General features: G+C 37.8%; 8 protein-coding genes and 1 long non-coding RNA gene across 16 annotated transcripts; 2 read left to right on the top strand and 7 right to left on the bottom strand.

Moving 5' to 3' along the window:
- Positions 1-7,191: 7,191 nt before the first annotated feature.
- On the bottom strand, positions 7,192-8,698 carry LOC127903140 (zinc finger BED domain-containing protein RICESLEEPER 2-like). The gene is made up of 2 exons (XM_052443819.1): positions 7,369-8,698; positions 7,192-7,259 (listed from the first exon to the last, which is right to left on the bottom strand). Exons 1-2 carry the CDS (start codon positions 8,696-8,698, stop codon positions 7,192-7,194), a joined length of 1,398 nt encoding a protein of 465 aa, XP_052299779.1.
- Positions 8,699-17,084: 8,386 nt separating this feature from the next.
- On the top strand, positions 17,085-21,958 carry LOC102614745 (uncharacterized). 7 transcript variants are annotated; one of them, XM_052443219.1, is made up of 8 exons: positions 17,085-17,212; positions 17,393-17,460; positions 17,600-17,692; positions 18,336-18,717; positions 19,301-19,497; positions 19,978-20,122; positions 20,502-20,655; positions 21,884-21,958. In XM_052443219.1, the coding sequence occupies exons 3-8, from the start codon at positions 17,628-17,630 to the stop codon at positions 21,925-21,927; spliced, it is 987 nt and encodes a 328-aa protein (XP_052299179.1). In that variant the 5' UTR covers positions 17,085-17,212; positions 17,393-17,460; positions 17,600-17,627; the 3' UTR covers positions 21,928-21,958. The 7 variants fall into 7 exon arrangements, with proteins under 7 accessions (XP_052299179.1, XP_006482779.1, XP_052299177.1 ...); XM_006482716.4 differs by having other exon boundaries at positions 17,393-17,692; positions 21,884-21,950; XM_052443217.1 differs by having other exon boundaries at positions 17,120-17,212; positions 17,311-17,692; positions 21,884-21,950.
- A 128-nt stretch (positions 21,959-22,086) lies between these two features.
- Positions 22,087-24,615, bottom strand: LOC102614270 (uncharacterized). 2 transcript variants are annotated; one of them, XM_006482714.4, is made up of 7 exons: positions 24,442-24,615; positions 24,230-24,351; positions 24,035-24,087; positions 23,858-23,921; positions 23,663-23,705; positions 23,521-23,568; positions 22,087-22,597 (listed from the first exon to the last, which is right to left on the bottom strand). In XM_006482714.4, the coding sequence occupies exons 1-7, from the start codon at positions 24,529-24,531 to the stop codon at positions 22,334-22,336; spliced, it is 684 nt and encodes a 227-aa protein (XP_006482777.1). In that variant the 5' UTR covers positions 24,532-24,615; the 3' UTR covers positions 22,087-22,333. The 2 variants fall into 2 exon arrangements, with proteins under 2 accessions (XP_006482777.1, XP_006482778.1); XM_006482715.4 differs by having other exon boundaries at positions 22,087-22,625; positions 24,442-24,613.
- Positions 24,616-35,966: 11,351 nt separating this feature from the next.
- On the bottom strand, positions 35,967-39,788 carry LOC102613977 (uncharacterized). The gene is made up of 10 exons (XM_006482713.1): positions 39,389-39,788; positions 38,649-38,778; positions 38,033-38,171; positions 37,739-37,951; positions 37,481-37,619; positions 37,068-37,218; positions 36,853-36,962; positions 36,677-36,774; positions 36,438-36,507; positions 35,967-36,317 (listed from the first exon to the last, which is right to left on the bottom strand). The coding sequence occupies exons 1-10, from the start codon at positions 39,479-39,481 to the stop codon at positions 36,219-36,221; spliced, it is 1,242 nt and encodes a 413-aa protein (XP_006482776.1). The 5' UTR covers positions 39,482-39,788; the 3' UTR covers positions 35,967-36,218.
- A 130-nt stretch (positions 39,789-39,918) lies between these two features.
- On the top strand, positions 39,919-41,353 carry LOC127903044 (uncharacterized). Its single transcript, XR_008055798.1, has 2 exons — positions 39,919-40,155; positions 40,851-41,353. It is a non-coding gene; the product is annotated as an uncharacterized LOC127903044 (long non-coding RNA).
- Positions 41,354-41,516: 163 nt separating this feature from the next.
- LOC127903139 (uncharacterized) lies at positions 41,517-44,981 on the bottom strand. Its single transcript, XM_052443818.1, has 3 exons — positions 44,845-44,981; positions 42,147-44,143; positions 41,517-42,071 (listed from the first exon to the last, which is right to left on the bottom strand). The coding sequence occupies exons 2-3, from the start codon at positions 44,136-44,138 to the stop codon at positions 41,517-41,519; spliced, it is 2,547 nt and encodes an 848-aa protein (XP_052299778.1). The 5' UTR covers positions 44,139-44,143; positions 44,845-44,981.
- A 2,841-nt stretch (positions 44,982-47,822) lies between these two features.
- LOC102618541 (protein SPIRAL1-like 3) lies at positions 47,823-50,312 on the bottom strand. The gene is made up of 2 exons (XM_006482727.4): positions 48,267-50,312; positions 47,823-48,049 (listed from the first exon to the last, which is right to left on the bottom strand). The coding sequence occupies exons 1-2, from the start codon at positions 48,564-48,566 to the stop codon at positions 47,969-47,971; spliced, it is 381 nt and encodes a 126-aa protein (XP_006482790.1). The 5' UTR covers positions 48,567-50,312; the 3' UTR covers positions 47,823-47,968.
- A 142-nt stretch (positions 50,313-50,454) lies between these two features.
- On the bottom strand, positions 50,455-54,550 carry LOC102613680 (putative methylesterase 11, chloroplastic). The gene is made up of 5 exons (XM_006482712.4): positions 53,866-54,550; positions 52,896-53,132; positions 52,261-52,404; positions 51,732-51,863; positions 50,455-50,964 (listed from the first exon to the last, which is right to left on the bottom strand). Exons 1-5 carry the CDS (start codon positions 54,259-54,261, stop codon positions 50,686-50,688), a joined length of 1,188 nt encoding a protein of 395 aa, XP_006482775.1. The 5' UTR covers positions 54,262-54,550; the 3' UTR covers positions 50,455-50,685.
- A 6,713-nt stretch (positions 54,551-61,263) lies between these two features.
- On the bottom strand, positions 61,264-63,716 carry LOC127903138 (uncharacterized). Its single transcript, XM_052443817.1, has 2 exons — positions 63,270-63,716; positions 61,264-63,171 (listed from the first exon to the last, which is right to left on the bottom strand). The coding sequence occupies exons 1-2, from the start codon at positions 63,714-63,716 to the stop codon at positions 61,264-61,266; spliced, it is 2,355 nt and encodes a 784-aa protein (XP_052299777.1).
- Between the last annotated feature and the right edge of the window lie 6,224 nt (positions 63,717-69,940).

Raw genomic sequence — 69,940 nt, 5'->3', positions numbered from 1 at the left:
TATTCCTGCTACAGTGCTGTTCTTCTTGCTACAGTATTTTGTTCATCATTGCTACAGTGCCATTGATCTCTACAGTACCCGTTGCTACAGTACCCGTGATCGCTACAGTACCTGTTTGCTACAGTGATTTCAGGGTACTATTCACAGAACTTGGGATTTTGAGCATTTTTCTCCCGGGGTCTCCCGTCGCGCAGCTCGGCCCGAATGGCTTCTCTGGCCATGGCCGGTAGCCATCCGGCTACTTCATTGGAGTTTCCGCCGCTTCCATCGTTTGCTCAAATGGCGGCAAAATCGCCCACTGCTCGGCCCTGTAAATCGTTTGTGGATGCCGCTGCTGGGTCTCAAAGAGCTGCTCCAGCCATTGCCTTCAGGCAATCTTCCACCCATAGAGGTGAGCCGGCCATTTTTTTCACCGAGGAAGAAATTAACATCATGGCCGCACCATTCAAGCTCGCTTTAGTGGGTAAGTTTTCTTTCGGCCGCCCCCCTATTGATGTTATCCGTAAATTTTTTGTGGCTCTTGGCTTGAAAGGAAATGTTGAAATTTCATTATTGGATCCTCGACACATCCTTATCCAACTGCACCTGGAAGAGGACTATACGAGAATCTGGCTCCGCCAGTCCTGGTTTATTGATGGCCGAGCTATGAGGGTCTTCAAATGGTCCACAACTTTTCATTGTTCGGAAGAGTCGCCGATTGTTCCGATATGGGTCTCCTTGCCGTTTTTACCGGTCCACTACATGAGATGCAAAGAGGCTCTGTATTCCATTGCTGCTGCCATCGGGAAACCTCTTCGGATCGATCATGCCACCGCCTCGGTCAGTAGGCCTACTGTTGCCAGAGTCCTCATTGAGTATGACATTTCTAGGCCTTTATTGAAGAGGTTATGGATTGGGGAAAAAGACACTGGGTTTTGGCAGTATATCATCTTCGAAAAAGTGCCTCGGTATTGTGCTGCCTGCAAGCATGTGGGCCACTCTGATGACACCTGCTACATCAACAAACCCGAGTTGCGGAAATCAGACCGTTCCGGCCCAGTTCGGCAAAATGTTGTTCCGGATGGAGAGGGTAACAAGTCAAAGGAACCTTTGAAGACTCAGTACGTTCCGAAAGCCGATAACAGAAACCAGAATGCAGCAACAACAGAAGCGGCAACAGTTGTTACTCCGATTGTTCAAAATGTTCCTACCACCGGTGCAGAAACCAGTGAAGCACCAAATGAAGTTACTACTACTGAAGCAACACCAGTTATCATTGCTGATCTTCCTGCTGTTGCTGAGATCCCTCCCCCGAGCACAGTCACTCTGCCTTCAGTTGTGTGTGCCTCTCCTGAGCCCATGTGCAGTGACCTCGTTCCTGCTGTTACTAGTGCTGATTCTACGGCCATTACTCCTACACCTCTTGCAGCTCTTCTGCCGTTGAGTGGTGATCATGCCGCTCGTGTGGGAACGACAGCCGGTGACCTCATTTATCGTGCGACGCCTGCTTGGGATCCTTATCGCCATCAAGGGCGATTTTACCGCAGCTCATCTTGGCAGACGGTCAGTTCTTGTGATACATTTCCAGACATTACTTCTACAGAAGTTTTGACACTCCCATATGCTCCATATGATGCTGCGCCGATATGCACTCTCAATACCGAATCCACTGATGTCCCTGAGGTATCTCCTGCACCCAACACTTCAAAAGATAGAATTGGAACGAGCCATCGGATCGAGGATTACAGCAACTCCAGTGATGACGTTCCTGTTGATGTCCGTATAGGCATTTCAGACTCAGAGATTATGGAAGAGACAGTCATCGCGAAATTGGGTGGGCAAAGAATTGTCACTTCTACGGAGGGTTTTACTGAAGTCACTCCTCGGAAGGGCTTCAAGATGAACCGCAGACGCCGCCGATATTGATTTTATATTTTCATTGTACTTTTCTTTTTGTCTGTTTGTTGTTTTCATTTTTCTCTGGAGGTTTGGTTCATGTCCCCCTCCAGTATTTGTAATTTGTTTTTTGTTTTATCTACTGGTAGGGGTCCCGCCTAACCCCCCACCTCCGGGTGGTTTTCAATAAAAAAAAAAACCCTAAACCCTAAACCCTAAACCCTAAACCCTAAACCCTAAACCCTAAACCCTAAACCCTAAACCCTAAACCCTAAACCCTAAACCCTAAACCCTAAACCCTAAACCCTAAACCCTAAACCCTAAACCCTAAACCCTAAACCCTAAACCCTAAACCCTAAACCCTAAACCCTAAACCCTAAACCCTAAACCCTAAACCCTAAACCCTAAACCCTAAACCTAAACCCTAAACCCCAAACCCTAAACCCTAAACCCTAAAAACCCTAAACCCTAAACCCTAAAACCCTAAAACCCTAAACCCTAAACCCTAAACCCTAAACCCTAAACCCTAAAAACCCTAAACCCTAAACCCTAAACCCTAAACCCTAAAACCCTAAACCCTAAAACCCTAAACCCTAAACCCTAAACCCTAAACCCTAAACCCTAAACCCTAAACCCTAAACCCTAAACCCTAAACCCTAAACCCTAAACCCTAAACCCTAAACCCTAAACCCTAAACCCTAAACCCTAAACCCTAAAACCCTAAACCCTAAACCCTAAACCCTAAACCCTAAACCCTAAACCCTAAACCCTAAACCCTAAACCCTAAAAACCCTAAACCCTAAACCCTAAACCCTAAACCCTAAACCCTAAACCCAAAACCCTAAACCCTAAAAAACCCAAACCCTTAACCCCAAACCCCAAAAACCCTAAACCCTAAACCCTAAACCCTAAACCCTAAACCCTAAACCCTAAAAACCCTAAACCCTAAACCCTAAACCCTAAAAACCCTAAACCCTAAACCCTAAACCCTAAACCCTAAACCCTAAACCCTAAACCCTAAACCCTAAACCCTAAACCCTAAACCCCCTAAACCCTAAACCCTAAACCCTAAACCCTAAACCCTAAACCCTAAACCCTAAACCCTAAACCCTAAACCCTAAACCCTAAACCCTAAACCCTAAACCCTAACGCCCCCGCCGAACGCCCCCGCCGCCTCCCGATCCCGCCCCGCGGTCCCCGCCGGGGCATGAACCGCCCCCCGGGGAGCCGAAACCGGCAAAACCGCCCCGATCATGCCCACTTTTCGGGGTTAAAACCGCCGCGCGGCTACCGCCCCATCCCGATGCCCCCGGACACTTGGTCCCGTGGGACCAGACAGAAACGAAATCAGAGGCCCGGATCAAGAGATACTGCCGAAACCGTCAAAACCTACTAAGCGCACCCCGATCATGCCCATTTTTTGGCGTTCAAACCGCCGCGCGGCTGCCCCCCATCCCGATGGCCCCGGACCGCTGGTCACGTGGGACAAAACGGAATCGGAATGAAAGGCAACAATCATGTGTTACGGCCCCTTCTTTGCGGCCCCCGAGGCCGTGCGCTATAGCCCCCCGGGCCGCACCAGCCCGAACCCCCCCGAACGCCCTCGCCGCCTCCTGATCCCAATGCCCCTAGACCCCTGAACCCGTGGGACCAGACGGAAACGGAATTGGAGGCCCGGATCATGAGATACGGCTGAAACCGTCAAAACCTACTAAGCGCACCCCGATCATGCCCATTTTTCGGCCTTCACACCGCCGCGCGACTACCCCCCATCCCGATGCCCCCGTACTGTTGGTACCGTGGGACGAAACGAAACCGGAATCGGAGGTCCGGATCAGGAGATACGGCCGAAACCGTCAAAACCTACTAAGCGCACCCCGATCATGCCCATTTTTCGGTTTCCAAACCGCCACGCAGCTACCCCCCCATCTCGATGCCCCCGGACCGCTGGTCCCGTGGGACGAAACAGAACCGGAATCGGAGGCCCCGATCATGAGTTATGGCCCCTTCTTTGCGGCCCCCGAGGCCGTGCGCTATAGCCCCCCGGACCACCCCCCCGCCGACCCCGATCGGAGGCTCCGATTCCGGTTCCGTTTCATCCCACGGGACCACCGGTCCGGGGGTATCGGGACGGGGGGGTAGCCGCGCGGCGGTTTGAACGCCGAAAAATGGGCATGATCGGGGTGCGCTTAGTAGGTTTTGACGGTTTCGGCCGTATCTCATGATCCGGGCCTCCGATTCCGTTTCCGTCTGGTCCCACAGGACCAGGGGTCCGGGGGTATCGGGATGGGGGGGTAGCCGCGGGGCGGTTTGAACCCCAAAAAATGGGCGTGATCGGGGAGGTTTCGCCGGTTTCGCCGGTTTCGACCCCCCGGGGGGCGGTTCATGCCCCGATGGGGACCGTGGAGCGGGATCGGGAGGCGGCGGGGGCGTTCAGTGGGGTTCGGGTGGGTACGGCCGGCGGGGGGGTTGCCCGTGGGGCTATAGCCCACGGCCTTGGGGGCTGCAAAGAAGGGGCCGTAACTCATGATCGGGGCCTCCGATTCCGGTTCCGTTTCGTCCCACGGGACCAGAGGTCTGCCGGCATCGGGACGGGAAGGGGGGTAGCCGCGCGGCGGTTTGAACGCCGAAAAATGGGCATGATCGGGGTGCGCTTAGTAGTTTTTCACGGTTTCGGCCGTATCTCATGATCCGGGCCTCCGATTCCGTTTCCGTCTGGTCCCACGGGACCAGGGGTCCAGGGGCATTGGGATAAGGGGGTACCCGTGCGGCGGTTTTAACGCTGAAAAATGGGCATGATCGGGGCGGTTTTGCCGGTTTCGCCAGTTTCGGCCGCCTGGGAGGACCACGGGGCGGGATCGGGAGGCGGCGGGGGCGTTCGGTGGGGTTCGGGCGGGTGCGGCCGGCGGGGGGGTGGCCCGGGGGGCTATAGCGCAAGGCCTCAGGGGCCGCAAAGAAGGGGCCATAACTCATGATCGGGGCCTCCGATTCTGGTTCCGTTTCGTCCCACGGGACCAGCGGTCCAGGGGCATCGGGACGGGGGGGTAGCCGCGCGGTGGTTTGAACGCCGAAAAATGGGCATGATCGGGGTGCGCTTAGTAGGTTTTGACGGTTTCGGCCGTATCTCATGATCCGGGTCTCCAATTCTGTTTCTGTCTGGTCCCACGGAACCAGGGGTCCGAGGGCATCGGGATGGGGGGGTAGCTGCGCGGCGGTTTGAACGCCGAAAAATGGGCATGATCGGGGCGGTTTTGCCGGTTTCGCCTGTTTCGGCCCCCGGGGAGGACCGCAGGGCGGGATCGGGAGGCGGCGGGGGTGTTCGGTGGGGTTCGGGCGGGTGTAGCCGGCGGGGGGGTGGCCCGGGGGTAGAGGTGTGCAAAATCGGGTTCGAGTCGGGTTCGGATCAACCCGATCGGGTTTCGGGTTGGTCGGGTTGGATAAAAATCGATCCGAACTCCACCCGAACGTATAACCCGATCCGATTCGATCCGAATTAAATTTGGATCGGATCGGATCGGGTTAAAAAGGCGGGTGGAGTTCGGATCGGATCGAATGCGGGTTAATTCGGGTTCGTATTAAATTCGGGTTATTCGGATGAATTCGGGTTAATTCGGGTCGGGTGTAATCGGATCGGATTCAGGTTAATTCGGATTCAGGTTAAATTCGGGTTATTCAGATCAATTCGGGTCAATTCGTGTTATAATTAATTTGGCAATTGGGGAGGTGAAATTAGGAAATTAATTTATTATAATTTTATTGTATTTTTTCCTGAGGGGTTTTGGTGCTGGAAATATTGTAAAAGTCACATGAAATTATCTTTTCTATTTTGTGTTGTTGATTATGAGGCTCATAATGAATCTTGCACCAAGCATGCTTACAACAATTTTGTTCATATTAAAATAAATTAGGTTTGTGTTCATTTTGGCAATAACAACATGAACGTGCATGTCCTTTATAAAACGAGCATTTGTGGCTTGTGCACTTGCAGAATTTGTCAATTGTCAATACAAATTTAGCCCCAAAAAAAAAAAATTATTCATTTTTGTATTCATGTAAGGCACTATCAACACACACCAGGGATTGCAAGCTATCATATAAAATAAAAAATAAAAAGTCATTGATCATACAGGAATTGCAATGAACGACACTAAATAATTATTCAAATAATAGTTGGGGAAATGATCATACAGGAATTGCAATTCCTTCAGCTTGCCCAATGTGTCAGAAATAGAGCCAGTGAAGAAAGAAAATATGCAAGCTCTGAAATTTCATTGTTAGAATAACGTGATGATAAATAATCATTAAAGTAGATTTGATTGCATCAAACTCTTAATCAAGTTTTCATGACCACGTTATCATGTGCATCCTATAACCAAAACTTTACACAGTCAAATCAGGAAAAATAATATATGCATGGTATCCAAAATTCCAAATAATCTAAGCTGGATTCTAGTCTTCATTTTTTCTCAGAATTTTTCAATTGGTTTCTTTTCCACTCTTGTCACCTTGCTAACTAAGACATTTCTCTCCCACCTTCCTTGTCCTCCCTCATTCATCCATCCATTCATTTCAACCAACAAAAAAAGAAAACTACTATAGAATTAAATTCAAATGATTCAAAATTAAAAATGAACACAAAGCATAAAATTAAAATTAACACAAAGTTTAAATTTAATAGTCTTCATCCAAAGCGCAATGTCCAATTCTAAAATCTAAACATTAATCTTTAGAACACAAAATTAAACATAATTAAATAGTTTCCATTTTCCAAAACACAAATGACAAAGTTCCAAAATCCAAAACACAACAAAGTTTAAATGTAAATCTAGATCAACTTCCTCCACGGCTCTATTGTTCCTCGCAAGCACTTTGACAACTTTTAACTTCAATTTCTTCTACTGCAAGTTGAAGAATTGAAGCATATATCCCCTAGGGAAAAATTGAAAAAATAATATATGATAACCGTTTAACTACTTTCTTTAAGCCGCATTACAAATAAAGGGACATTAAACATAAACACATATGCCCAATTCATGTGTATACTTGATTAAATATAAGGAAAAAAAATTAAGTAAATTGTGGCTTATTTCATGGCATTCATCACCAAGTAAATTTCATAATAATCCTAATTCCTAAGTAATACCATTCCAGCAATTTCATTGTGTCTAAAATAAATGAAACAATTATAATATTACAATTTGAATTAAAACTTAAAAATTAAAACTATAACAACTATTGTCTATTATTATAGTGTAAATTACAACCTAAACATATAATATGAAATTATAAATAATAATATATATTAAGAATTACCTTTCAAATATCCATAACACCCATATCAGCGCTCACTGTTTCCACCGTTGAAGCTTGTGATCTTACAAACTCTTTAAAATGTCAAAAAAAAATGAAATTAGTAAATAACTTAAGTACATGTAGATGCTATTTATAATTATTAATACATCTTAACTTTATAAAGTATGAGAAAAATATTACCTTTTTGTAGCTCCATATGGAATATCTGCTCTTTAATATCTTCCTGAAGGTTGTAGACAGGATTAGCAAAAAGTTTAACTTGTAACCAATTTTCGGTACATATCAATGCCTCAACCATACAAGGGGTCAAAGAACTCCGATATTCGTCAATGACGCGACGCCCTGTGCTAAAGGCAGATTCAGATGCCACTGTGGAAACAGGAACGGCGAGGACATCCCTTGCAATTTTCTCTAATATCGGATACTTCGATCCATTAACCTTCCACCAAAGCAAAACATTGAGCTTAAGATTGCTCGGATCTTCAACTGGGTCACTCAAATATCGTTCCACCTCAAATACTACTCTCTTGCCCTCATTCTGAACAAACACTTTCTGAGCATACTCAAAGAAAGGGCGAGAAACTCGGAAAATGTCATCACTATCACCACTAGGACCCTCCGGCAAACCAACCTCAGTTGTAAAATAAGGAGAATAACTTGTACCACCATAGCTGCCGCTAGGAACACTCTCACTACACATCGATGGTGTGGAACTAGAGCACATTGCACTATATGCATCATAAAGCTCATTCAACAAATCTTTCACTGCTTTGGTCATTTCTTCAACTTTCCAACTATCATTGGCAAAAATTATCCCAAAAATATGTTTGGCAAAGTCCATTTTAGCTCGTGGATCAAGAATAGAGGCAACAATCAACATTTTATTTATCTTCCCTGAAGACTCCCAATATTTATCAAATTCTTCCCTCATTTGATAAGCCATAGCCACCACCCAAGAATCTCTACTTCCCTCTAATGCAGTCAATGAGCTCTCAATTAAGCCAATGGTATCATAACAAAGATTAGAAGTCACACTCAAAGAAGCAGAAAATAACAATGTGGCATCATAAAATACCTTCAAAAACTTCACAATTCGCCTTGCACTCTCCCAATCCTCAGGTCCAGGCAGGCCCACCCACTTAACGTTATTTTCTTTCTCGAGAAAATATACATCATACGGTTTATCCACCTCTGCCATTCTATCAAATGCTGCTTGAAACTTCAACGCAGTGATCAACATTAAATAGGTGGAATTCCACCTAGTAGGACAATCCAAGACAACCGTTCCATTTGGACATTTCACTTGTTGAGCACACTGTTTAAATGTCTGTAGCCTCGTTGTGGAGGATCTCACATACTTCACAGCATTCCGGATGGCGGCAACACTAGCATGCAATTCATTCAACCCCGAAACAACAATCAAGTTTAAAATATGTGCACAACAACGCACATGCATATACTGACCCGCCAATACAATTGCATCATCATTCCTCCAAGCAAGTAATTGCATAGTCACATAATTAACAGCAACATCATTTGTACTGGCATTATCAACAGTTATTGCAAACAGCCTCTCTATCCCTCAATCTTGTAAACAAGCTACAATCTTTTTACCGATCGTTTTCCCTCTATGATCTTCAATCACACTGAAACTAATAATCCTTCTGTTCAAACACCAGTCACTATCAATAAAATGAGCTGTGATCACCATGTAGCTCATGTTTTAAACAGAAGTCCATAAATCAGTGGTAAGAGACACTCGTTGTTTGTTGTTGCAAATCAAACGCTTCAACATTATCTTTTCTTCCAAAAATAAATCCATAACATCCCTACCAACAGTTCTCCGAGATGGCATAACAAACTGTGGAATGGCTACACTACAGAAATGCCTGAACCCTTTGTTATCCACAAAACTAAGTGGCAACTCACCCATAATGATCATTTTGGTGACTGCCCTTCTACAAGCGTCTTGACTTCACCCTTTAGCCAAAACCATATTACTTGCATTTCCTTCCCCACCCTCAGTTGTCAAGTTTTGTTGACTTCCCTCTTATTGTTCCCGGAATGTCTTGTATGCAAGGCAAGCTAGTATATGATTTCTCATATTTGTAATCCCATCACGCCTTGAATGACATTGATATTGTCTACCACAATAGTTGCACTTGCATTTGTTTGGATTGTCCTCGAGCAAAGTAAAATGATTCCACGTCGCAGATCTTTTCTTCATCGCTGGTCTTTTCCGCTTTGCCTTTTGAGTTCCTTCCATTTGAACACTTTGATTGTCATCATCACTTATTGAATTCGATCTTGAGTGTCCAGACATCTAAACATACAAATAAATAATTATTAATCATTAATTCATAAATTAAAACACAAAAAGACTATTAAAAAAATCTACTTAATAGTTAGTATTACAAATTGATTCAAATAATTGTTAATTTAATTTTATGAAACTTTTTGAAATTGATATTTCTAATTTTCCACCATAATGTTTATATATGATCAAGAATTCAAGATGCATATTCCATAAAAGAAAACCAAGAAATTAATGTAATTATTTAATTTCTAATTTCTAATTATCCATTGGCCAAAATAATATAATATTAATTACATATCCGTATCTTAAATTCTTCATTCTTATTATGCCCACATTATATGTACTTAACCATTTAATATTTACTTATTGGTTATCATGCAATTAATTAAATTGATTAATTATTTGTTGAAGTTGAAACTTGAAACTACTGCAATTAAATTGGTTAATTTTTTGTTGAAGTTGAAACTATTCTACAAATACACATATCATATGACATATATAATTATAATTTATATTGTAACATAATATTTAATTTTAATTTTTAATCTAACATTACTATTCATACAAAAAATCAATTATTAATAAGTAACAGAAAATTAATGCTGGATTATTTTCATTTTATTGATAACATTTAACAATATATAATTAACATACAAAGTTACAATTAACATTTCTCAAATAACATATAAAAAATAACAATTATAATTAATCATTAATGCATATATAATTATATATTATATACAGATATACCATCACTTAAACAAGTTCAAAAGCCGGATTTGCTTATTTGGTTCGGGCTTCAAGTTCCAAACTTCCAATTCCAAGTTCCAAACTTCCAATTCCAAGTTCCAACTCCCAACTTCCAAAACAGAGAGTGAAGACTGAAGAGACCTATTGCCTTTTGAGACTGGAGTCGTGAGTCCGTGACCCGTGAGGCGTGACCGTGAATGGGTGTGGTGGCCGGATGTCAACACTCAACAGCCGTGAGCCCGTGACCCGTGAATGCCAATGGTGGAGACTTGAGTGGATCGGAGGCAGCTTGCCGGGTGGATCTTCAATCGGACCCGATCGGGTCACGATCTTCACGAATCAGCTTCGGCTTCGGTTGGGGTCGTTCTCAGCAGTGGTTGCTGCATGTGGTGGGTTGGCTGCTTGGGTGAATGGGTGAATGGGTGTGGGTTGGCTGCTTGTGCTTGACGGCTTTAGTGCTGGTTTCAGTGATGTTGATTTTGTGTGTGACAGTGAGGGTTTGTGTCTTTGTGATACCGTGGCGGTGACTGGTGAGTGTCTGAGTGAGTGAGGCCGTGAGGGTTTGTGAGTTGTTACTTTTCTTGTGTTCTTTTCTTAATTTCTTTGTGAATTACTGAAGTGCTTTGTTGCGGTGAATACTGAATAGTTTGGAGTGAATTACTGAATTGTGAATTTGTGAATTACTGTAACAGTGTAAATCCGTGAGGCGTGAGTCTGTGACACTGTGAGTCTGTGAGATGTGATCAGTATTCTTTACTGATTCAGTGATTGTGAGTGTGTCATCAGTCATGTGCGTACTGTGTATTTGTATAATTGTATTCTGTGATTTGTAATTTTGTATTTGTCCAATTTGTTTTTGTCTCAACCCGATCGGGTTTTCGGATTGGATCGGGTTTCACCCGACCCGATCATGATCTGATCGGGTTGAGACAATTTCATCCGATCGGGTTTTGTTCCCCACCCGATCCGATCCGAACCTGAAATTTTTCGGATAGGATCGGGTCGGGTCGGATATTTTGTCCACCCCAACCCGGGGGGCTATAGCGCACGGCCTCGGGGGCCGCAAAGAAGGGGCCGTAACTCATGATCGGGGCTTTCGATTCCGGTTCCGTTTCGTCCCACGGGACCAGCGAACCGGGGGCATCGGGATGGGGGGGTAACCGCGCGGCGATTTGAACGCAGAAAAATGGGCATGATCCGAGTGCGATTATTAGGTTTTGACGGCTTCGGCTGTATCTCATGATCCGGGCCTCCGATTCCGTTTCCGTCTGGTCCCACAGGACCAGGGGTCCGGGGGCATCGGGATGGGGGGGTACCGTGCGGCGTTCTGAACGCCGAAAAATGGGCATGATCGGGGCGGTTTTGCCGGTTTCGCCGGTTTCGGCCCCCCGGGGGTGGTTCATGCCCTGGGTGCGGCCGGCGGGGGGTTGGCCTGGCGGGCTATAGCGCACGGCCTCGGAGTCCGCAAATAAGGGGCCGTAACTCATGATCGGGGCCTCCGATTCCGTTTCCGTTTGGTCCCACGGGACCAGGGGTCCGGGGGCATCAGGATGGGGGAGTAGCCGCGCGGCGGTTTGATCTCAAAAAAATGGGCATGATCGAGGCCGTCTTGCCGGTTTTTGCCCTCCGGGGGGGACCGCAGGGTGGGATCGGGAGGCGGCTGGCGCGCTCGGTGGGGTTCGGGCGGGTGAGGCTGGGGGGTCAGCCCCCCCCCCCGGGCTATAGTGCACGGCCTCGGGGGCCGCACAGAAGGCGCCGTAACTCATGATCGGGGCCTCCGATTCCGGTTTCGCTTCTTCCCACGGGACCAGCGGTCCGGGGGCATCTGGACGAGGGGGTGGCGGCGCGGCGGTTTGCATGCCGAAAAATGGGCATGATCGAGGTGCGCTCAGTAGGTTTTGCCGGTTTTGGCCGTAACTCATGATACGGGCCTCCAATTCCGTTTCTATTTGGTCCCACGGGACCAGGGGTCCGGGGGCATCGGGATGGGGGGGTAGCCGCGCCGCGATTTGTACGCCGAAAAATGGACATGTTCGGGGCCGTTTTGCCGGGTTTGCGGGTTTCGGCCCCCCGGGGAGCGGTTCATGCCCAGGGGGGAACCGCAGAGCGGGATCGGGGGGCGGCGGACGTGTTCGGTGGGGTTCGGGCGGGTGCGACCGCCGAGTCGGCCCCCTAGGGGGCTATAGTGCATGGCCTCGGGGGTCGCAAATAAGGGGCCGTAACTCATGATCAGGGCCACCGATTCCTTTTCATCCCACGGGACCAGCGATCCAGGGGCATCGGGATGGGGTGGTAGCCGCGCGACGGTTTGAACGCCGAAAAATAGGCATGATCAGGGCGGTTTTGCCGGTTTCGCCGGTTTTTGCCCCCCGGGGGGTGGTTCATGCCCCGGGGGGGACCGCGGGGTGGGATCGGGAGGCGGCGAGCGCGTTTGGTGGTGTTCAGGTTGGTGCGGCCGGCGGGTCGGCCCCCCGGGGGGCTGTAGCGCATGGCCTCGGGGGCAGCAAAGAAGGGGCCGTAACTCATGATCGGAGCCTCCGATTCCGCTTCCGTTTCGTCCCACGGGACCAGCGGTCCGGGGGCATCGGGATGGGTGGGTAGCTGTGCGGCGGTTTGAACGCCGAAAAATGGGTAAAATCGGGGGCCGCTTAGTAGGTTTTGCCGGTTTTGGTCGTAACTCATGATCCGAGCCTTCGATTCCATTTCCGTTTGGTCCAACGGGACCTGGGTCCGGGGGCATCGGGATGGCGGGGTAATCGCGTGGCGGTTTGAACGCCGAAAAATGGGCATGATCGGGGCCCTTTTCCCGGTTTTGCCGGTTTGGGCCCCCTAGGGGGCGGTTCGTGCCCCGGGGCGGTATCCACACACTTCGGTCAGGTTCGAGCTGGTGCTGTCCGGGGCGGGGGCTATGTACACCGCCTCGGGGACCGCAAAGTAAAATGGCCGGTTTTACCGGTTTTCGCTGTAACTCATGATCGGGGCCTCTAATTGCGGTTCTGTTTCGTCCCACAGTACCAGCTGGGTGGGGGCATTGGGATGGGGGGGTAGCCATGCGGTGGTTTATACGCTAAAAAATGGGCATGATCGGGGCTGTTTTGCCGGTTTTTCCAGTTTGGGCCCCCCATGGGGCGGTTCGTGCCCCAGGGGGACTGCGGGCCGGTATCGGCACACTTCTGTCGGATTTGGGAGGGTGCGGTCCAGGCCGGGGGCTATGGCACACGGCATCGGGGGCCGCAAAGTAAAATGGCCGATTTTGCCGGTTTTGGCTGTAACTCATGATCGAGGCGGTATCGGCACACTTCGGTCGGGTTCTGTCGGGTTCGGGCTGGTGCTGTCCGGGGCGGGGGCTATGTACACCGCCTCGGGGACCGCAAAGTAAAATGGCCAGTTTTACCGGTTTCCGCAGTAACTCATGATCGGGGCCTCCGATTGCGGTTCCGTTTCGTCCCACGGTACTAGCCGGGCGGGGGCATCGGGATGGGGGGTAGCCGCGCAGCGGTTTATACGCCAAAAAATGGGCATGATCGAGGCCGTTTTGCCAGTTTGGGCCCCCCATGGTGCGGTTCGTGCCCCGTGGGGAACTGCGGGGCGGTATCGGCACACTTCTGTCGAGTTCGGGCGGGTGCGGTCCGGGCCGGGGGCTTTGGCACACGGCATCGGGGGCCGCAAAGTAAAATGGCCAGTTTTGCCGGTTTCGACTGTAACTCATGATCGGGGCCTCCGATTGTGGTTCCGTTTCGTCCCACAGGACCAGCCAGGCGGGGGCATCGGGATGGGGGGTAGCCGCATAGCGGTTTGAACGCCGAAAAATGGGCATGATCTTGGGGGCCGTAAAGTAAAATGGTCGGTTTTGCCAGTCTCGGCCGTAACTCATGATCGGGGCCTCCGATTGCGGTTCCGTTTCGTCCCACGGGACCAGCCGGGCGGAGGCATTGGGATGGGGGAGTAGCCACTTGACGGTTTGAACGCCGAAAAATGGGCATGATCTCGGGGGCCGTAAAGTAAAATGGCCGGTTTTGCCGGTTTGGGCTGTAACTCATGATCGGGGCCTCCGATTGCGGTTCCGTTTCGTCCCACGGGACCAGCCGGGCGGGGGCATCGGGATGGGGGGGTAGCCGCGCGGCGGTTTGACCGCCGAATAATGGGCGCGTTCTCGGGGGCCGCAAAGTAAAATGGCCGGTTTTGCCGGTTTCGGCCGTAACTCATGATCGAGGCCTCCGATTGTGGTTCTGTTTCATCCCACGGGACCAGCCGGGTGGGGGCATCGGGATGGGAGGGTAGCCGCGCGGCGGTTTGAACGCCGAAAAATGGGCAAGATCGAGGCCGTTTTGTCGGTTTTGCCGGTTTCGGCCCCCCGGGGGGCGGTTCGTGCCCCGGGGGGACCGCGGGGCGGGGTCGGCATACGGCGGGCGGGTTCGGTCGGGTTCGGACGGGTGCGGTCCGGGGCGGGGGCTATGGCACACGGCCTCGGGAGCCGCAAAGTAAAATGGCCGGTTTTATCGGTTTCGGCAGTAACTCATGATCGGGGCCTCCAATTGCGGTTCCGTTTCATCCCACAGACCAGCCAGGCGGGGACATCAGGATGGGGTGGTAGCCGCGCGGCTGTTTGAACACCAAAAAATGGGCATGATCTCGGGGGCCGCAAAGTAAAATGGCCGGTTTTGCCAGTTTCGGCCGTAACTCATGATCGGGACCTCCGATTGCAGTTCCGTTTCGTCCCACGGGACCAGCCGGGCGGGGGCATCGAGATAGGGGGTAGCCGCGCGGCGGTTTGAACGCCGAAAAACAGGCATGATCGGGGCCGTTTTGCCGGTTTTGCCGGTTTCAGCCCCCCAGGGAGCAGTTCGTGCCCCGGTGGGAACCGCGGGGCGGGATCGGCACACGGCGGGTGGGTGAGGTCGGGTTCGGGCGGGTGCGGTCCGGGGCGGGGGCTATGGCACACGGCCTCTGGGGCCGCAAAGTAAAATGGCCGGTTTTATCCTTCACTCACTAGTTACTCAAGAATTTATTAAAAAACTCTTAGTTCTCTCACTCCTCAAACTCTCAGCTTCTCGAGAGAGGAGATGAATTAAAGAATTTTAGGATGCACACACCCAAGAAAATGGCTTGGTATTTATAAGAGAAATTCCCCATGCATGCATTTAATTATCGCACTCACAAGTGGTAGAAATCAACAACCATTTTCTTCCTTTTTTGAAAATGCATGCATGTGTGGCTCCAACTCTTCTAAATTGTCAATATTTGTGGCCACCGGATAGAACCAAAAATGCATGTAGGCTTTTGATTTTTTCAACAAAAAAACTACGAAAAAAATTGAATAAAGAAGGAACAAGCTAACCTATTGCACCAAGCTTGCAGAAGTCAGCCAAAAGAGAAGCAAAAAGGTGCAAGTAGTGATTTCAAAGAAGAATTTAGAATTAGGTAGAAACATGAACTCCATTTCCTGTTGTGATTGCCAAATTATGAATGGTGTTTTTTTCTTTGTTTTTTACCTAGTTAGTGCACAACAGAAACAGAAAGAAAGAGAGAGAGAAACAGAATACGTGGCGATGATTCAGTCTAAGAACTTAACTAGACTATTTTAACTTTCTTTTCTGAATAAAAATATTTCAATTTTCGTGAGAAAACAAAATAAAAGTACTTCTAGCTGGAAGTTGTTGCTTTCATTATATTTAGTATTACATTTGACATTACATACACTAAAATGTAACTAAAATAAACTCTAAAGAAGGTTGGGCAAAACAGCCGATCTGACCCGACCCAACTTGATCTGAAAAATATCGAGTTCGAATCGGATTAACCGATCGGGTTGGCTTTGACATTAAAAAAAAAAATTAATGAAACAAACAAAGTCACACCACACAGCACACGTTCACACACATTGAGATCAGGCCTCGGATATCGGAGACAACAAAATGCGAAACAGCAACTGCTCAAAGCAGCATGCAACAGATCGGAGATGCAACTGTGCAAAGCAGCAGCCAATAGTCACAGAAGCAACCACGTGAAGCCAAGCCATCACTGTTGCCGCAGCGCGCCAACGCAATCTACTGTACTTCGACCATTGTTGTTTGCTGGCGCTTGCTCCATTGGTTACCGCAACTGCTGCAGCTTGCTTCACCTCGACAGCCACCACTACGAAGCTTTTTATGGTATTTGACTAGATTGTTTTAAATAATTAATTTAAAAATTTTGAAATGAAAATATATGATGTGGTTTATTGTTTTGCTTGATTGCTTCAATTAAAAAAAAATAGATTTTGAAATTATTAGTGTAACTCGAAATCCAATCAGATTTATCTGAATCTGATTTTACCCACCTCTACTCTAAAGAATATTAAGCACATTCATGAACAGAACGATCATGGTTGGGCTGCTTGTTTTAAATAATAATAATAATAAAGAGGAGGAGCACTAAGAGAGGGAGAGAGGTTAGCTTGATTTTCAAGGAATTATACCATAACCAGCTGATATTATACATTAACTTACACCAGTACTAGACTTAGACTATGCTTGCTTGCTCATTCTTTTAAGCGAGAGCCACTGTTACTTTAGAAATGTTAACCGTTAGAAAAAGGTTGGGCTGCTCACTATATGTTATAGTGGGCCCTAAACCCAAATCAAGAAAAAACTTTAAACCGAAAGCCTGCGAGTGGAGCTTTTAGTACCCCTTTTAACACTTTTTGAATTTATTTCTTAAAACATCCCCAATTTTTTATTTATAAAATATTTTTAAAAAAAGTTGACTATCCTCCTACAAAATTTCAACCGATAAACAGTATTATTTATCCTTAATTATTTAGATAATTTCAATAAAAAAAAAATAAGGCTTTATAAAGAATTTCGTGACTCGTGGGAGGGTAGTAAAGCCTAATCAAAAGTCAAAACCTACATGAACATGGGCCTCAACCCAGTAAGCGATACGAGCCTGCTAGCAGCAGCCTGCACCAAAAACTGGGTATGAACATGAACAACTATGAACTTTGACTAATAATCTGCAATATTATAAAATTCATTCCTTTTTTTTTCTTTTTTTCACATTTGCTTGCACTTTAGTCCCATTCTTATTCTCATATTGGTACAAAAGGAGAGATGAAAGAAGTGTAAATGAATTGGCATCGATTCCTCTTCATCACAGGAAGTAGAAAGTTTTTGCTCCAAGTAACCTGAAAGGAGGGGAGGCTGACGAAGATTGCAGGGAGCAGGGCAGTGATCGTCCATTTTTGAACATTCAACGGTTGAAAAAGTCATTATAACAATTTTGGCTTTCGAAAAGTGATGCATTATCGATTTTGATTGTTGAGTTGCAGAGACAGATTGGATTTGTCTTGTTTTTGTTGTTTAGATTTTGAAGGAGTCAACCTCAACCATCAATGACAATGGACGCGTCCAATTCCCGGGTTCAGACGTTAGGTCAGACCGAGATTGACTGGGAAAAGTACGTATCGTATCCTCATCACTTTTTGCTTCATTCATCTTATTTTCTTAATTTAAATATCCGTCAATTTATTTAGAAATTTCTTAAGCTACAGGTGACTCTCGAGCCGATGATAGAATGTTTCCTCCGGAGAGTAGCCTTAGTATTAATCTCCCTTTAGTGAGGGGGGTGATATAAATTATTATTTTCATATGTTCCTTTGTGCAGTCTCCCAATATCTGATATTAAACATATCTATCTATGTGCTCTCTATATTTACATTTATTTTATAGCAAGCTAAGTTACACAAAGTGTGCTTGTGCTTGTATTGAATTATATATAGATTAGAAATGGTGGAAAAGTTTGAAACTCGTGTAGGGATACAAATTAACTTCAAAATGGAAGAATAAACTCCAACTCCTATGATTATACATGGTTATAATCATGAATCAATAGTAGTTTCAACATGTGACTCCAAAATGTGATTATTCAAGCAAGCCCTCAAAAGCATCAATATTTGTGATCTTGGTTGTAGTTTAACCCTAATTAAGAAATCAACTTGTGCATTTTTCTTTGCCCTTTCATACCTCCAACCATTATTTCCTAATTGTACACCTTTTTTAAAAAAAAAAAAACTACATGTTCTTATATGCTCATTCTGCAGGCTTGACAAAACAAAATTTTACATTGTTGGAGCTGGCCTCTTCACGGGGGTTACAGTGGCACTGTATCCAGTCTCTGTTGTAAAAACCAGGCTTCAGGTTGCTACAAAAGACACTGCTGAGAGAAATGCCTTTTCTGTTATCAGAGGTATTCTTAGAACTGATGGGATTCCTGGTCTGTACAGAGGTTTTGGTACAGTAATTACTGGTGCAATCCCTGCCAGGATACTATTTCTGACTGCTTTAGAGACGACAAAAGCAGCGGCTTTCAAGATAGTCGAACCATTTAAACTATCAGAACCTGCACAGGCAGCAATAGCAAATGGAATTGCTGGCATGACAGCATCAATGTGCGCTCAAGCTGTGTTTGTTCCAATTGACGTTGTATGTCATCTTTTCAACCGGTCATTTTTTGAAACATGTTGATATTAAAATTACATGTGGGGATTTGTACTTATGCATATATATGTATGTTCAGTTAATTGGGGAGTTTCTTACTTATGCTAAATTTGAAGGCTGTTACTTTAAGTTATAATTGACCCACATAATTGACTGGTTGTATTCTAATATTAGAGAAGTCTCCATTTAAACACTTACCCTTTTTTGGAAAAATAACTATGAACGGATACAATGTTGATCTATATATTAGTTTATGGCCTTTGTATTGCGTCCATTGTTTTCAGGAAATTTTGTTTGTTTTTGTGATCATAAATAAAAAGCTCATAATTCTATATCCATCCTTTTCTGATTTATTTTTCTATATCCATGCTTTTCTGATTTATTTATGTTTTCTTAAAAAGAAAAGGAAGGAAGAAGAGGGAATAATCAGAGAATGCAATCTGCTAAATATTCCATTATCAATGCTTTTCTGATGGACAAAAGAATAAAAAATATGTGAACAAAGAAGAAGAAGATATAGGTAGAGATATGCAGGATGCTAAATCTTTTTAGGATGAACTTTGAACAGGTTAGCCAAAAATTGATGGTGCAAGGGTATTCAGGCCATGCGAAGTATAGTGGTGGCCTGGATGTTGCTCGTAAGGTTATACAGTCTGATGGCCTTCGTGGATTATACAGAGGGTTTGGTCTATCTGTTATGACTTATTCCCCATCAAGTGCTGTCTGGTGGGCAAGTTATGGTTCAAGCCAGCGCGTCATTTGGAGGTGAAATGTTATTTTTTGTTCTCTGTGGAAGCTAAATGTCTATAAAATGATAAATTAGAATAGGAACATTCACTGATTAGTTAATGTTTCATCATCTTAGTCAACTACATCGTGATGTAACTTTAGATTGTAGATCAGACGCTTAATTTGCTGGCTAATCTGGGGAATTTCACTTTTATATAGATTTTAAGTCAATCACAATGATATCCTTAATGTTCCATGCCATTCGAAAGTGGTCACCAACTCCAAGTGTTTTCTTGCCCAAACTTAGATTTCAATTTCATTGATCTAAATCTTAGTTGTGTGGTGAATGAAGATATTGGCATTGGGAAGTTAGAAATTGCAAGTTCCATAAAATTAACTAATTGTTGGGCTTTCATGTGCAGTTTAAATAGATGAGCTATCAGCTTTTCATGAACTAACTACTGGCTATCAGGATGGATCCCAATGTTTCTTAATTATCCTGATTTTTTTCATTAGGTTCTTAGGCCATGGAACAGGCATTGATGACGCTGTACCTAGCCAGTCGAAAATAGTCCTAGTTCAAGCAACTGGAGGACTTATTGCCGGTGCAACAGCATCATGCATCACTACTCCATTGGACACTATCAAGACTCGCTTACAGGTCTTCTTCTTTCTTTTATAATTCCAATATCTTTTTTGGCTGTTATTGCATTGTGGTTGAGTTCATTTTCTAAGGGTATAAGTGAAAATAGCCAAATAGCAAATAGTTCTCTCTGAACATGTGTCTGTATGTAATAAAACGTAAAGGCCTTCACCTTTTTCTAGCATATTTTCCTTTATATTCTAATGTTTAGGCACTTTGGATGAGACTTAGCTACGTCATCTTTCTAAATGTAACTAGAAAAATATTTCAATGACTTTCTATATGTTTCCTTTCTATTCATGTGGGGTACGCTGGCTTGAAGCTTCACTTCATCATATAACTGCATATCTCTATGATTACATATGTTTTGTGTTAAAGAGCTATCTCGGCATTCTAGGTGATGGGGCATGATAGGAGACCCTCTGCAACTCAAGTTGTGAAAAAATTGATTTCAGAAGACGGATGGAAAGGTTTATATCGAGGATTGGGTCCGAGATTCTTCAGCATGTCGGCATGGGGAACGTCAATGATACTAGCCTATGAATATTTGAGTATGGGCTCTTTTCCTTTTGGACTTCCATTTATTATTAAAGGAACAATAACATGAACAAATATATAAATTGAACCTTGTTGTATGAATTTTGATGCATGAAACTACTAGGCGATCTCTGCAGTCTGTTGTTTGTCATTCTGATTGCTACTTTATTTTGTGGCCCATTTTTTGAAAGCCATAATCTCAGTGGTCATGGAACTGGACCCAGATGGTGGGGGTTCATGGTCTTGGATCCTGTGAGTCTGTATGATGACCACGTGGATGATCTGATGATTATTGATTCTCATTTTAGTGATCACAAACTCTCTCTTTATCATGCCATATAGTTTTATCAAATGAGTTCATTAGTTTAGACTGCAAGCATGAAGCATGTATTGCGGTTATGTGTTGGGTATTTGTCTGTCCCTGAATGTTGATGTATCTTTATCTTTTGTACTTTCTTGATTTCCCATGAAGAAAAAGTTTTCTTTTTCCTCTTTAGTGTTTAATCTGAATCTCCTTTATATGCATGTGTCTCTTGTTATTCTTAAAGCTGAGAAAATATTGTTGTTTTTTTTATTTTCAGAGCGACTGTGTGCCAAAGATGAATAATAGATGTGACCTAAACAATGGTCAGAACCATTCAAGTATTTGGGGTTCAGAGCTGCTGGGATTCAATATATATTTTTGGACATGGATGTGCTTGAACATCCTCAAAAGACTTTTCTTTTTCTTTTTTCTTTTTTCTTTTTTCTTTTTTCTTTTTTCTTTTTTCTAAATCTAGTATGCTAACGGAAGATTGATTGAATTTTTTGAAAGCTCTTTTAGATCTCGCCAAGATTCTTTTAAGCTAGATATTCTCCACCCCCACCCCTTTTATAGGAAATCATCTAGAATTTGCAGCATGTCCTCAATGAAGAATTCTTTGTTCCCAGTGAAGAATTGTTTGTTAGGCAACTCCAGGATATATGTATCAGCTATACAGTTTAGTCAGTTTGTTTATCAGACAGTTCACTTGCAATTTTTCCATTCCGGGATATATGTATCAGCTATGCTGTTCAACAATTCTGAGTTTGAAATATGGCAGAAATCTGTCTCCCTCTTATTTCTTGCTCTCACACATACACCTATGGCTTGTATTGAGTAATCTTGCGGATCCCTGGATATATTTGGCACTCAGGTTGACCAAAAATGTTGCTCGGAATTCAACAGAATCCATAGTTAAATTAACCTGTCATCATTTGCAGATCAATGTGGAAGATGTGGGTGGGTTCTATACATCGGTGAATAGAAGATGTGCACGTTATATCTCAAGTCCAGTCGTAAGTGAGAACAAAAGTGAAATACAAGATGGTATATAGAGCTTCTATTGGCCTGAGGAAACAGTAATCACATGTCATAACATTTTCAATTATTTAAGGATTTGAACAACATTCAAAATTCAGAACGATTAGACAAAAGAAACAGAGAGGATGGATGCTGCTCGTTCAGATATTTTGATAATACAAACTGTAGCTTCATTTGGCTTACAAAACTTTCATTGTAAATACTGACAGCAAATCGCACAAAATAACACTACATAAACAAGGGGAAACAAAATTTAATCTGACTTTCCAGTAAATATGATCTATCTTATAGATGCACAATGGCCAAAATAAAGGAAAATGATCAGCATATCCACTGTTATTGGTAGGAGATCATCGGCATACTAAAAGCAGCTTGAAAGAAGTTTGGCATCTACCAATTACAAACTTGTTCAGCATCTTCAACATAATCATCATCATCGTCATCAAGATCACTAACTCCAGTTTCACCGTCAACACCATCATCTTCATCATTGATTTTATCCATGTTATCACCATTGTTATTGTCTTTGTCACCTCTGCTTTTTGCAGCATATTCCTCAAGTGATGCGGAAGGAAATAATTCCCCAACTTTATTTTTGTTGGCTGGATTTTTTGCTGAATTTTCAGATTTACCTTTATCCATCTATTAGAATAAATAGCATTCAATGCTAAGCAAATTAAACTTTAGAAAAAAAAAAAAGCCACAACTCAATATGAGCACAAAAGGCAATTTATTCCTAGAATTAAAAAGGTTCAAGATCACAGACTGGTTAATATGATGATTCAAACACCTTCATGAAGCTATAGTAATCCAACTTCTGAAGTTTCAACCAATTTTTTCAGGACTTGCCTACGGAAACTTAATCTATTCAAACTGTGATTTTGGCCTACTAGGTAAGAGGTAGCAAGTTATATGTCTCAGTCAGACAGTCAAACAAGATGCCCTCTCCACTGCCACCACCCCTCTAATATCAAGGGAAGACGGGATAAGACACTGGTGTCTAATCAATAGTTCATAGTCAACCATGCAAATCAAAACTACAGAAAGCAGTTGAAATGGAAGATAATGCCCCAATCTTCATAGTCCATCTAACATAAAACTTCAGAAAGATATTCTCAAAACTGTCTTGTCTTACTATTGCATTGTTTCAGATGATTGTCAGAAAGACAATTATATAAATTCAAGTACTGAGAATAGAAGTTGAACACCCCAAAATATCCCTTCTTAACCTTGATTTTACTAGTAGTTCAAATCTCAAATGCAGTAAAACTCAACAATTTAACTTAGCATCAACAATATGGTTAATTTACTTTTTTGGACATGATTTTGATATTCCATCGCTGAGAAAGGGCCCATTTATATTTTTGATTGAAGTATGAATGTGGCTTGACTTGTGTCATTCAGACAAGTTGCCTCCTTAAAAAAGCAGTTGGTAAAGATCAATTGCAAACAAAATGAAAAAGCATTTGAAATTTTTCTTCACTTGGCAAAAAGAAACACATATATTTAGATCAAGAATAGCAGTGTAGGAGCTTACAGCACGTAGAAGAATTCTTCGATCTCTCTCTCGAGCATTTTTTAGTGCCTGTAATAAAATCCATATACCCGTCAGTTTAATTGTTAAAAGAAAAAACTCTAATTTTACAGGACAATCATATTGCTGACAAGTGAATACAAACTGCTTCAAGCATCTTTTGTTCAGCCTCTACCTCTGCAAGGTCTCTACAAAAAAATCAGAAGACAATGACACAGAGCTCCAAAAAAGTATTAACAATCTCAAAGAGAGGGGTGGGGGGAAGCAAATGGTTTTGCTAGTAATACCCAACTACTAAATTCAATCATATATTTAGACGATCAAAGAGAATTAGCCAAACCTTCCAATCACACGATCCACGCGGGAACAACACTTTGCACATACATTTTGTTCCTTCGCACAACCTAAGCCAACAACAACACTAGATAATGATAAAAAAAAAGAAGAAGACAGAAAATGGAAAAGCTCAATCATTGGCTTATTACTATATTATAGTCCCCAAAAATAGCACACCCACCAGGACAGAGGTTATGGTAAGCTTGACGTACGGCACGCTTGGTACAACGTTGACTGCACATTATCATTATAATCGATAATTACACATAGAAAATGATATCAAGGATTAAAAATGGTTTTACATGATAGAAATAAAGATGATGCATTAACATGTGAAAATAAAAAGAGAAAAGAAGGGTAGAAATCAAAATCAGACCACTTGGCAGGCTCAGAGAGAGGTTTATATTTGCCATAACGGCGTTTCCAATCAATCTGATCTTTACATCGAGGACATACTCCCGTTATCTCAGGGTAGGGTCTTAGTTTTCCACCAACTTCCTACTCATTAACAACACATAACAAACAAATTAGATTAAATTAAATTAATCAAGTAAGCAAGCTAACAGTTTCTAATTAATTAATGCTCACTCTTTCATTGATCTTCTGGCCAGCTTTCGGCTTCCAGGCGTAGCGGTTCTGGTGCTTCGGCGCGCCACGCCTGCTGCTGTTGCTGCTCATCTTCTACTTCTTTTTTTATTTGCTTTTGAATTTTGAGGTCAAGGTGGAGGTCGAGGATGACCTAATTATCTTTTAACCCAATAAACTTTGAGAGGAGCTTTTAACACCCCTCTCAAATTCTTTTTAGATTTGTTTATTAAAATATCTCAATTTAATTTATGAAATTCAAACTCATATATTAAAATTAATCATTTTTCTTAAAAAATTTATCTAAATAAGTATTTTTTAAGCTTTTATTTATAAAATATATTACAAATCTTAAAATCTTAAATTATTTTTTCTTATTATATAACTTTTATTTCCGTAACTCTAAAGTCTAAACTCTTATAAGTTTTTTAAATAAATAAAAATCTTTATTAACATTTAATATGTGTGTGTGTGTTTTTATGAAATGGAGTGAATGTAAAGAATTTTTAAATAGAATTTTTTAAGTGTTTAGTTGAATTCCCATTCAAAATTAAAAAAAATAATAATTTATCATTGGTTATTAAGGTAATTTCACTTGAAAATTGGTCTAATGAAGAATTTTAAGGGTTCCTAACCTTTCACTTTTGGGTCCATAATTTCCAAGAAAAATCATTTTATGATCCAATCCAACTTTCTCACTCTTGCCAATTACTTATTTTCAAGCTGCTAAAGATCTAATTCTAATGCTCAAATTAGTGTTTAGTTTAAGAGAAAAATAAAGAAATATTTGATAAAATAGGTCTTGGGTTGTTTCAGAAGAGTAGGATGACCTCCCAAAAGAGTCGAAATGTTTTTAAAGGATTGATTAGAGTGCTCCAGCAATAATTGATGTGTCCTTTAAAAGAATGATGAGCTAGTTCGATAGTAGAGTACTTGGGAGAAAAAAAGTAACTTTCATTTAAATTATCCTCTATGGTTTGAATTAGGATTCTTCGATTAAAGATTTGGATAAGGTGTCACATAGATCCTAATCATTTAATTAATTTATGCTTCTGCTCAGATTAATCTAAAGATAGCTGGTTTTGGGGTTAATTATTATGTGCTTTTTAGACATGAGCCCATGTAGGATTTATTGGTGTAAGGTTATGGAGTTAGATAACCTCTGCTTTGCCATACAATATTGTCGTTTGGTTTCTATCTTGTCATATACCACGCCAGCCCAATGACGTCTGGTGCAGCTAGTGAAGCAAATGACTTGTCAAGTGCATCACTTAAGCCATTTGCCTTAAACGATAACCCGTAGTTGCCGTTTTGAAGATTAAAGGTCATACACATGTGACACGTGTGGTCAAAGTTGTTTCAAACTTTTGTTAAGGTTGTTACGAATGGCGGAAACTTTCTGGGTTTATTACAAACCTAGTGACCGACGCTGATTGGTGAAAGAACTTTTTGGATCAATTTCTGGTTGTATACAAAGCCTTGCAGCTTGTTCTGTGGCTGGATAAGTGTTGGTTAAAAATCGAAATATTTGGATTGTAAATTGTAATTTTCATGCAACATGTAGAATTATTATAATTTAAAAATCATACCTTTATTTTTTTTTTATAGAAGTAATCTTGTTTGATAACAATCCATCACTAACATTCTTTCAAGTTATGATTTAAATTCTATTTGCATTTGTCATATGGGTATCTTTATCAGTACTCCAAGCAACCAGCAATAGAGAACTTTTTCTTTTAAAGTTAGAGAGAAAAAAAAAATTTGTTTTATATATTGTGTTTTCTTTTTTTCTTTTGAGAAAAAACAAGCCTTTTTTATATCTTTATAGTGGAAATCTAGACTCCTTATTTTATCTCTTTTTTAATTCTATTAAATCAAAAAGATATTATTTAAATTAAAAGATAAGATAAAGCCATTATTTTATCTCCTTTTATAATTCTATTAAATAAAAAATATTTTATTTAAATTAAAAGCATCACTTCTTCTTATTGTAGGAGCCGACCTTATAAGTTATACATAAAGTCCCTTACACACAAGCATATTAAATGGAGCATCCCCACCAAATAATATAATTAAGTTTAACCTAAATAGCAAGTCATCTTGATTATCAATCAAGTAATGGTGCTATCAATTAAGTGAGCTAATCTGAGAATCATTTATGTAGACACAATAGTGGCTACAATAATTAAATTTATAATTAAACTAGCTTGATTATTTAATTTCAAATCTACTCCACTAAAAGATTAAAAATGACATCCATAATTGTATGTTATCTAGGCTATTGTTCTCGAATAAGAATTCGACGCATGCCACATTGATTTCTTTACTGAACAATCTTTTATACCACATCGTTAATCTGCTATCCAATTAATTTAATTTCATATTGTTTCTTGATACTTATTAGTTTTCTCTAATGATCGTTTTCAACATACTAATTACGTTAACATATTCTACCCAAAGAATTTTATGATCAAGTACCTAAAACCTGTCAAGAGATATGTTGAACAAATTTTGTACTGTTAATATATAATATCACTACTCATAATTTCTTCTATTAAGATATTGGATAATCTCGACTATATGATCAAGTATCTCTCTCATTGGTAACTTAAATGGATTAACAATTATGATTATGAAACTATAATTAACTGAAGATTGAGATTGCAATAAAATCAATATCTATTAGATTTAATAAGTCTGAAAGTCATTTTGAGATTAATTAAATCTCATATGTGATTCAATTCAGTGCAGTCAAATTATATCAGTAAATTCATATACAATAAAGACAAATCATTCAATGAATTTATTACAATCTAAATATAAATAAAGCGTCCAACTCTATTTATGAACTGATGACTCAATTTATTTAATCATAAGATTACTTTTATTTGTCTTCTGTGAATCCATATAATGATCACATAAATACATATAATATGATTAAACGGACTTTATTTAAAATATTTATGAAATTAAGATATTTAAAAAATTATATTAAATATTTTATTAATCAAAAAATATATTTATTTAATCAAAAAATATATTTATAAATAAATAAATATAATTTAAAGAGCACATAATCCCAACAACAATTTCATTTATATTTTCTCTAAAGCATGTCCTCTTGTAAACTCATTGATAATAAAAGCTTTGGTCGATTTTCACGGTGGATGTAGGGATGATCATGGCCGAATCACTATAATATCTTCTCTTGTGTTAGTTTTGATTTTCATTGCTTCTCTGTGTATTAATTCTTGTATTTGTGTTAAATATTGATCTTAATCAAAAGATCAAGGTTAGTAGGACTTGATTTTGGGGATTATTAGTTTAAATTGTTGATTCTTGTATTTGTGTTAAATATTGATCTTAGTCAAAAGATTAGGGTTAGGACTTGATTTTGGGGATTATTAGTTTAAATAGGGGAGTCTTGAATTAAGTCATTTGCAGATTCAAGCTATGATGCTGATGATAGTAATAAAAATAATAGCATGCAATGACTTATAATCTCAATAAATTTTGGTAGTTGATTTCTGGTAACATACAGTATTTACCCCAAGTGTACATTGTAGCGTGCAAAAAACTAACGACGGCACGAGGCAGAAACCGATTCCGAAGGATGCTTGCCCTCATCTAAATTGCATTAATTTGATCATTTTGTAAGTTCTATTCATAGCCAGCTTCAGAAAAAATGGCAATTAATTACCTTCAGATCTGCAGAACTTTGGATTAATAAAGAAAGTGGAGAAGTTAATTAAAGATTTAATAACATAATTTTAATGATGTAATTAATTAATTATTACATCTTATTGCTACATCACAATTTTTCTTTTTTCTTTTTTGCAGTTGCCATAATACAAACAAATGTAGTAAGTGCATGAGCGATATCGCTGATTATCGTGCACGAAGCATCAAGAAATCAGCTGCCTCCACGCTTGCAAGTATTGTAGTAAGTGCAAGGGCGCCGATTGTTCCCGCTGATGGGTTTAATGCAATTGCCATATATTTTCGCATCACAGAATGGAGGTTTCTCCAGAGATCTATAAGATATGGGGTCTCCTCCAGAGGCCGCAAGAAGCCTATGACTCACTTCCGATTCCATCAGAACCTCTTCTGAGCCCGCAATTATGATGTTCATCATGGCGATGTTGTCTTTCAAAGACACGGAGGCTGCTGCTACCGACGTATTATTAATTATATATATGCAGCTGAATAATAATATTACTACTAGTACTGGTGCTGAAGAGAACCGACGAAGACATAATGGTCGGCTTATGATCATGATCAAATGGATTGATGATTTATTTCTTAGTCCTATCTATGTGACTATGTATAAGTTTCTGCAAGAGTACTTAAAAGATATAACTTGGCGATAGCCAGGAAAAAAAAAAAAAAAAGTATTAATGGATAATAAACGAAAGGCTTACAGCTATTCTTGCCCCTCAATTGACTTCGATCGTGGACTTGGTTTTCAATGAGTAAACCTCCTCAATACGATATAGGAAGCCAGCTAGGTCTCTTGCAATAATGCAAATGGATTGCAGTCCTACATGGTTTGTGCATTGAAACTAGGTAGCTACTTAGGTAGTGACATATGGTGGACGCATATGTTGTGGTGGGACATAATAAATGACCTCGCGAGTTGGCTCTGTTCAACCACTTTTCAATAAGTCTTGGGCAAAAAAACATACGAAAGCATTTGTTTTCAACACTAGAATTTTTTATGGTTCTTTATAGAACTAATTAAATTATAAGCCTTCCAATTTGATTAGAATTGGATCGGCAAGCCTGTTTTTAAGGTTTAATTCTAAGAGCCACCGGCAAAATAATTTTGTAACAATTTCCCATTTTGCTCTTATCTTCATTAATTGTGCTTTCATATTGAATTTACTAATCAATAATCTAAATGGCCAGAATTCAACTGACTGTAATCAGAATGGAAAATGAGAATAAAAATAAATCGTTTATTTTAGCTGTAAGAATTTGAATCGAATGAGTTATATTGTCATTGACATATTTACTTTATTTTGAAATCAGAATGAGTTATTACAAGTTACTAAATTTATTTAGGGAAATGTGTTACCTATTATAAATATAAAGATTTTTTTATTATTTCAATAAATTATTAAATTAATAAGAATCCTCCATTAATATTACCTTGATCGATTTTTTATCTTTAATTTCGTGTGTCCAACATTAATTTAAAATCTCACAACGATGTGAGTTCAAGATTTTCTTTTGGATTATAGTGTCATTTAATCTGCATAGTGTTTAGGACTATTAGACTTCTCTTCCCAAAAGTTTAATTAAATGATTTTATTTTTTCTTCTGCTATCTAGATACATCAACACTTGTGTATTGATGTATTCTTTAGATACATTTTTCCTTCTACACTTGTATAATCTCTAGAACTTAGTGGATTGTTAAGCAAGCTGCGCAAGTGCGCAAGTGGCATGGAATGCTCTAAACTAAGGAAGCCTCCCTATTTTAACACACCACACACCAAGCACAAGCAACTCAAGTATACTGGTAACACTCTCTTATATTCTCTCTTTCGAGTTATGAAATACTCTTTGGCTACATTTCTCTATCTTCTCTCTAGCTTTCTCCTAAGCATCTTTAGTTAGCTAGCTTAAGAAGTTTGATAGGTTTACTTAGCAACTTTTGTGCTATAAGTTATCTAAATATCGCACGGATTATTGCGCAAAGTAATCATCATGTGACAATACGAAGCACTAGGGATGGAAACTTTTGATGACTTGACTCAAATAAAGCCAGTTCTTTGTAAATGGAGAAATTACGTATATACAAGTTACAGTTGTTCAAATTTTAATCTATCATTGTTGGATCTGTAATCCAAAGTTGAGTTTATATGTGAATAATTATGTGTTGTAAATTGTTATATAGGTTAAGCCCAATTAAAACTAATCTATTAAGGTTTTCAATAATATGGGCTTTAATATATCTGATAGGGTATGAGCCTTTAATGTATAGAGACTTAAGGGTAATTTTTATTTTTATAATAGTCTCAAATAGGAATACCAAAAAACAATAAGAAAAATTGTCAATATAAGTGGTCATGGTCCCCAAGTCACACGGAATTTTCTATTCTTTCTGACATCCTATCATCATAAAAAGAGCATAGAAAAAATTAAAGAATTCTCTAAGAGAATGTGTTTATCTAAAAGATTAACTACACTATTGTAGAGAGCAATTAAGTATTATGGATTCAGGTACGCTTCTATATATTTTGTTATTGATTCTTGGTGATACAACATGAATGTTTCTAGATCATGAAAGATGGTTTTCACTAAAGGATTTCTTGTTCTAACAATAATGGAACTCAACTACATTAAAGCTTATTAGATAGAATAAGTTTAGAATTTTTATAATTACAATTGAAATGTATCTTATAAGAGTGCAGATCATAATTATGAAACTCTACTACAAGTGTACATGTCTTAGGTAAAATCATAAACTAAATTGCCTAGTGTGACGACACCGAGTGTGATAACTCAAGCAATGGGAGTGTTGCCTCCGGTTGTAAAGTTATAGTGTATCAAAGAACTTTCAACTCCTTGATCGTGAATTTATGCATCCAATAATACCAATCTTTATTAGGTCAGAAACAAGATAACAAGGAAAAACAAACTTCAATGCAATATATTTTATTGTAGTACATTGAAATTCTTTGTTTTAGTTTATTCCTCATATATTAGAATTATTCAAATTAGAGATACCTAACCTTATTAAAGTTGGAGAGAAACTAAAAGATAAAAAGGTATAAACACTAATGCAGTCTGTTCTATCTTAGAGTATATTAAAATTTGTGTTTTTTAATCTTTCAAGTTATTTCTAATTTTAATATGATAAAAAATCCTTGATTTGAAACTTTTATATATAGAGAGAGAGAGAGCAAAACATTTCCTCGTTGTAAAACTACAGATATATATAATTCATATCTTGTCATTTTCTTACGATTGATAATTAGCTTTTCTTATTCAATACGAGAGACAATGACAAATATGGGTTGAAAAACTTGAGATCATGCAACTTAATTAATTAATTACTTGTGGATTTGCTATATTAATTACAATGTGGAGTGACTAGAACTAGTCACCTTTTTTTTATATAAAATAAAAAAAGAAATTCCACGCTCTTCTCCAGAGATATTCATGGAACAGTCCATTCTCAAATCACATAAGAATGGATTTTATTATGAGACTTATTAAATTTCATATTTTTTAAATATTAAATTTGATAGGTCGGTCCCATTTTAAGATTAAATACAAATGAACCGTCCTGCAAAAAATTTTCTCACTGATCACGAGTTGATTTACTTTTGTCATTTGCGACTGCTGGGTCCTTTGATGCCCTGGACAAACCACCCGTTTCCCATCCACTTAACATAGAATTACTCCTTGTCAGTTGTCACTCATTAATAAATAAATAAAATAAAATAAAAGTCCTTATCACCTTTTTCCTTTTTAACTCCACAAAGCCCTCACAATGCTAGTGAGGACAGCGGTTCTAGCCCCTATAAAAGTATTGTGGGGGCTAAATGTTCTTTATATCCTTCTCCTTTGTGAAATATAAGTGGAGTATGAATATTTTTTTTTGTGAGGGGTTATTTATATTGGGCATGTACTTCATAGAATTCATTGTAATAATGTAAGTCACAATCATGTATATCTGATTGTAAATATCAGTGTAATATCTCTGCTACAATAAGCAGTTGTTGTAAATATCTGTGTAATGCAGTAATCTGATGATTAATCAGTCTCAAAAAAAAAAAACTCCACGCCTCATCACAAGTTGATTTTTTTTTTTTGTCCGCCTAAGTTACATTTAATTTTATTGAGCCCCCTATAATCTATATTATTTATAATTTATTCGTAAGTATTATACAATTTCCTGAATTATAAAATTTCGTTTAATTTCATACACTTAATTTTATTTTATTGAAACCCTAAAGTATGAATTCACCCCCTATAATTTTAAATTTTCAAAATGACCTCCATTTAATTAATAACTATTATTTTATTATAATCATAAATATAATTATATTCTTTAAATATATTATTATTTTTATTATTAATAACAAGAATAAAAAGTATTATAATTAATTAATCTATTAACAATAATTAAAAAAATTTGTTAAATTGTTAATACTAATAATAATTAACGATAATTATTATTATTAATTAATTTTTGAATAATAATAACAATAACAATAATTAAAATATAAAATAATAATTGTGATAAAAATTAATTAATAATTTTATAGCAATGTTACAATTTAACTCATTATGATTTTCATTCTAAGACAAAATAAACAAATAAATAGTAATACAACTCATTCTAGTTACGATCTCTACAGTTCAAGTAAATAAATTATTCTGATTTTAATTCCTTATTTTAATTTAGCTATTCTGATTGTAATTCATTATGTTTTCAACTAAATTTGATTTCTACCATTTATGTATTTGCTTTGTCTTAGAATTAAAATCCGAATGAGTTAAATTATAACCAATTGCTATAAAATCATTCATTAATTTTTATCATAATTATTATTTTATATTTTAATTATTTTTATTGTTATTATTAGTAAAAAAATTAATTATTAATAATAATTATCATTAATTATTATTATTATTATTATTAACAATTTAACGAAAATTTATTATTAATTATTGTTAATAGATTAATTAATTATAACACTTTTTATTCTTGTTATTAATAATAACAATAATAATCTATTTAAAAAATATAATTATATTTATGATTATAATAGAATAATAGTTATAATTATAATTCATTTGATAATAATTATATTTTTTAATTAAATGGAGGTTATTTTATAAATTTAAAATTATAGGAGGCGAATTCAAACTCTAAGATTTTAATAAAATAAAATTAAGTATAAGGGGTAAAATGAAATTTTATAATTTAAAAATTTTATAATACTTACGAATAAATTATAAATAACATAGAGTATGGGGGGCTCGATGAATTTTTACATGCCGGCCGTAAGTTACATTGAATGTAACTTAGGCGAACCCTTTGCTTTGTCATCTGTGATTGTAGGATCTGTGTCTTCTCCTGGTTTGACGCCTTGACAAACCACTAGTTCCTCATTTAATTACGACCTCTTTATATATATATATATATATATATATATTAACACACATAGAGAGAGGGCCTTTTTTAGTGAAAATATTTTCATTTTATTAAATAAAAATATCAGTAAAATATAAAAAATATAGATTTTAATAGATTTAAAATTATATTTTCTTGTTTATTAGTTATTGAAATCTATTTTTTATTTTTTTATTGATACATCACTTTAATAAAGTAAAGATACCCTCATTAAAGAATTATTATTATTATTATATGAGTATGTATGTCATTCTCTAACAAAGACATTCTCATTTTGTTAAAATAAGTATGTCACTAAAATAAAATAAAATAAAACACGTATTTTAAAACATCTAAATATTTTTTTTATCTATTAGTGTATTAAAATTTATATTTTTTTAATTTTTTACTGACATCCCCACTTTAACAAAATAAATATATCATCATTAGAAAATGATATATATATATATATATATATATATAGATAGATAGATATATGTGCGTGTGTAAAATTAATTAAAGGCCCAATTAATCCATGCAATGTATATAAACTGTCACAATTTAACTTTTTTTATTGAATCAATTCACTAGTTCCTTATTTCGGATTAGATTCCTCTCTTAATATGAGATCTTTTGAACTTTTAAAAATCTTCATATAATAATAATGTATGGAAAATAGTGTCATATAGTAATAATATATAAACAATTAAATTATTTATTAATTGTCTGTCAACATGTGAATTTTAGATCAAGAGAGGATGTGGTTGAAAAAAATTTATTTGGGACATATACAATAATATCATTGAGCAGGTCTCACGTGTTTTTGGATTATTCGTGCAAATATAATTTGGCATCATTCACCAACCATTCAATCGAGACCAATTAATTTTAACTAAATATATTATTCTTTTGCAATAGTAATAATAAATTAATTATTACTTGAAAATATTTCCTCCTTGTATTTCTTCAGTTTAGAAATAATAAATAAATTAATTAAGAACTCCCTCAAAACCAAAAGGAGGGATATGATATATTAACAAATTAAAAAAAAAATTTAGAAAAAAAGAATTAGGTGTGTGCAGGCGCAGCGCGGTAGTAGTGGTGATGGAAATGCACATAGAAACGTAATTGAAGAGGAAAAGAAAAATAAAATGAATAACAGAGTTCAAATGAAATAATAGCATGCAAGGGGAAGCAAGCAAGCAAGGGGTAGGAGCAGTACAGTAAGAATTTAACTACTACGAACAGAAATTATATGAAGCGCTGAAGCTGAATCAATCAATAGTAAAAGTAATAATCTTGATCTGTCCAGCAAGTATAAGTAGACAATGCACATAGATCAGTCAGCCACAGGGGTAAGTGCGGGCGCCGCAATGCTCAGGAATATGCTTGTTGGAGTTTTGACGGGGGAGGCAGCTCGGATCCGTATAAGGGATGGTTCGCCCGCATTCGTAAGCTGGTCTATCCCCGTTCCCAGTAGTCCCAGTGGCGGGATCTGCTGGGTTACCAAGTATTCTGCTGCTGCTTCTGTCCACTGGCATTATTGATAACAACTCCAAGTTGTAGTTGTTATTTTCCTCCATACAATAATTACCCTGCTGCTGCTCTTGGATCATGGACCCATTATTATTATTATTATTATTATTGTTATTAATGCAGCCGGAAGAAGAAGTACTGGTTGAACTAGAAGAAGCAGCAGCTCTAGTAGCACTATTTGTGCTGAAGAAGAAGAATAGTATCGACACTAGCAGGGATAATTGACATGGTTCAATCCTGAACCTGAGGCTGCTCCTGCTCACTCCCATTTTTTTCACTTTGTTTCTCATCGCTTTTCTCACTCAATAACAATAATAACACCTCTGGCTCTGAGCCCCCCCTCTCTCTTAAATATGCGCGTGTGTCGGTGTACTTCAAATGAAGATATTTATCTGATAGGATAGGCCACTTCACCTCCACTCATAGCTAAATATGTAAAAATATTAGTTCATGTTGTTGAATGAATGCACTATCACGTCTACCTACGACTACGACTACGACTAATATGACGACTAATGTGATCGTATGCATCACAAGATTTAGATGACTTGGTCGTGCTTTGCCGTGACTAGTATCATCTATAAGATACAACACGACACAAAAAAGCAATACATACATCAGACATACATGATACAAACATACAGCACAAGTCCCTTATTTATTTATTTCACTCAACACATCATCACGTGGTTACTTTCCGACCATTCAATTATCATATTAACTCACAACTAAATACATTAGTTTCTGTCATATATTGTTTGTTTGCTGCAATACGATATAAATTTATGTATGCTTCGGCATATATAGAATGATTAGAATCTCTACCCTGCTGTCTGTTGAGAATATGAAAGACCTAATGCTTATCACAAGAAATGCATCCACGGCAGTATAAATTTATGAAATAACAATTCTGCTGTCAAAATTTCAATTTTTCTTTTTTTTAAATCATGAGTATGATTCTTCTTCGGCAATCAGCCCCTCCCCCGCAACCCCCACCATATTACAAATGTCTGGCCTTCACCATCTCTTCTAGTCTAAAGATAACAGAGGACCGGACCTCCTTTCAGACAATGTGGTGACAAAATAAAATTTTTAAAAAACAACTCATCTAGCTAGCGAATTATTAACCCCTGCACTGCCTGTGAGTGTGAGCCATCTTCAGTTATCTTGTTAGTAGCTTGAATGGTGCTGATTACATTTGCAACATTAGCCTGGCAACAAGTTCAAAAACTTAAATTAAGAAAATGCGAAAACACAACATACTACTTTATATATATGCACAATAGTGGCAAAAATTGCAGCACTGATAATGGGATGGAAGGAATTCTTACCCTCCAAGTTGAGAGCTTTGTTCTAAGAGTTTGCCACTGATGTTGCCCAAATACGCGCTCAGTGCAACGTCTGCAAATCAAAACAACAATAGTCATTATCCTAATTCATGCAGCAAGTACTGCAATAACAAATTATCCAGAGAAAACAAAAGGACGGGAGGGGGGCTCTGCAGTATTTGATGAGTATATATATATATATGAGAGAGAGAGAAGTGGGGACAAACAACAGCGCAGTTTACCTCACAATTACAACTTGGTTCATCTGGTCCATTTTGCAGTCCATTAACTTGGCAGTTCTTGCCTTAACAACCCATTTTTCCACCTCATCATTATTGATCTGCTAAGAAACTTGTAGAACATTAACAACAAATAAACCATACCATAGATCCAGAAGAAGAAAGGTGAGAAAGTATACCTGAAGTGTATCCTTGATTAAGCCATACGGAATTTGGCCAGATTCATTAGAGCCAAGATCCACCAATGACATCAACCTCATCTTTGCTATGCAGTCTTCGTGAACTAGGCCTACACCATTGCAAGAAAAAGAATTAAAGATTATTGAAATCTGAAGACAGATTAGCCAATGAAACAGCCAATAAAAGGGAAAGGACCAGTTCAAGAAAACATTACCATAGCTTTTCAGTAAAGCAGAATTCCCTGCTTGAAATTCCAAGTATCCATCCAGCCTCTGAGTTAGGAAGATCTTCAGAAGCTGATATACCGACGCATATTTCGCGTCCTTTTCCAATTGACCTATAGCAGGCATATCTAATAGATCACACTGCAAGAACAAAAAACAAATTAATGTTAAGAGCAAGGAATTTTCTGAGCTAAACATAACAAACAAAAATTGACAACATTGCAGATGTAACTACATTTAAAAAAATATATACAATAATAGAAAATAGAGAAATTCAAAGAATAACAACCAAAAAATAGGGAATATCCATTATCCAGAACACAAAGAAATAGAAGAACGAATTGGATTCCAACTACATTAAAGTCGGTAGATATCATTTGAGTTCACTTAGATCTTTAGATACCTGAAACATGTCAGGTGACTTCACAAATTCAATAATCGTGCGCACAGCTTCCTCCTTGGCTTCATCCATGGTGTGAGCATCTTCACCAGAGAAAGTTGCCAAATACTTAGTCAGGAATTTGAAAGAATCCTTGGATGAGCTGAAATAACAAAAGAATTCATGCCAGAATTATAATTCAAAACTCAACAACATAACCAAATAAACACATAAAGACAAAAGCAAGTTCAATTTAAAAAGAGATTAACTCTCTGTTTATACCTTCTACTTTCTTTGAGAACATTAGCAATGCCAAGAAAAAGTGCTCTTTTATCCTTGATATCAATATTCCACTCCTTCAAGAAGCTATCTATCTTTTTGAAAGAAGGTATTATATGTTCAGTCACTTTTCCATTAACTGCCAAATTAAGGGCTTTCATGTATACAAAGAACCGGCTGTAGGGATTCTCTAGCAAATTATAGAGATTGAACAAGCTGTTGAAAAGAAATGGAAAAACATTAAAGAAAGCTTTCAAAGTTTTACAAGTTCAAATTGCAATTATCACACCACATTACATCTTCAAGCGCATTGCAGGCTTGTCATTTGACTGTTGAATGATTTTCCCAGATATAAGTTTTGTCATCTCATGCACTTCATCAAGGCTTTCAGGCTTTGTGACAAGATTGCAGATAACGGTGAAGATACACTCAAGATCTGGGAGAAAGCAACAGGAAATATGTATTTACATAAAATAAGACAAGGGCACAGACTTATAAAAAGAAATAAGAATAATAGGTTGCACAACTGAAAAGGAAATCATACGAAGTCCAAATTGGCCATTTCTACTTGTGACATTACTATATTATATCAAGATAGATTTTATCAGTGAAAGGTTTCTATGACTACAAATGATAGCTAATGAACCCAACCAGATATAAACAGGACGATACAATTTAAACTACCTTGCAAATCGTATGAAGAATTCAACAACGGGATTATAATAGCATAAAAAACCAAAAGCTACTGCACATCCATATAACACAAAGTTTGTTTACCAAATGTAATAGGCAGTAAACAACAGTTAAGTATTAGAGCAATGTAGTTTAGGAAGACACAACATCCTGTCAACACCAGCTCTATATAGACTCACAATTGCAAGGGACGTATTTAACACAGAAAACAAAACAGTACCTTTATCAGATACTTTTGAGAACATCAAGTCAGCCGAAGTGAGCATCAGAGAAGCCAAATCCATCCATCTCCCCATGACCATGCTTTCTTGTGCTTCCAAACAAAGCCTATTAACTTGTTCTTCTGCAGCCTGAGATACCACAAACACAGGATTCACTCAACAAAATCCAAATTAAACCACATAGAAAATTCCGCACAAATATCAGACTATCCTTATTCCTGTTTATAATGAAAGATTAGTTTCTTATATCAATTCACCAACATGCACATTATCTGAAAATAAACCCAAAATTTAACCACACGGCTGGTTCTACAGGCTCAAATTTCTCCAAAACTCTGTATCTGTCCACATTTTTGTTTCAAACCGATGAAAGTTTTATATTTATGACAAAATTGCTCTACTCGTTCACATACCATGTCACGACAGAACATTAGAAAGGGAAACTTAAACAATCATTGCATAAACCCAAAAAAAAAAAAAAATAGAAACTCAATCAAGTCAATCAAACCGACGCAGTGTCCAATACCCAGTTACAGATTCAATATAACATCCCCAACTTCAAGTTCCCAGATCTCTAATAAGCAGTAAAACATACACATACACAGCCACCAATTACCAACAGCCGCAAAAAAGGGGAAAAAACTATTTTTTAAGCTATTCTGCTAAAACGAAGAATTAGAAAACTAGAGGAAGACGTGTAAAAGATTGAGGACGTGGGAATGTAAGGATTAAAGCGTACCTCAGGACCGGCATCGGCCCAGGCGAGCTCGGATGTGAAGCGGACGACAGCAAGAGCGGGATCTTCTTCGGAGGTGGGAAAAACTGTTGTCATTGCGAGTTTTTTGTTGCTGCTCTCTGAACGTCGAATTTGGATCGACGGCGTTTCTGCTGCTGGCAGCCGAGCAGAGATATTAACAGCTTAAATAAGAATGACTGAAAAACCCTAATTGCCTTCTTTTTTTTTTTTTGCCCAGTTCAAGGAGGCGAATGAGTTTCGCGTTGGTGTCGTTTTATCCCACGTTATAGACCCCAGCTATTAGGCTATTACACCGTCTATAAATTTGTCCTTTTTATCTTTTTCTGTTATTCTTGCATCAATACATCTTAAGAAGTGCGGGATTTCCCTAAGTATACGAGAGCGCTTGAGACATTTGTTCGGAATATTATGATCGTTAAGAATAATTATTAAGCTAATAATATAAACTTGGGAAATTTACAAAACAAGCCAAAAAAAGAAGGCATTTTTCAACTTTAACCCCTCAAATTTTTTTCTTTAAACATTAGCCAAATCACCACATTTTGGACGAAATTACCCTCCTCATTCTCACGTTTCCCTCAAGCAAATTCCTTCCCCTCTCACCAAAATCTCATCACCGGAAGTTCTATAGATTGTCGGCGGCAGCGTACATCGGCAGCGGAGGAAGTTGTTGGCACTTGAAAGAAGCTAAATCACGTTGAAAATCTTCGGAGATCTCCAAAATCAAAGAAAAAAATTGAAAACCCTAGGTGAGTTGTTATTGCCGTTTTTCTTGTTGTTGTTGTTGTTGTTGTTGTTTGGGATGTTGTTGTTGTTTGGGTTGTTATTGTTGTTTGGGATGTTGTTGTTGTTGGTGGTGTTTTAATGGCGGTGGTGGGTGAGATGCATGTGGGAAAGGGAAGATAAGAGAAAGGGGGGAAGCCAACTCGCGCTGCGTCGCACGCGAGATGCGCGCGGCGTGCGCACCTCGCGCGCGCGAGATGGGCGTGCAGCGCGCATCTCGCGTGCGACAGGCGCATGTCGCGCGCGCGAGGTGCGAACGCCGCGCGCGACATGCGCATGTCGCACGCAAGATGGGCGCGACACGCGCACCTCGCGCGCGCGAGATGGGCATGTCGCACGCGAGATGCGCGCGGCACGCCCATCTCGCGCGCGCGAGGTGCGCACGCCGCGCGCATCTCGTGTGCGACAGGCGCTGCGTCGCGCGCGAGGTGCGAACGTTGCGCCCATCTCGCGCGCGAGGGCGCGGCCTCGCGCGAGCGAGTGGCGCTAGGCTCTCGCGAGGGACGCCAAGCGCGCCCGAGTTGCGTGCAGGCAACCAGCTCGCGCGCTTGGCTTCCCTCGCGCGAGCCTGTCGCACCAAGAGGCAGGGCGCAGTGCTGCCTTAATTTTTTTTTCTTTTGTTCATAATTTTTTAATGTGTGATACTTTTAACTTGTACCAGATAAATGGGCAAATCAAAATTAGCATTGCATAACCCACCCGGACCGATTAAAGAACCGGGAATGATGAAGATACCTTATGTTGATCACTTCCCTGGGCGTATCACGAGTATGTGCAAATTAGATGTCGTTGTTAATGCCATCCGGGAAAAATTAACAAGGCAACATATTTGCGTAAATTCAAACCTCTTCAGGTCGTCTTCCCTCAATGGCTTCAAGATGTTGGATTCTACAACCTTCGATCTGAGCTGTAGAGTGCCGACCCTTGGAAAGTAAGAATCGTTAAGGATGTGCCCCAACAATCACCTGGAAGTGGTGATTGCGGTGTATTTATGTTGATGTTTACAATGTATTTGATGTTCGGGCTAAAACTTGATTTTGATAGTAGCCACGGGCATTACTTCAGGAAGAAAATTGTTGTAGATATATTCACAGGCGATATTGTCTTGTAAGTCGTTGTATTGTATTAAGACTTGATGTATGGATGTAGATTGTTTTTCTAATAGATATAAACTTTTGATATATTCATATATTTAGCTATAAGTAATTATTGATCAACTTTAGTACTCATTATGCAAATGAACATAACATAATATACCTCATTACATATAATTGTAATATAAATTATAATAAGAGTTCATAATCCATAATTAGTTACAACGACACAGTCAGTTTGGATTTGACACAATGGGATTTTTACATCTCTTGCGATTATGACCTGGTTGGTTGCATCGACCACATCTCACAGTTCTTCGGTTAACATCCTCACCGATAGAAGGAATTCTTAACTCTGGACGACGACCAGGTGGTGGTGCTTCGATCGGTGGGTTAACTCTGATTTCCTGGATTTCTTCTGGAATGTCCCAATCTGTCATGTCCCCAACCGGTTCTACTGGTTCTGCATATGCCATGACCAATGAATCTTTAGAGTAATAATCAGAGCAAAGACTTATGTAATCCACACGGACGATCAGACAAGCAGCAATTGCATGCGCACAAACAAGCTGATCGAGTTGGAATACTCTACAGGAGCAAGTTCTTTCATGAATGTCAACTATCCCTTCCTTCATACCACCACCCAAAACATGAAATCGATGCTGAGACACTGGCCGAACGGTCATTCTTTCGGCCAAAATTCTCCTTTCGCCGACTATCTCATCTGCCCACGTCGTTAGACGAGTGCTCACCGATTCAGCGACAATTTTCCTATCATAAAACCATTGCTGTAATATTTTTCTAAAGTGATCAACAAGATGAGTAACAGGAAATTTTCGCGGTTCCCTCATTAAAGAATTCACGCTTTCTGCAATGTTGGTGGTAAGTATGTTGTATCTCCTACCTTCAAATTCGGACCTTGCCCAATTACACGTGCCCACATTATTCTCTAAGTAATCAGCCGCGGCCGAGTGGAGCATCCACAACCCTTCAAGTTGTCTTTTAAATTCTTCGTGTCCATATGCCTTTGCTGCATTAATAAAAACTGGCTCGAATTGATCCCAAATAGCTTTGGACATCCTGAATTTAGACTTAATGTTGCCTTTGACATGGTAAAAACAAACTCCATGACTAGCAGTGTGAAATGCTTTTAAAACGGCTCGCTTGATGGCAGTGCATCGATCAGAGATAAATACTAACTCTGGCCTATCGCCAATCACTCCGTGTAACTTCGTCATAAACCATTCCCAAGCATCATTGTTTTCTGAATCCATGACCCCAATAGCTAACGGATACAGTTGATTATTACCACCCAAACATGTTGCTACAAACATGCTTCCACGATATAGCCCCTTCAAATGAGTGCCATCTACAGCGATCACATGTCTTATGTACTGTGTGAAGCCCTTAATGGAAGATCCAAGCGCAACAAAGTAGTATAAGAAATTATCATCTCCATCCCGCTGGAGGTGTGTCACTGTGCCCTCATTCGCTTTGGTCAAAACGTGAGAGTATTTGGGAAGTAAGTTGTATGACTCTGCAGGGTTCCCTCGTACTATTTTAAGACCGACTTCTTTAGCCCGATATGCTTGCTGATATGTTAACTGGACCCCGTATTCTTGCTGCATGTCTGTTCTAATGTCATTCGGCGTGTATATCCGTTTATCCTGAATAAATTTATCCGCAATAAGATGGCCAACAACCCGACTCCTAACTTGGCGGAGGCCACTAGGCAAAACCTCATTAGAGCACGTATGAACATTGTCAACTCTTCTCACTACCCAAGGAACATTATGCTCATCCGAACCTCTTGTTGCGCGAAGACGCCAATTACATGATTCCGAAGAACAATGAGCCTCAAAGCGTGTCGTTGTGGACCGTGCAATCTTGAAATCAAACTTTTCCCGCAAGGCCACTTTGCGCAATTCCAGTATTAACTCATTCTTCTCAACGAACAACTTTCCCACACCAATGTCGGCAGAATTACAGCTTCTAACTAAGTCTGGAGCAACCAAGTTTGAAGGCAAAACTGGAGCAAGACTCACCAGGGGATCAACTGTTGTCCTCCTCCTCGAACGGGCCATCGGAGGAATAGGTCGATTCTCTCTATTATTAACAGGAATATCATATTGATGCTCATCCTCATTATTGATAGGAATATCGGAATGACCAGTGTCCCTATCATCAACTTCAGTATTGGAGTTCATGCCTTGCACATTATCAGCTTCTGTGTTGTTGGTGTTATAACCAGGATCATCATAACTGCGGAACTCATTATTTTGAAATGGAGAGTAATGTTGCCCTAACGATGTCCCTAATGGTAACACATTATCTTCAACATCCGCTATCGTAATGTCATTATCATCAATAGTGTCATTGTTTTCGTTGACTGGTGAGTAATGTTGTTGGAACGACATTTGTTGTGGTAACACCTCTTCCTCAATATCAGGGACAGACTCGTTTGCTCTAAACGAACTTTCACTTTCCACAAGTGGCTCAGGATTTTCGGCCGGAACTCGAGGATGTGTAGTGACAAATATAGGGATGCATCCATAATTGACCACATCAGAGGCCATGTGCAGCACAACATTAACCATTTCATCATTAAATATATCCATAGGTAGTGAACATGCACGATACATTGTGTTACTAGATCTCAAAGTTGTCTTCATCGACAAACTATATTCAATAGGATTTATCTGTAAAACTTCATACACCTTTGCCATAAATTGCTCAAACGTACAATCTTTCCGAACTAAAAATGCTGTATTCTTCGCATTCACATACTCCGTACGGCCATCTGCTAATGTCTCCCACCAACCGTCATAACATAATTGAAGTACAACGGAATCCATTAAACCTAAAAAAAAAAACAAAAGAGATAAGATTTCACGCTACAAAACTTAGTAAAAATGAATATGCAGTACATTTATGTGGATGATATGAAGTATACATTTTTTGATTTACTTCATCTCATCGTAAGCTTCGAAATGATATATTATACGCCTAAAACGGACACATGTAGCCCAAGTTATTACTTTCGGAAAATAACTTAAATTTAGTGAGACAGGCAGTGGGACAGGTGCCTGTCTCACATAAAACCAGCAAATTTATGTGAGACAGGCGCCTGTCCCACTTGCCTGTCTCACATAAAACCAGTGGTAACAAGTGAGACAGGCGCCTGTCCCACTTGCCTGTCTCACATAAAACCAGTGGTAACAAGTGAGACAGGCGCCTGTCTCACACGCCTATCTCACTTGCCTGTCGCACATATTTTGGTGAGACAGGCAAGTGAGACAGGTGCCTGTCTCACATAAAACCAGTAGATTTATGTGAGACAGGTGCCTATCTCACTTGTTCTGGGCTTCTGTTTTACTCGATTTTTCAGGGGTTTCAATGATTGATTTTCATTTCTCAACTCAAACTAACTACTTTAACAAGTCACATTGTTTTGTTAATGAAAAATAACAACATTTGCAATAAAAACTCACATCAATTTCGAACTCAAATGATAAAATCAATAGATTAAAAGTTTAGGTTATGGTAAGAGTATAAACTAACCTTAAGAAGCTCTCCAATTGATAATTATATCTTCAATTATGTAATACTTGTTTGATGAAATTTGCTAATTTATTGAGAGTAATGGAGTTTGTTGAGTGATGAAATTTGTTAAGTTGAAAAGGAAAAAGTGGTGGAAGTGCTGGAATTGATAAGGGAAAGTGGCATGCCTTTGTAAATTTGATGAAAATGATGAGGGTAATGTAGTCCAAAAATAGGGTGTTTGGCTAGTTATGATAGAAAAAAGTTTGAGGGGTTAAAGTTGAAAAATGCCTAATTTTTTTGGCTATTTTTGTAAATTTCCCTATAAACTTAGGGCAAACCTTAACTTTTAAGTTATAATTTTTGAGTATAAGTTAACAGGGCTAAGAATATTTTTAAGAGAAATTGTCTCTCAGTTCGAAAAATCCTTAATTTTTAAGCTATAACTTTTGAGTGTAAGTTACTAGGGCCAAGAATATTAAGAGAAATTGTTTCTCTTTAATCATCTCAAATATATCAAGCAAGTGGTCGCTATCAGTTTCTAATAATATCACATAACTACTTTAAATGTTAGTTTTATATCAACTAGCCGCTTTTCTGTTAGCTACATTAACTATCATCAAATAAGTTAAGATAAAAGATTATTTTACCAGTAAACTTTGAAAAATATTATTTTACCTTCTTCAATGAATTTAGGTATAAAATAGTTCCTTATATTAGATTCTTTAATCATAGTTCATGTGGTTAACAAAAAAGGGGTTGGTTGATATAAAATAAAAACTTTAAGGTGGTTTTGAAATTTTATTAAAAAGTCATAGTAATTACTTATACTTTTAATATTCTTGAGGCAATTGCAAAATAATTTTCCTATTTTTAATAAATAAAAAGTTATAAGTTTTTTGGAGATATATATAAACAATAATAATCTTAAATATTAATGTAGCATTTTTTTTTCAAAAATTTGAATCGGTCTAACATTTTCCGAAGCTTGAATGGATCCAAATAAAAATATCTGAATAACATATTTATTTTTTTTAAAAAATATCCAAGCATAAGTGACATCTTATTTATTTTTATAAATAAAAAAGCATCTTAAACATGATTATTTAACATTTATGTTCTTATAAATCAAAACAAAAAGTGATTAGGTTTTATAGAGTATTTTTAGAATATAATATTTATTTCTCATTTAGAGTTTTTCCCAATTCAAATAAAAGTCACAAAAGTTTACTTTTTCCATTCATATATAAATGTTTGATAATCACACATAAGTTACAAAAAATAAATACGGAATTTTAAAAAAAGATTTGAAATTAACAAAATTTCACACTTGAAACATTTAACGAAGAAGCCCTAAGTTGTCATGGTGAATAATGTTTTACTGTTTTTGTGGATTTAAAAAGGAAAGGTAATGTTTTTGCATTTATTGTTTACTTGCATATTTAATAAGGGGAGTGGAAATCTCACTCGTGTGTTTCACTCATTTTTTGAATGAGGAGCGGGATTCCCACTCTCATAAGAGGAGTGAGAGTGGGAATCATCACCCTCTTCTTCCTTTTTTATCTTTCTTTTATTAAATAATAATTATTATATTATTAAAATAAAATAATAATATATTTATTTAAAAATAATAATATTAAACTTATTTAAATATAATATTATTATATTTTGTTGAAAATAATAATTTACATTAATTATGAGTTTAAATTACTTAAAAATAGTACTATTAAATTCATAGAGAATTAATAATATTACTTATTTAATATTAATAATTAGTAATAATAAATAGTTTATTATAAGAAAATATTAATTTTATACTATACTATTTATAATAATGTTTCATCTATATTGCTCTTATCAATAATTTTTAATTTACATAATTAAAATTAAAATTAATAAAAAAATTGATTTACATAACTAAGAATATTAATCATTATTATTAACTTATATAATTAAAATTAATAATAAATAAATAGTTTATTTTATAATTATATTTTTTTACTCTGTAATTAAAAACTATGATTCTTTAAATAAGGATAAAACCGTAATTTAAATCAATTTACTCTCAATTCAAGACAAAGTAAATACACAAATAAGATTATGATTTCTATTACATACTCTCATTTTAGTGTAAGTAAACAATTTACTCTCAATCTCAATCCATACTCCTAATCTTAGCATTCTAACTACTCAAAGATTTCTACCAAATTCAAAAAGTAAATGCTATAATGGTGGTTTTAGTTATTGCTACAAAAGATCTAATTACTTAGGGTCCGTTTGAGATTGCTTTTGAGAAGCTTAAAAGTGATTTTAAAAATCTAAAAACTAATTTTAGTGTTTGATAAAAGAAAATCAAAATCACTTTTGTCAAAATCAGTCATTCCTACAGCTGATTTTGAAAAGTAAGGAATGAGTATATTTTAGATTATGATTTTGAGAATTAATTTTATCCTTTAATACAATTCCATAAATATCCTTAAAATTATTACCTAAACCCAAAATTATCCTTATTCAAATTGGAAACAAAATCAATGTTTTAACAAAATTTTATTATAATTCATGAATATAAATTTATTAATATCAATTTGTTGGTCGAATTATTATTAAATTTGTTTCACTATATTATAAATTTAATTATCAATTGTTTTAAGATTTAAAAAAATATATTATAAATTTTTTTTTTAGTAAAAAATTTTATAATACACAATTAAAAATATTATATGTACATGATTTCATATATATAAGTAAATTTTATCCTACATTATGTATATTTTAGTCATTTGTTTTCTCTCAGCAGTTTAACAATAAAATTTATCAAATGTCTATAACTGCTTTCAAAACTCACAGTAATTCTGAAAATAAAATTTACCAAACACTTAATTGATTTTTTTCACAGCTGATTATTTTTACAGCACAGCTAACAACAATTATTTTAAAAGTTACAGTATTCCCAAACTGGCTCTTAGAAGAAATTAGCAATGATCCTAACATACGTATGTAGTAGTAGCATTATTAATTATTCTTTGAATAAGTTTACAATAAGAGAACGTATTGTTGCATTTACTAATTAATGAAATGAAATCCATGGCGAATGGTTCTTATAATATATTCAAATATATTATTAATTTATTATATATACGGATCATCAGTTGCCACTTCCACCAAAGAGGTAACCCAGGGAAGATCCACCGCCTGGGGCAGCATGAACTTTGGTTGATGGCCGATTCTGCATCGACATACGTACAGAGAATGAATAAAGTATGATAAATAAATATTGCAAAGGACACATGATCATTTGGCGTATATATATCTGCAGGGAGAGAGTAATTAATATGACGGGTGGGTATGTTATACATCATGTGTATTGAATATGAATTTTTGCATTATGGCAGAGATTTTGAAAGATAATTAGATATGAAGGATAATGTTTACTGCGTACGCACCGTGATAAAGTTGCCACAGTTCTGGCCATCTGCCCGATAGTAGTTGTTTGTACGATTTCCTGGAATGCCTGCTGGAATCTGCAGCTTATCAACTGTGGCTGTGGATGCGGGCTTCTGATGGTGATAATCAGAAGGAGAAGGAGAAGAAGAAACAATATTAGGGGCAGAAGCTTGCAATTTTTGGCTCTGTTGAGCACTGATGGATGTGCTAGTACTAGTCTCTGTGTCTCCACTCCCACCCCCAAATAGGTATCCCAAAGAACTCTGTCCACCACCGGCGCTCACTCCACGTCGACCCATTCTCGATCTTATTTTGATTTCTGGCTACCTATATATATACAATCCCTCTAATTAAATATGCTCTGCGCTCCACTGCACTACCGCATGCACATAATATAATATATATTATGCATATATAATGAAACAATTGAATGCCTTCACATTATACTGACATTGGAAAATTCAGGCAGCTAATTAGTTAATTAGATTTTAATTGGTTCTAGCTCAGACACGCATGAACCTGCAGGATTAATGCCAATTCTGAAGGCCGGCCGAGTCACACAAAGATTTTGCTTCCATGGATGAACAAATTGAAATGGCCGATGATCTAATTATATATTTAGCCAAATAAAATAAGATGACAACAATTAATGCATGCATGCGCCTACCTTATTGATTTGTTATATATATATATATATATATTCACACGCGCACACACACACATTTGTTCAAAAAAATAACAACTGATCTTTTTTTTCTTTTCTTTTAAATTTAAAAACTGCATCACTGTACCTAATTAATTACAATGCAAAAGAATCAAAACAAGAATCGCAACCTCTACTCCGTGACAATGTTTTCTATATACATATTTATTTACCCTCGTAATTAATTATATACAAGAAATCTACATCTATAAAGTTTCAAATGTATCCATCTAGCTTCTTCCTCAACAAGAACAAATTCACAAACGGTTACGTACAGGATTAATGCAGAAGGTAATTCATTAAAATTAATCTATTATTGTAAACCCTTCTGTATGCATGCATAAAACAAAACAAGAAAATATTCTCTCAGGCAAATTAGCGAAAATAAGCATTCGACATGAAATTAATCTGAGCCAAATTAATGAAAAATGCATGTTGTAAAATTTCCTTGAATGGGGTTGCTTACCTTTTCTTTGATGAGCCTAGTTAAATTTGGAGCAAAGTTCTAAAAAGAAAATGACAAATTGTACATGTTGTGCTTATTGTGACAAAGCAAATAAGGGCATAATAATGTCAATGTATATTGGAGGAATACGAGGAGGAGAAAGGGCAATTAATAAAAATTAATTTAAAAAAAAGAAAGAAAGAAAGGAAGCGGAATTAGTTTGCTTGAGATTGAAATTTGACGCGGTCAATGTCTGAGCTTGGTTGGGAGTTAGCGGTCGGCAGTTGATGTCACGTGTTGTTTTGTTGGGGAAGTTTGTGATCATCCTTCATCCATCTGTTGCACCAGCCGCCCAGGCCCGGGTCAAAAATATTCTACATACTACACAGATGATAATTATAGGAACAAATATATAATACTCTACTATATGTGTAGAGTATTTATGTCTTTTTTTTTTTTTTGTGAAACATCAATTTTACACACAAAGCAACAACACTACTGTAAGCATAAAGCTTACAGTCTTTATGCTTGTGTTAGGATTTATGTAAACGTCCCGACTGTAAGAACCTCCACACCTACATTCTTTAATTTGCTTCTACACACAAAAGGAGCTCAAAAGCCAAGCATAACATTAAATTCATTTTGAACCGGGGGTTTAGTTTTGAGCTTAGCTAGATTAAGTCTTAGTTTTTGTATAGCCGAAAACCTAATCTTGAACTAACTAGAGAGTAATATTTATAAATCCTACTAATACAAAAGCATTACAGAATTCCCTTGTTTTTCTGCTGTAAAAAGTAAAATGCCGGTCACAAGAAATAAATAAATTGTAAAATAATAACAAGCTAGTTTACATCCTGCAAGTGAATTAATGTCTCAATCAATGATATTTCCTTTGACATGCTACTTCTTATGCATTCTAGAATTTCTCGTGAATTACTGCATTCAATTAACAATTATTTGTGATTGTCTCGTGTGATGCAATAAATATGTTGTAGTGAAACAATAGACAGCAACAGCATACTGCATACACATTCCTAGCTCTAGGAAGTAATACCTCACATGCTTTAAATTTCACTATCACTAGCATGAAACATCTCCTGCCGGGAAAGAAAGTAACCAGACAAAAAGGTATATAAACACATTTCATATACTGATAAAAAGGAAAAAATAATCTACATTTTTTCTCCAGAATGATGTACATGGTCATGTCAATCCTGTGGTCAATGGAGCTTTAGGGATCACGTTCTAAAACCATCTAGCCGGCACTCTTTCAACTTGAAGGGAGCTTTGAGATCTCTACTAATAACTTGTGCAGCGCTTGAGGCTTTGAGAAAAAAGGAGAGTGATCAGCACCTTTCAGACGGAATACCTTTTCCGGGGGACTCGAGTTTATCATGCTCTGCTGAAGTGCAATAGGAATTGCATTATCTTCTGGTGTTTCTATATAGAATCGCCTCACAGATCCATATTTCATGTCAGATAGAGATAGCTTCTCCAAAACTGGAGCAAAGGGGATGTGTCTCATTGAAACAGAAGCTAATGCGATATCCTGGACCATATATGCAAAGTATGGTAGAGGAAATAGCAACAGTAAGAAATAAAGAAAACCCAAAGAAACACAAACAGCTACAAATACACACATTGCGAGTAAAGAGAAAGGGAGCACATAGATCAAACAAAAGGAGTTCTTCAAAAACTTATATAAGAATGCCTTCTAAGGCTGACAACAGAAGAATGTTCATGATTCATTAAAATTCTACAAATGACCAGCCAATGGCATCACAAACTATGTCAATTGTGATACCTTTTGCATTGATGTCAACCAAACAGCATTATCCACAAGCTAAAAGCCCTACTTCTCATGAGCCAAATCCATTAGAAATCAACATACAAAATTCCCCAGCCATGCAACTGTCTGAATAACTACACAAACCGAGTCTTGTATACAGCTAGATTTACGTGTTTCCATGAGTCATTTAAAGTGAGTTTTAATAATACTTTCTGATTGTCCAGATGACTCAGAGTAGTTAGAGATCCAAATATCCACATGCTTACCCTTGATTGATAGTGTGTTAAAAAGAAAAAAAAAAAAAAACAAAACAAAACCGAAGTCTTGGTTTCCAACTCTTATCAGTCGTCTCAAACCAAAAAAGGAAAAACATCTGCCAAATCACATTTTTCAACATAGCAAAACTCTTGATGATTGCTTTGGAGTAAAAGCCATCTTTTTGCTAGTGAGAGAGTAAGATAATCATATACATGCACTTCAGAGCGAGATTTTAGCAATTTCTTCTAATGTTACAAGTTCAAACATACCTTTGCAGGACTTTGGTTGAACAACAACTCTTTCAACAATGACTTGTCAAGATCAATAGCAGTTGGGGGCTTATTATTTCCATTTGCATACAAAAATATCTGAGCCTGTCGCATCAAATCAGTTGAGCCTGTCTGCAAGGATTTTAGCATTAGTCTCAAGAACTATAGAAATCATAAAATACAACTTTTTGAAAACGTAAAGGTTTGATTGTGGTGAAAAGTTAAAAATGATTTAGGGATTTCCTTTTCTTATAATTTTTTTACTGTTGAAGTTTAAAACAATGCAAACACACACACCCACACATACTTCCAGAGGGGGACAATAGATACTCTAGCATGTTCAGAGGACATGAGTTGAGAAAAATGCTAGTACAAATTAAAGATGAAATGAACATGTACATATCTAGAAAAGGATTCCTAAATCTTGGCATCATGTTATTGCATTTCACGAATAAGAAACATTGAAACATGTAAAACTATAGCAATACAAGCATCCATGTAGTTGTACATGACGGAGTGGAGGACAAACCTGCTGAGAGAACATATCAAGAAGATTTTGTCCGTTAGTCAACATTGCTGCTGCAATAAAAACAGCCTTAGAGATTTTAAAAGGAAATAACTCCATAGCGTATGATATACACGCTCCACCAAAATCATGTCCAACCAAAATCACCTGCATAATTTCCAGAAACAGAAACAAAGGAAGAAAAGAATTAACGTTTTATAGAAAAATATGTTTGCTAGCTCATTTACAATTTAGATTTTTTTTTAAAAATAAGAAATTTACAATTTAGATTTAAATGGCAATAGTTTAGCATAGAAATCCAGTGGAATATGGTTGAAAAAGCAAGTGATTTCAAGCTAAGGTAACAATCACCAATCTTCATTTTCCACACTAAAAAAATTACAAGTGTGCCTTTATATCCTTTTTTATACCCTTTTGATATAAAAATATAAGAACACATATTAGAATTTCCAATAAATCAGTCAAATTCAATCTATATACCAGTATTTTAGAACTGCAAGGATGACAATGAGATTAAAAGGCTTAATTAGATCTCCAGTCTTCTTGAAGAATATATCCCCATTATTCATAATCAAAACAAGCTGAAAAAGAAGCAAATATACAAGAAAGAGAAGAATAGAGAGATATAAACAAGGAACCTTCTCTGCATCAGGGAGTTTTTCAAGAAAATCAGTAAGTGGCTTCACATATTGCGACAGGCTGGTAATGCCATTCGTATCAAATGAGTGAATCCCTGCACCAGTCAAGTCAATGGCAGTAACTTTGAAGCCACCTTCTTCTAAAAGTGCTATAGTTTTATACCAACACCAAGCACCAAAGCCTCCTCCATGGACAAGGACAAAATGGTTGGTTTCTAGATCAGGGAGCTTCTCATCCTGTCAAGGACAAAAACAGTTAGGAAGCAAACAGAATTCAGCTACGTACAAAAGCAACTCTAAATGATGAAGTGGGCAATTTATGATTCTTGAGCCAATATGTATGGTCTCCACAAACCATCAATTCACAAGGTTTTATTCAATTTCCATCACAGATCAGGAGGTTAAGGAATAAATGCTTTTATTTCCTCCCCCACAGGCCCGCCCCTTAATAAGACAGTCAAGGACCAACACATTGTTACCAAAATTGTTCCTCTGGCATCAGTAGCCACCAGCGAAATAATTGAGCTACATGATCTCATCAGCTACAACATATAAAAAGCAGTATGGGACCAAATTTTCAAATACTAAAATTGGCCAATTTACTTACTATTAATTCCATACAAGAAAGCATTCAGCAACAGAAACAAAAGATTCCAAGACCAATTTTCTCTGTTAGCAACAAACACTTTAACCACAGAGAAGTCAATAAAGAACAAAACATCAGAAATTACTAGCCTTTTAGCACTCTCTAAGCAATAAAATATAAGGCAGGTATTAAAGAAGTAAAAAGTAAAAAAAAAAAAAAAATTAATAATGAATACTCTCGAAATCCCAAACATGAAACTTAACTTCCTCATGCCATGGTCAACCTAATCAAATACATATGCATATGCAACAAAACACAAGGCCAAAAATCAATCACACATTTATGAAAATCAATTAACCAGAAAGGAAGAAATGAAAGACAAACCCGGTTGAGGTTAAGAAGCTGGTGAGGCTGCAAAAGGGGGTCAGTGAGGGAGCGGGCACGGGAACTGGAGCTGCGGGGGAGCTGGGTCTTTTTGGAGCTGGAACCGTTAGGATATCTCAAAGAAGCAGAGCGATCAAAGGGCAATCCCAATCCATTCTGCTGTTGCTGGTGCTGACGAAACAAGATAGCAGCAGCCAAAGCCTGCTCTTGGATCAAAGCATCATCAAAATTCTCTTTCTCCTTGCGTGAACCCGATCGGATTCTACTCCACCTGTTGCTGGTGTTAGCCACAGTAGCAGGGCCACCCGGGTTTGTCAACCTCTTTGCAGGTCTCTGGCTCTGTTTTCCCTTCACAGGAGGTGTTTTGGGTACCAAACATGTGCAAAAATTTCCCATTTTCGCTGGTGCATGTCAAGAGATAAATAAAGATATACACATGTATATGCAAATTGATTACAATTATAATTAATACTACTACGCCACTCCGTTTAAATGTATTTGCAGAGAGAAAGAAAGAGGAAAGTCAGGTGAAATTTAGGGGATGTGAATGTGATGGCCTGGAACTGCTTCAAGTGGAAATGTAAATGCGAGAGGAGGCAGTCAGACAGACTCGCATAGCTTCCCTTTTATGATAAATTATTAATGGAAAAAGCCCCTGGCAACTGGCTGCCTGCCAACCACCTTAAAGGCAAATCTGGGGGCATTTTGGTATTTTGCAGTGAGTTTTATGGTGAGTTTCCGTGGAGAGATTGTCTGTCTGATTTCTGTATAATTTAAATATTATTTACATTATTTGGCGTATTCAGATGTCCCTGGGCGCCGACGCTCAGCAGAAATTTTTTTTATTTTGTTCATTTATGTTAGTGGAAACTGGAAAAGAATAAATTTATTTCGAATCAAATATATAAGAAATTAATAATAATAATCATAAAGGCAGTCATAGTATGAACTTATATATATATATATGTATGTGTGTGTGTGTGTGTCTATATATATATATATACATACTCAAGAGAAAGAAACCGAGACCACCCGGCTATGGCTTATAGAATTACAATTTAAGTCGAATTTTACTTCACCAATCGATTTATGATTTTGGTCAAACGAAGACAGGGATATGGAACGAACATTGAAAGAATTTGGCAGGTTCCTGTTTCATTAGGGAACAATGAACCTAAGAATATTACTATATAAGAACCACTAATCTAATTACGCAAATGCCTTCACCCGAAGAAGGACAGCTACTAATTAAGCATCACGTGTACAAAATTATCAAATGGCCCCTAGGCACACTCCAATACTCTACAAAAGGCTCAAGGTTCACTTCAACGGTAACAATAATTCATGATTTCATCCATCACTCTAATGGTAACAATTTATCCTCCATTACTTATGGCTTTAAGGTTCTTCTTGGACCTTGAGGCAACCTTTTCTCTTTCATAATCTAACCTAAGCTTTGAAGTATAGTCCCCGGCCACCACCAGCTCTACCTCTAACACTAACATCTAACTCTGTTTTGTAGGAGTTGTTCGGTTCAATCTTGGTGCTATTCAACTCCAATTTCTCCTCAGTTTACTTCCGTCTTCATCTATACTCGTCATAGTTAACCTCCTCCATTTGCGTGAAAACACCTCAAACATGGTTAGGCAACCTCCAGCATCCATTCTCCTTTTCTCTATTTTTATTGTTTTGGTTGGTCAATGTAAAAACCAATACAAACAGTATACTTTATGAACGTGACTAATTCATTGTACACTAACAGTCGATTCCGTTACTCATTATTGAATTTCCAAGGAGAGTTCAGAGTTATGGCGTGACTTGACCTACCGTCAACATCAAGGACGTGTTGAGTTCTCAAGATTGAGACTCATCTTGGCATGCATTTTCGATCGGCAGCGGCTACTGTTTACTCGATGGGTGTGAGGATTTCCCAAAATCATCAACTGTATATTAGTGGTAATTAGGCAAACGAAAGCAACTATTGATTTATTTATTAATTATATACGACGAAATCGGCATTGGCATCTTCGTTATACGTATAATATGGGCTTTCATGATTGAAAATTTATATCATATATTAATTAACAAATTATGCCTGTATACGATTCAGCGTATGCAATAGCTAGTTAAACATGATTTTTAAGAAATGAAAGGTTGATAATTCTCGCACCTTTCATTTAAAATGTAGGTCTATTATTTTCTTCTCTTTTAACGTTCAAAATAAATGAGGCTCCTTTTTGAACATCAAAATACTTTCTAATTTGGCAACTAACTAAGAATTAATTATGCGGAGAGAAAAGATTGAGATAATTCAACTTAACAATTTAGTCTACATTTCTTTCAAAACCATAGAAAAACAATAAACGTATCTACTTCCTTAGTCCTTATACAGGTATGATAGGTAGAGAGCAGGAAATATCATGATACAACATTTTATTAAGCTTCAAACTCAAATCATTGACCCAAAAAAATTTAAAAAATATATATATATATAGATAAAGTAAAATAACGGTTTTCATTTGAATAAAATCACATATCAGCTGTTATTTTTCCAGTAACTATTATAACATACACTTTGCAGTTGAAAATCAATCTAATATGCCTTTAATGAAGGACGACAAATAAAGAGTGAATGTTAAAACATTAATAATTACAGAATTTTGTCAAAGCATGGAAAACCTTTTGGATATTAAGTAATAATTACGCTTTGAAGAGTAAATGATGAAAACGACACAAGGGTAGTCCAGCCAGCCCATAATACGAAAAAGAAAATTGAAGGATGTACTTTCAGTTGTTTGATGAGAACCTTTCATTATGTTGCACAAGAATAATATAATAAAATCTCAATTGATAAATCACTTTTTCTCGTAAGGGAGAATGAAGGAACAAAAGGGCAAGAAATGCTTTGCTGTGATGGTTCAATTTCTTGGTGGCGGTAGGTGGATAGAACAATATGATTACGACGTTGTTTGGGTTCCCAAATCCTTACGAGATCGATCCTACCGAAAGCTGATTTTGGTGTCCAAAATTTGAGATGTTCTTTTAATTAAACATTTATTGACTTTCTGGCCTCTCGTATTTCATGGGTAGTGGAAGGTTAGTGGTTACAAACTATCAACTTTCTTTCAAATTTAATGTATGCGTTAAGTTAGAGGCCACTTCCCCAGCAATGTGCCACGCCCCCAATTAATTAACTGATCACATCTCTATCATCTTTCCGATATTGCTTTATCCACATGTCGAAAGATTTAGGGAAATTTACAGTAATAACCAAAAAAATTTCCCTTTTTTTCATCTTAACCCCCCAAAAATATTTCTATCAATATTAGCCATTAAACAACATTTGAGACCAAAATACCCCTCCCTCATCTCTCCCCCAACACTCCATTTCACTCATCTCTCCCAAACCAATCCAACTCCCATCATCGGCGGCGACATCAACCCTCGTCGGCGGCGGCTCCATCTCTCACCGGCATCCGATCTACGATCTACAACCTTCAACAAAATCTAGGTTAGTCATTTTTCTTATTTTCATTAATTTAAAATGAGATTTTAGAATAATAATAGTTATAGCTTGAGATTAATAGTGGTGGTGATGATGTTTGTGGGGGTTGGTGGTGTTTGGGAGTATTGTTTTCGATTTTGGAGTGATTGTGCTTAATTGCGGGTGGGGAGGGAGGGGAGATGGCCGCGCGCTGCTGCCCATCTCGCGGCACGCTGTTGCACCAAATCTGGTGCGACAGCAGGCGCTGTCGCACCAGATCTGGTGCGACAGGTGCGCGCCCGTCGCACAAGCTGTGGTGCGACAGGCGCGCGCCCGTCGCACAAGCTGTGGTGCGACAGGCGCGCGCCTGTCGCACCAATTTTTTGGTGCGACTGGCCCCGTCGCACCAATTTTTGGTGCGACAGGCTTGCCCGTCGCACCAAAAATTAAATTTTTTTTTTGTAAGGAGTTAATTTTTTTTTCTGTAAATGTAATGTAATAATTTTATAAATATTACAGATACATGGCGAAATCAGAATCACCGGATATTGAAGTAGGCAAGATGTATTTTCGTTATGCTGATCATTTTCCTGGTCGAATTTCGAGCATGTGTATGTTATCTTCGGTCGTTAAAGTCATCGAGGAAAAATTAACAAACCGGCAGTTGCGTATGTTCAAAAAGGATATATTTGGGCATTTCTTGGAGTGTCGAAGTTTTCCATTTAGTGGGGTAATTTTGCACAATCTTCTACTGCGGCAAGTGGCCCATGAAGAAGATAGCCGTGAGGATCAGTTATGGTTTCAAATTGGTAAGCATGTGATTCGCTTGTCAATTGTCGAATGGTGCTTGGTTACTGGACTTTCATTTGGTGTGGATACCAATCAAAAAAATGATGAAATTGAGCAGAGGCTACGGAATACGTATTTTGGTGGTGTGCATCGTAAGATTAATGTGAAGCAATTCAATGCAGTATTTAAGGAGTTGAAATTAGAGGAAATGAACGATATGGACGCATTAAAGATTGCACTGTTTTATTTTGCGGACAGAGTACTAAATGCAAGAAAAAATCACTGTCAAATTAATTTCGATTGGCTTGACCAAGTTGATGATATACAGTACTTCCGAAAGCGTCCATGGGGTCTATTGTCGTGGGAAATTATTTACGAGAGTCTTGACAATGCACTGTTCGAGAAAGACGAGAAATTTAAGAAGACTCGGTTGAAAAATTCAGATCATAATATTGAAAAATACAATCTTTACGGCTTTACGTCTGGGGTTCAGGTGCTATATTTTTTTTTTATTAATAAGTTTTATTGTATTAAATATTTGATAGTTGTTTTATTTGATTTTTCACTTTGGTTGTTGTAGGCTTGGATTTACGAAGCAATCGGAGGGTTGCCATCAACATGGGTCGTCAAAACGAAGAATAAGATTCCCCGCATTCTGCAATGGAAGCCCATGGCGTCGTCGAGAATCAACTTTGCGGAGGTTTATTCGTTCTTCAACGACGAATCTCGTCTTGTAAGTAATATGTATTACTTATTTTTTAAACTTTACTAAATTTAAGTTATGTATACTTACTTAAAATTTTAAATTGAATTTATGGAAGGGGGACGTTTTACAAACCCTTGAGCCAAATTCAAAGGAGAGTAGCAAAAATTATTGGCTCTCTGTGAAGGATTACTTGCCAAGCATTCCAGACTGGGTTCATAAGGTCGGTATACTCTAAGCACTAAAAATTTGTTAATCGAAATTTTTGACTTTTCATTTACTAATTTTAAATGATACTTTATACAGCACCAACCCTCAATCAACGCGATGCCGTCGGTTACAAGGCATTCAGACGAGAATGACGATCATGACGACATACCAAACCCAATACCAGAGCAGTGTCATGACACTTTTGCGGATGAGGTGGGGCATGACACTTTTGAGGATGAGGTGGCTGTTGATGACCACCAGCAGCAAACAGACAACTCTGATGACGCACGAGATTCTGAGGTTAGAAAGAATATACGATATTTTTTTTTATAAATTATTAATTTTTTATTGTTATTCTAAAGTTTTATTTTTTTCTTTTGTAATAGTCGAGGACAAAGCAGTTTAATGATTACGTACGACGACGGCTGGATAAGATTGATCGTAACGTGTATGAAATAAAGTCAGAATTAAAAGATTTTAAAGAAACCGTTGTTGGCTTCATCGACACATTTTCTAAACGTCCAAATAAGGATTCTCCCACTGCACGCTCGTATGCGGTAAGCTAATTTAAATTTGATAATAATGTTCGTTTAACTTTTAATTTGATAGTTATTTAATATGTTCTTTTTGGCGAATGTACAGGCCCCGGATGACGTTGGAGTGTATACTGACGTGGGCAATGAAAATTTGTCTACGCCCACATCATTGTATAGTTTCTACGGGGATGTAAGTGGGGAGAGCGTGCAGGTGTTCACAGAGGTGCCTCCGGGCGTTAGTAAGTTCGGCCGCGCGTACATACCGTCGTATGTTTATAACAGTCCTTACATGATTCCTCCGGTCAGGCGAGGACAGAACGTCCGGCCTTTACCTCGACCCCAAATCATGGAGCATGCGATTGACATGAGTACGAGTGTGGAAGTAAATCCACTGAGAGGCTTGGAGGACTCTAGTCTGTTTGCTGAGTTTGATCAATGGTTTACTGGTGATAGCAGAGTCCGCCGGAGAGTCCAGCACCCGCGGTCATTCTTTCAAATAATTTTGGGGACAGCTTCGATGGGATGGTTAGGCGATGAGGTATTTATAATTTCCTCGTGGTGTATACTGTTGTGGATTTGTGTATAAATTTGTTTTTAAAAACTCGTAATATTTCTGTTTCTCTAAGCATATTCACGAGTATCTCCGCTTGATTAGCGAGAAGCAACGACAGTATCCAAATGCCTTACTCCAACGTGTCACACATACTGACACATTTTTTTGGGTAACGTGCCGACAAAACTTATAAATTTTATGTGGATGTAAAAATTTAAGTTTTATTAATTTATGCATTTCTTGGTTATCTATGTATTAGGTGTTCTTGAATCAGTTATGGAATAACGGGAATTGTGCAGTCGATTCAATGGTATTCGACGACCGCGTGAATAGTTATCTTTGTGGCCGACAGCACACAATGTCTAAATCAATGACGGATGTCGATATGGTATGTATTTTATTACATTTCACATGCTATCTAATGAAAATATTCAAGTTGTTGCTTTTTCTTTGTTGTATTTTAATTTCATACATAACGAACATGTTTTTCAATTGTTATATGCAGCTACTCATCCCTGTTAACTTCGACGGCGCGCATTGGGTACTAGCACGAGTTGACTTTCGAAAAAACAAAGTCTGGATTTATGACTCATTACTCACAAATCGCGACGACAAAAGGTACAAGTTGAAATTCAAGCCACTTGAAGTGATATTCCCTCGATGGTTGGAATACGTTGGCTTCTACAATATCCGACCGGAGTTGCAGAGTGAAGACCCGTGGAAAGTTATCGCAGTTAAGAGCGCGCCACAACAAGAGCCCGGAACTGGCGATTGCGGTGTTTTTGTATTGATGGTTACGATGTATTTAATGTTCGGGCTTAGATTGGAGTTTAACGCTAGTCATGTCGAGTACTTTAGAAAGAAGATTGCGGTTGATATATTTAATGACGATATTCAATTGTAAACCTATGTAGTAATTTAAATGTTGAAATTTGAATTTTAATGCCTCACATTTTTTTACTTCGCACACTTAAGTTTATATAATTTTAATGCCTCACATTTTAAACTTTAAATAAAGTTTTATGAAATATAAGTGTACAATACAAAAAAAACAGTAACAGTTTTAACCAACGAACACAAAAACAATAATAGTTTTAACAAACTCATAACACACAAAATACAACTAACTTCGAGTCGACGCAATGGGATTCTTACATCTCTTACGATTATGGCCTAGTTCATGACACCGACCGCATCTAACAGTCCGCCGGTCAACGTCCTCGCCAGCCGAGGGTATTCTGAGCTCTTTACGACGGCCAGGTGGTGGTGCCTCAACTGGTGGGTATACATGCATTTCCTGAATTTCATCTGGAATTTCCCAATCAGCCACATCACCAACTGGCTCTACTGGTTGTGCATAAGCCATCGCCAACGATTCTGTAGTGTAAAAGTCCGAGCAAAGGTTAATAAAATCCACCCGGTGTGTTAGACACGCCGCGATTGCATGAGCACACACAAGCTGATCAAGCTGGAACACTCTGCAGGAGCAAGTTCTCTTTTGCAAGTCAACTAACCCTTCCTTAAGCCCACCGCCTATAACTTGAAAGCGATGCGGAGACACCGGCCGAACTATCATTCTTTCAGCTATAGTTCTCCTCTCAGTGACTATTTCATCCGCCCATGTTGTTAGTCGAGTTGTCATTGATTCAGCCACAATTTTCCTATCATAAAACCATTGCTGCAATGTTTTCCTAAAGTGATCAACAAGATGAGTCACAGGAAATTTTCGAGGTTCCCTCATGAACGCATTAACACTCTCCGCGATGTTCGTGGTAAGAATGCTGTACCTCCTACCTTCAAACTGCGACCTTGCCCAATTACACGTACCGACATTATTTTCTAGGTAATCAGCCGCACCCGAGTGGATCATCCACAACCCTTCAAGTTGTCTCTTAAATTCCTCGTGGCCATATGTTTTTGCTGCATTAATAAAGGCAGGCTCAAATTGATCCCAAAGAGCTTTGGACATTCTAAACGGAGACTTAATGTTACCTTTCACGTGGTAAAAACAAACGCCATGAGTTGCATTGTGAAAAACTTTAAGAACGGCTCTCCTTATGGCAGTGCATCGATCAAAGATAATTACCAACTCAGGTCTATCGCCAATCACTCCGTGTAACTTCATCATAAACCATTCCCAAGCATCGTTGTTTTCTGAATCCATGATCCCAATGGCTAACGGATACAATTGATTGTTACCATCAAGACATGTTGCCACGAACATGCTTCCACGATATAATCCCTTCAGATGAGTACCATCTACAGCAATGACAGGCCGAATGTACTGCATAAAACCCTTGATGGAAGATCCGAGTGCTACAAAATAGTACAAGAAATTACCATCTCCATCCTGCTCGAGGTGAGTGACTGTACCCTCATTCGCTGTAGTTAGTACGTGAGAGTATTTAGGGAGCAAGTTGTATGACTCTGCAGGGTTGCCTCGAACTATTTCAAGACCAACTTTTCTCGCCCGATATGCCTGCTGGTATGTTAACTGAACACCGTATTCCTGTTGCATATCTGCTCTTATGTCATTCGGAGTATAAATCCTCTTGTCTTGAATATATTTTTCTGCGATAATATGACCGACAACCTGGCTCCTGACTTGATGACGTCCATCAACCAATACCTCATTATGACAAGTGTGTACATTGTCAATTCTCTTCACCACCCACGGAATATTTTGCTCGTTCAAACATCTAGTTGCTCGAATACGCCATTTACATGATTCTGAACAACAGTGAGCCTCGAAACGTGTCGTAGTAGACCGTGCAATCTTGAAATCAAACTTGTCTCTAAAGGCAACCTTGCGTAGTTGTAATATAAACTCATTTTTCTCAGCAAATAGCTTACCCACACTGATATCATCTGAATCACAACTGCTAACAAAGCTTGGAGCAACCTTATTCGAAGGCAAAGTTGGAGCAACACTTGTAAGGGGGTCAATTCGCCTTCTCGATCGAACCATAGAAGGAATAGGTCTATTGCCTCTGTTATTCACAGGAGTATTGTCTTCACACTCATCCTCATGCTGAAACGATGGAACATTTGAAGGACCGGCTCCTCCATCATCACCATCATTATTGAAACGAGTGCCCCCCTTGTAGTATTAGAAGGTTCTGCACAAACATTATCCCCCTCTGTCTCATTATGAAAATCATCATTGTCCCGAAAAATATTGTTGTGATACGGAGAATATCGTTGCTCCAACGACGTTGTTATTGGAAATACTGTTGCTCCAACATCCTGTAACGTAACGCCATTATCATCAATGTTGTCATAATTATCGTGGATTGGAGAGTAATATTGCTGCAACGATATTGTCCTTGGCAACACCTCTTCATCATTATCGGGGCCAGACATATTTGCTCTAAACGAAGTTTCTGTATCGACATGTGGCTCAATACCTTCGCTCGGAACTCGAGGTGATGTGGTCACGAATATAGGAATGCATCCAAAATTAGCTACGTCTGATGCCATATGCAACACAACCCTCACCATTTCATCATCGCATATATCCATGGGCATTGCACATATACGATATAATGTGTTACTAGACCTCAAAGTTGTCCTCATGGTGATACTATAGTCATTAGGGTTAATTTGTAACACCTCGTATACTCTTGCCAATAACTGATCAAACAGATAATTTTTTCCAACCAAAAATGCTCGATTTTTACCATTCACGTACTCCATACGGCTATTCTCTAATGTCTCCCACCAACCATCGTAACACAATTCAAGTACAACTGAATCCATTAAGCCTGAAATTATAAAAAAAAAATATTTCAGCCATATTAAAATAATACAATTTTAATGATGTATTTCATGGTGGGTACGACAGGCAACCTGTCGCCCGAATCTTGGTGCGACAGGGTGCCTGTCGCACCAAGGTTTGGTGCGACGGGCGCCTGTCGCACCTTGCTTGGTGCGACGGTTGCCTGTCGCACCAAGTTTTGCTGCGACAGGCAGCCTGTCGCCAGATCCAGATTTTGCCCAGTTGTTCAGAAAATAACTCATACCAGTAAGTGATGTCGATTTGTGTTGGATTCGGGATTCGGATGTCGATTTGTGTTGGATCCGGATAAATTATGATCGGATATCACTTTTATCGTTGTCTTTTGCGGTCACCGTTGACGGATGAATCAAGAGCGAAAAGCTGCTTTTGGTTTGGCGATATGGGAGAAACGATGTTGGTTTTGTTACGCAAAGAAGGGTAATTTGGGAAAAAAGGCTTGTGTTTGGCTAATGTTGATAGAAAAAAGTTGAGAGGGTTAATTGCAAAAATAATAAAATAATAATGGTTATTTTCGTAAATTTCCCAAATATTTATGAACAGCTTCCTTTCCAAAACCCCAATAGTTATTTAGTGGGTAGATATTCAAATAATTTTTATATTTTAACTTAATTGTTTGTTTAATTTTTTTTTTTAAAAAAATATCTTAATATACTCTTGATGTTAAAAATGTCATGCTTCTACCTTTACCTTTTATCTCCTTTTATAATGATACCCCGCAACTGTATTTTGAGGATATTAATAGAAAGAAAAAATTACTAATTTAAAATTAGTCTTAAAAGTAATATAAACAAATTTACTAAACTTTTAAAAAAATTATATTACTTTTAAGATTAACTCGATAAATTATCTTTTATTAAATAATTATTACTAATATTGTTGCAAAGATATTAAATATTATTGTAAGTAATGATATTTATTGATTAATTTGCTAATAAATAACTATTCATTAAATTACTAATTAATTTTAATAGATGAATTAATTAGTATCAAGATTATTGTCGTAAGAGTATTATTATAAAGTTAAGAAAAAGTAAGACATATTTAAAATATATAAACTAAACAGACACTCAAGTCATAATGTATGGACTAAACGAACATTTACCCATTCGTTAATTGAGTTGTCAAGTAGGTGTAGGAGTTTCATGTATTGTTATTTTATTTAGTTCCTGGTTTTCAAATTAGACTTCAAACTTCAATACATTGAGAAAACAGACAAGTTGGGATAGATATTGGACTAGGCTTCAGACCTAAAAAATATAGGGAAATTTACGAAAATAACATTATTATTTTATTATTTTTGCAATTAACCCTCTCAACTTTTTTCTATCAACATTAGCCAAACACAAGCCTTTTTTTCCAAATTACCCTTCTTTGCGTAACAAAACCAACATCGTTTCTCCCATATCGCCAAACCAAAAGCAGCTTTTCGCTCTTGATTCATCCGTCAACGGTGACCGCAAAAGACAACGATAAAAGTGATATCCGATCATAATTTATCCGGATCCAACACAAATCGACATCCGAATCCCGAATCCAACACAAATCGACATCACTTACTGGTATGAGTTATTTTCTGAACAACTGGGCAAAATCTGGATCTGGCGACAGGCTGCCTGTCGCAGCAAAACTTGGTGCGACAGGCAACCTGTCGCACCAAGCAAGGTGCGACAGGCGCCCGTCGCACCAAGCAAGGTGCGACAGGCGCCCGTCGCACCAAACCTTGGTGCGACAGGCACCCTGTCGCACCAAGATTCGGGCGACAGGTTGCCTGTCGCACCCACCATGAAATACATCATTAAAATTGTATTATTTTAATATGGCTGAAATAATTTTTTTTTTATAATTTCAGGCTTAATGGATTCAGTTGTACTTGAATTGTGTTACGATGGTTGGTGGGAGACATTAGAGAATAGCCGTATGGAGTACGTGAATGGTAAAAATCGAGCATTTTTGGTTGGAAAAAATTATCTGTTTGATCAGTTATTGGCAAGAGTATACGAGGTGTTACAAATTAACCCTAATGACTATAGTATCACCATGAAGACAACTTTGAGGTCTAGTAACACATTATATCGTATATGTGCAATGCCCATGGATATATGCGATGATGAAATGGTGAGGGTTGTGTTGCATATGGCATCGGACGTAGCTAATTTTGGATGCATTCCTATATTCGTGACCACATCACCTCGAGTTCCGAGCGAAGGTATTGAGCCACATGTCGATACAGAAACTTCGTTTAGAGCAAATATGTCTGGCCCCGATAATGATGAAGAGGTGTTGCCAAGGACAATATCGTTGCAGCAATATTACTCTCCAATCCACGATAATTATGACAACATTGATGATAATGGCGTTACGTTACAGGATGTTGGAGCAACAGTATTTCCAATAACAACGTCGTTGGAGCAACGATATTCTCCGTATCACAACAATATTTTTCGGGACAATGTATTTTTCAATATTATGATCTGAATTTTTCAACCGAGTCTTCTTAAATTTCTCGTCTTTCTCGAACAGTGCATTGTCAAGACTCTCGTAAATAATTTCCCACGACAATAGACCCCATGGACGCTTTCGAAAGTACTGTATATCATCAACTTGGTCAAGCCAATCGAAATTAATTTGACAGTGATTTTTTCTTGCATTTAGTACTCTGTCCGCAAAATAAAACAGTGCAATCTTTAATGCGTCCATATCGTTCATTTCCTCGAATTTCAACTCCTTAAATACTGTATCGAATTGCTTCACATTAATCTTACGATGCACACCACCAAAATACGTATTCCGTAGCCTCTGCTCCATTTCATCATTTTTTTGATTGGTATCCACACCAAATGAAAGTCCAGTAACCAAGCACCATTCGACAATTGACAAGCGAATCACATGCTTACCAATTTGAAACCATAACTGATCCTCACGGCTATCTTCTTCATGGGCCACTTGCCGCAGTAGAAGATTGTGCAAAATTACCCCACTAAATGGAAAACTTCGACACTCCAAGAAATGCCCAAATATATCCTTTTTGAACATACGCAACTGCCGGTTTGTTAATTTTTCCTCGATGACTTTAACGACCGAAGATAACATACACATGCTCGAAATTCGACCAGGAAAATGATCAGCATAACGAAAATACATCTTGCCTACTTCAATATCCGGTGATTCTGATTTCGCCATGTATCTGTAATATTTATAAAATTATTACATTACATTTACAGAAAAAAAAAATTAACTCCTTACAAAAAAAAAATTTAATTTTTGGTGCGACAGGCGCGCCCGTCGCACCACAGCTTGTGCGACGGGCGCGCGCCTGTCGCACCACAGCTTGTGCGACGGGCGCGCGCCTGTCGCACCAGATCTGGTGCGACAGCGCCTGCTGTCGCACCAGATTTGGTGCAACAGCGTGCCGCGAGATGGGCAGCAGCGCGCGGCCATCTCCCCTCCCTCCCCACCCGCAATTAAGCACAATCACTCCAAAATCGAAAACAATACTCCCAAACACCACCAACCCCCACAAACATCATCACCACCACTATTAATCTCAAGCTATAACTATTATTATTCTAAAATCTCATTTTAAATTAATGAAAATAAGAAAAATGACTAACCTAGATTTTGTTGAAGGTTGTAGATCGTAGATCGGATGCCGGTGAGAGATGGAGCCGCCGCCGACGAGGGTTGATGTCGCCGCCGATGATGGGAGTTGGATTGGTTTGGGAGAGATGAGTGAAATGGAGTGTTGGGGGAGAGATGAGGGAGGGGTATTTTGGTCTCAAATGTTGTTTAATGGCTAATATTGATAGAAATATTTTTGGGGGGTTAAGATGAAAAAAAGGGAAATTTTTTTGGTTATTACTGTAAATTTCCCAAAAATATATTGGATCGTGTAATTATCATTATTTGAATTGGACAACTCTCTAATTTTATAGTAAAGAAAAAAAAAACTAATGCATCCAAAACCCTCATCAACAATGAATTAATATATATATATATATATATATATAATGGATTAATAGGTCGAGAATAATGCTAGCATCGAAGATTAATTCTTCTTGAAAGTCCAATGGGCATTTGCATTTACATGTGGGTTTCAATTAATTCTCATATTAGCCAATTACAAATTATGTAGTTGTATATAATTAATTAATTATATAATTAAATAGACGAGTGACACATAATATTGGAATTCAAGTGGGGCTCAAATGTTGGAATCTTGAACATTATTATTATCAACATAAATAAATTTTATCAGTCACTATAAGGAGGATTTGATCACTTTCACAATTCCATCAGTGTTATGCGTAATCGAGTTGAGTTCGAGCAGTGGTCCAAACTCTTCCGTGGAGTCGGAATAAGAAGACCAATAAAGCCAGTTGAAACTTTGGACCACTTATAGCAAATTCCACGACTTCGTCATGTCATGGCTCTCATGCATTTCTCAAGAACTAGTGGAGGAGCACTGGAATGGCTTTAATTAATTAACATATTTAATTATGTTTACGTACCACAATTATCATTAAAAAGTAAAATAAAAACGCACGCAATAACGATATTCGCAAGTTGCAGCAGGTGCTTTCTTTTCTACAAGCCGCGCACGCATCTGCCCATATATAAATGCTTTATGCAAATGGGTTTCAACACTTTCTCGTCCCCCCCGCCCTTTTTCACTTGCATGAAATTAATAACTTTGGATCGTTGGTTGGTTGGTTTTGGTTAGTGTTGCTTTTTTTATCTAATGGGAAATCATGCATGCATGATTGGGCTGTGGAATTTAATTTATTACCATCTTTTTAACGCTCAAGATGGATATATATAATGGATAGATGCTTCATCTAATTGGACTATTGGAGTCTTTCATTTCTTTTCCTTGTAACAAGAGTATACAAGACTCTTCTCAAGTAGACTCTTCTCACTTGAGAAGAGTATAATTTTTTAATTAATTTTACTTTCAAAGACGACAAATATATCTCTCTAAGCATCTAAATGAAAGCGCGCATCTTCAAACAATTAACGACTTCGAATAAAAAAGTTGTATAGTTTGGTAATGTATAGTTTTTAAAATACTTACCAGGTAAAATAAGGATTATCCCCCTATTATTTGGATAAACTAAGTAAAATCTCCCTTATGTTTTAAAATAGTTTCAAACCCTACTCCTAATCTTGATGCTAGCCATAAAATTTTTTTTTTTTTATAGAAATTTTTTAAGCAAAATGACTTATATGTCCTTAATGATTATAATAACAAATTAAAAATTATGGAGAAAAACTACAAATGCTCCTAATAGGAAAAATATCATAAATGACTTGCTATTGCTGGATAAGAAACAATTAACTAAGAAAATTTTTTATAATGCTGTGATTAAAATTATGACATCAATACCACCATAGACAAAAATTTTATTAATTACACATAAAACTAGTAAATAAAAGAGAAAATAAGTAAATTAATACAAGTTAGTAAGTTGATAAACACATGTAAAGATAACAGAAACTTATAAATCAACATTAAATTTAAACTAAATGAAAAATAGTTTAGTCATTTAATTTAATTAAAGAAAGTAAAAATCTCTCATCACTTGAAAAAAAAATTATTGAAAACAAGTAGAAACAATTTTGTTAAATTGTTTTAATCATTAATTATATATTCATCCTAGGACATTCATAAATTATTTTTTTTAAATTTTCTATCATAGTATTTGTTTACTACACCTGTTAATTAAGCAAAATTAATTTTCTTGACCAAAATAGAATAAAAGGATTATCTTATATTGGAACTAATTTTTTTTCAGTTTTATAAATATTTCATGTAATTTCAAATTCTGATTCGTACTAATACTTAAAGATCATTTGGGTTTACTGTCAAAAAGATTTAGAAAGATGCAAAATCATTTTATCTTACAAACAACTATGAAACTATGAAATGAATAGTTTTTCAAAATTTAATTTTGAAAATAAGTTTTATCCTTAATGACATTTCACATATATCAACGCCTATGTT

The sequence above is a fragment of the Citrus sinensis genome, chromosome 6 (assembly GCF_022201045.2).
Source record: "Citrus sinensis cultivar Valencia sweet orange chromosome 6, DVS_A1.0, whole genome shotgun sequence".
Lineage (NCBI taxonomy): Eukaryota > Viridiplantae > Streptophyta > Magnoliopsida > Sapindales > Rutaceae > Citrus > Citrus sinensis.
The sequence above is the reverse complement of the archived record's forward strand: the minus strand, read 5'-3'. Positions and strand labels throughout refer to the sequence as shown.

Excerpts from the sequence above, each read along its gene's own strand:
- LOC127903140 (XM_052443819.1), bottom strand. The coding sequence starts at position 8,698 with ATGCAATTACTTGCTTGGAGGAATGATGATGCAATTGTATTGGCGGGT. Across the intron at positions 7,260-7,368 it reads CCATATGGAGCTACAAAAAG|AGTTTGTAAGATCACAAGCT; the intron begins GTAATATTTTTC and ends GACATTTTAAAG.
- LOC102614745 (XM_052443219.1), top strand. The coding sequence starts at position 17,628 with ATGACAATGGACGCGTCCAATTCCCGGGTTCAGACGTTAGGTCAGACC. Across the intron at positions 18,718-19,300 it reads TGTTTGTTCCAATTGACGTT|GTTAGCCAAAAATTGATGGT; the intron begins GTATGTCATCTT and ends AACTTTGAACAG. Across the intron at positions 20,656-21,883 it reads ACTAGCCTATGAATATTTGA|ATCAATGTGGAAGATGTGGG; the intron begins GTATGGGCTCTT and ends CATCATTTGCAG.
- LOC102614270 (XM_006482714.4), bottom strand. The coding sequence starts at position 24,531 with ATGAGCAGCAACAGCAGCAGGCGTGGCGCGCCGAAGCACCAGAACCGC. Across the intron at positions 24,088-24,229 it reads CTCTCTGAGCCTGCCAAGTG|TCAACGTTGTACCAAGCGTG; the intron begins GTCTGATTTTGA and ends GATAATGTGCAG. Across the intron at positions 23,569-23,662 it reads AACAAAAGATGCTTGAAGCA|GCACTAAAAAATGCTCGAGA; the intron begins GTTTGTATTCAC and ends ATTTTATTACAG.
- LOC102613977 (XM_006482713.1), bottom strand. The coding sequence starts at position 39,481 with ATGACAACAGTTTTTCCCACCTCCGAAGAAGATCCCGCTCTTGCTGTC. Across the intron at positions 38,779-39,388 it reads GGGCCGATGCCGGTCCTGAG|GCTGCAGAAGAACAAGTTAA; the intron begins GTACGCTTTAAT and ends GTGGTATCTCAG. Across the intron at positions 38,172-38,648 it reads CTCAAAAGTATCTGATAAAG|ATCTTGAGTGTATCTTCACC; the intron begins GTACTGTTTTGT and ends GCTTTCTCCCAG.
- LOC127903139 (XM_052443818.1), bottom strand. The coding sequence starts at position 44,138 with ATGGATTCCGTTGTACTTCAATTATGTTATGACGGTTGGTGGGAGACA. Across the intron at positions 42,072-42,146 it reads CCACCAACATTGCAGAAAGC|CAATGGTTTTATGATAGGAA; the intron begins GTGAATTCTTTA and ends AAAATATTACAG.
- LOC102618541 (XM_006482727.4), bottom strand. The coding sequence starts at position 48,566 with ATGGGTCGACGTGGAGTGAGCGCCGGTGGTGGACAGAGTTCTTTGGGA. Across the intron at positions 48,050-48,266 it reads ACTGTGGCAACTTTATCACG|AATCGGCCATCAACCAAAGT; the intron begins GTGCGTACGCAG and ends ATGTCGATGCAG.
- LOC102613680 (XM_006482712.4), bottom strand. The coding sequence starts at position 54,261 with ATGGGAAATTTTTGCACATGTTTGGTACCCAAAACACCTCCTGTGAAG. Across the intron at positions 52,405-52,895 it reads AACTCCCTGATGCAGAGAAG|GTGATTTTGGTTGGACATGA; the intron begins GTTCCTTGTTTA and ends GAAATTATGCAG. Across the intron at positions 51,864-52,260 it reads TTGATATGTTCTCTCAGCAG|ACAGGCTCAACTGATTTGAT; the intron begins GTTTGTCCTCCA and ends AAATCCTTGCAG.
- LOC127903138 (XM_052443817.1), bottom strand. The coding sequence starts at position 63,716 with ATGAGGACAACTTTGAGGTCTAGTAACACATTATATCGTATATGTGCA. Across the intron at positions 63,172-63,269 it reads ATGAGACAGAGGGGGATAAT|CATGAGGATGAGTGTGAAGA; the intron begins GTTTGTGCAGAA and ends CCATCGTTTCAG.